General features: G+C 41.6%; 5 protein-coding genes and 1 long non-coding RNA gene across 15 annotated transcripts in view; 3 read left to right on the plus strand and 3 right to left on the minus strand.

Moving 5' to 3' along the window:
- Positions 1-9,146: 9,146 nt before the first annotated feature.
- mapk6 (mitogen-activated protein kinase 6) lies at positions 9,147-24,574 on the plus strand. Of its 3 annotated transcripts, XM_026163819.1 has the most exons (9): positions 9,147-9,364; positions 10,651-10,848; positions 13,083-14,029; positions 14,153-14,470; positions 20,439-20,583; positions 20,957-21,121; positions 21,258-21,453; positions 21,631-21,748; positions 22,118-24,574. In XM_026163819.1, the coding sequence occupies exons 3-9, from the start codon at positions 13,793-13,795 to the stop codon at positions 23,213-23,215; spliced, it is 2,277 nt and encodes a 758-aa protein (XP_026019604.1). In that variant the 5' UTR covers positions 9,147-9,364; positions 10,651-10,848; positions 13,083-13,792; the 3' UTR covers positions 23,216-24,574. The 3 variants fall into 3 exon arrangements, with proteins under 3 accessions (XP_026019604.1, XP_026019594.1, XP_026019585.1); XM_026163809.1 differs by lacking the exon at positions 10,651-10,848; XM_026163800.1 differs by lacking the exons at positions 9,147-9,364; positions 10,651-10,848 and adding an exon at positions 11,880-12,313.
- A 2,465-nt stretch (positions 24,575-27,039) lies between these two features.
- Positions 27,040-35,502, minus strand: LOC113020121 (uncharacterized). 3 transcript variants are annotated; one of them, XR_003272157.1, is made up of 7 exons: positions 35,306-35,502; positions 32,311-32,367; positions 32,083-32,171; positions 31,422-31,502; positions 30,653-30,702; positions 29,750-29,998; positions 27,040-28,388 (listed from the first exon to the last, which is right to left on the minus strand). It is a non-coding gene; the product is annotated as an uncharacterized LOC113020121 (long non-coding RNA). The 3 variants fall into 3 exon arrangements; XR_003272158.1 differs by lacking the exon at positions 35,306-35,502 and having other exon boundaries at positions 32,311-33,108; XR_003272159.1 differs by lacking the exons at positions 32,083-32,171; positions 32,311-32,367.
- Positions 35,503-35,787: 285 nt separating this feature from the next.
- Positions 35,788-43,109, plus strand: LOC113020097 (ubiquitin carboxyl-terminal hydrolase 44). 2 transcript variants are annotated; one of them, XM_026163781.1, is made up of 7 exons: positions 35,788-37,473; positions 37,904-38,119; positions 39,946-40,141; positions 40,254-40,469; positions 40,574-40,716; positions 41,581-41,716; positions 42,777-43,109. In XM_026163781.1, exons 1-7 carry the CDS (start codon positions 36,260-36,262, stop codon positions 42,963-42,965), a joined length of 2,310 nt encoding a protein of 769 aa, XP_026019566.1. In that variant the 5' UTR covers positions 35,788-36,259; the 3' UTR covers positions 42,966-43,109. The 2 variants fall into 2 exon arrangements, with proteins under 2 accessions (XP_026019566.1, XP_026019574.1); XM_026163789.1 differs by having other exon boundaries at positions 37,904-38,005.
- Positions 43,110-43,157: 48 nt separating this feature from the next.
- usp8 (ubiquitin specific peptidase 8) lies at positions 43,158-55,066 on the minus strand. Of its 2 annotated transcripts, none has more exons than XM_026163771.1 (19): positions 54,949-55,066; positions 54,097-54,273; positions 53,798-53,942; positions 53,605-53,690; positions 53,349-53,490; positions 52,450-52,492; positions 52,188-52,359; positions 51,848-52,010; positions 51,604-51,745; positions 51,136-51,422; positions 50,568-51,041; positions 49,835-49,909; positions 49,397-49,695; positions 48,761-48,982; positions 48,462-48,672; positions 46,761-46,997; positions 46,412-46,554; positions 46,156-46,288; positions 43,158-44,821 (listed from the first exon to the last, which is right to left on the minus strand). In XM_026163771.1, the coding sequence occupies exons 2-19, from the start codon at positions 54,198-54,200 to the stop codon at positions 44,663-44,665; spliced, it is 3,237 nt and encodes a 1,078-aa protein (XP_026019556.1). In that variant the 5' UTR covers positions 54,201-54,273; positions 54,949-55,066; the 3' UTR covers positions 43,158-44,662. The 2 variants fall into 2 exon arrangements, with proteins under 2 accessions (XP_026019556.1, XP_026019550.1); XM_026163765.1 differs by having other exon boundaries at positions 54,927-55,066.
- Positions 55,067-61,582: 6,516 nt separating this feature from the next.
- Positions 61,583-65,340, plus strand: hdc (histidine decarboxylase). 2 transcript variants are annotated; one of them, XM_026163845.1, is made up of 12 exons: positions 61,583-61,682; positions 61,792-61,964; positions 62,075-62,188; positions 62,266-62,388; positions 62,484-62,621; positions 62,694-62,837; positions 63,351-63,417; positions 63,524-63,686; positions 63,816-63,906; positions 63,983-64,081; positions 64,182-64,287; positions 64,559-65,340. In XM_026163845.1, the coding sequence occupies exons 1-12, from the start codon at positions 61,655-61,657 to the stop codon at positions 65,335-65,337; spliced, it is 2,025 nt and encodes a 674-aa protein (XP_026019630.1). In that variant the 5' UTR covers positions 61,583-61,654; the 3' UTR covers positions 65,338-65,340. The 2 variants fall into 2 exon arrangements, with proteins under 2 accessions (XP_026019630.1, XP_026019640.1); XM_026163855.1 differs by having other exon boundaries at positions 64,182-64,282; positions 64,554-65,340.
- A 50-nt stretch (positions 65,341-65,390) lies between these two features.
- Positions 65,391-69,365, minus strand: part of LOC113020143 (very long-chain acyl-CoA synthetase-like) — a 6,801-nt gene continuing 2,826 nt past the window's right edge. For all 3 annotated transcript variants that reach the window (XM_026163865.1, XM_026163872.1, XM_026163879.1), the window contains 8 exons: positions 69,327-69,365; positions 68,989-69,113; positions 68,639-68,833; positions 67,465-67,555; positions 67,191-67,389; positions 66,263-66,360; positions 65,900-66,030; positions 65,391-65,810 (listed from right to left, as the gene is read on the minus strand). The exon at positions 69,327-69,365 is cut by the window's right edge and continues 120 nt beyond it. In XM_026163865.1, coding sequence (XP_026019650.1) covers positions 65,637-65,810; positions 65,900-66,030; positions 66,263-66,360; positions 67,191-67,389; positions 67,465-67,555; positions 68,639-68,833; positions 68,989-69,113; positions 69,327-69,365 — 1,052 coding nt within the window. In that variant the 3' untranslated portion in view covers positions 65,391-65,636. The remainder of the gene's footprint in view (positions 65,811-65,899; positions 66,031-66,262; positions 66,361-67,190; positions 67,390-67,464; positions 67,556-68,638; positions 68,834-68,988; positions 69,114-69,326) is intronic.

Raw genomic sequence — 69,365 nt, forward strand, 5'->3', positions numbered from 1 at the left:
AAGATCCTAATCAGTGTCGATGCCAGTTTGTTCCGTAACAGCAGGAGGCTGACCTGCAAATGGCTGCAGGGAGCGCAGCCTGTGGTAAAGCTTTAATCAGTTAAGAGGATTGATCTGTGAGGTTACATACCTTTGTGAAGGGATTTTCTCTTTCACCATCATATTAGTGCTCTCGGGTCATTACAACAGGACTCACACATACATACAAGTTCATGAAATCTACATTTTAGCATCATGTTAAAAAGATAGATTTTTGTAGAAGAAACATCTCAAATAGTTTCATGAAATCTGGACATGTGGATTTTTGCTGGTTTGCACAACAGCAACAAAACGGCACAATATCTTCATTAACATGTTAATAGAATTTTAAAAAGAAGCACTGATTATAGTGTATGCCATTTATGGGACATGAAAGGGGACTGGCTGAGTGACTAACAAATGCAAGCAAGCTCTGGTCTCTGTCTTACTTGAGGAATCCTCGAGGCAAGCCTGAAGCGGAAGAGCAGCACGTTTTGCAGAGGGCTCAGTTTCCACTATTACTTTTTGCTTAACTTGATGTTCACATTTATGTAACAAGCACTTGAAAGCAACACAGAAGCCTTGTTTTCTATTTATAACTGTTAGTGTCATTGTCAGTGTGAACCAGGACCAGGATGTGCTGGTCGTTGAACTGTGCAGAAAGCGTAACCTTTCACGTTCTTAAAAAAACCTTTTTCTTTGCCTTTTTCGTTCATGATTATTTAAACAACCACAAATGCTGCAGGTCGCCACCCGTGTGACCTCTTATGGACTCTTACAATGTGTTGCAAATGGGAAATTGTTAAAAATAGCTATACTGTATACTGTTTGTGGTTGCAATTCTTAGAAAAGATATGGCAGCCACACCTTTTATTTCATTGTCTACAATAGACAAACAATTTATTTAATTTTTTTCCTTCAGTCCTAAAATGATTTTTTTTCTTTGTCGTGTTTGCTCACTAAAAGTGCCAGTACTACCCAGCAACTCCTGTGTCAGCACTTCTTTCTCTTGGCTGGTTACCAGATTAATCAGACAGACCACATTCTTGCCAGCAATGACATGTCTCCTTGGCTAAAAACCCTGTTCCCCCCCGTGTGTTCCTGTTTTATTGTGAAGGTCTGCGTCTTATGTGAGTGTTTTCAGTTTGCCTCCCTGGTCTCGTCATGTTAATCACTCCCAGCTGTGTCTCCCACCTGTGTGTAATCTCCCTGTGTTCTCTGAGTGTATTTAAGTTGTATTTTCTGTCTTGGTAATCGCTGGTTCGTCTGTGTTGTTTCCCCTCGGTCTCCCTGCGTCTCCCCGTATGTATTTCTCCGGACCTCCCTGCATCCTCATTCTGGTTTGTCTTATTAGTTTACCCAGTTTAGGTTTCCGGTTTCATGTTTTGTCGCCACCGCTGTTTGTACTCACACCCCTGTAAATAAACACTCATCTGCACCAGAGCTGCCGCATTTTGGGTCCTATTTCATATTCCACACGGCTTGCCCCGGCAAACCGTGACAAAAAAATGATTCAAGCAGGGTGCCAATGCAAATATATGACTTACCACGTAAGAACAGCAATGACTGTAAAGTGGAATTCATGGTAGTGAATTTGTGTGCATTTCTGTGGGTATTTGGCTACACAAAATGAAGGATTATGGGGAAATGCATAGCCTGATGAATGTGAATTCTGAAAGTTGAATGCTGATTGGTTAAAAAATGAACTGGAACACTGACTAACACAAAAAAAGCATCAAAGACAAAAAAGCAGGAAATGAAATGCTGTCCTGCCTGTTCTGAAAGTGCTTTTTTAACTTCTTTAACAGGATATGAGTTTAATATAAGTTTGTGTGGGGATGTATAGTGTATAGTGCTTTCTCTGTAAAGGTCAGTGTGTAGGTATAATACACTTTGCATTAGACATGATGGTGAGGACTTAGATGTTGTTGGTAAAGTAGACTGCTTACAGCTTTTAGCTCTGTTTCCAGCTAAATCGACAAACTGGACATTCTGTAAGAACGAGGATGCTTGTCTACAAGCAAAGAGCAGCGCACAGACATGGTGTGCTCACATCAGTCTCTGTTGTCTCTCATCATTCGCTCCCTCAGGCCCTCATTAGTACTCCTGAGGATATGTTTGCTTAACACTCTGGTAAATGGTCTCGTTACACTGCGTAATCTGCTGGTGTTATTGTTAAATAACAGATGCAGCCAAAATCCCACTTGTACCTCATGTATGTTCAAGTATTGTGGACGTGTTGGGCTAAAGAAATGTGTTGTAATGGTCTTCCTATTCATTTAAAATATTTTCTTTGCTTTTGCTTTATGCAAACAGTTTCCTGCAAAATATGTTAATTAACATGACGTTTTGTTAGAGCAGACATGAAAAAGATGCTCAAAGATGGTGAAAAAAGGGCCAGTTCCTCATTTCTTTTCTGTGCATAGTAATGAAGTCTGTCTCTAGGTCACAGACTCTCACACTCTCCTCCCACACAAGCATTATAGCAAGGTAATAGTTGTTTGCAAGAGCAGAGAAGCAGAGCTGTGCTAAAGAAGTCTCAGGCCTTCACATAAACCTAAAGACAGGCTGTCATTGGCCTTTTGATGAAAGACTGAATCTCAACGCATCACCCGAAGCAATTTGCATGTGTACCTCAAAGTGTAGAAAGTGATGATCGTTCCCTTCTTGGATTTCTCGTCTGTGTCTGTTTCAGCTTTCTACACAAAACGCTGCTGCCACCTTACATCACATACTTTTGTTGCCTTCCTCTCCTCTGCACAGCCTACAGAATTCAGCTGCTCATGCATGATTAAGGCCAGTTATGCAATGAAACAAAGATGGATGGATTTCGTGCACTTGGTTGGGGTTTTTACCTTTCTGTGTGGAGTTTGCATGTTGTCCTTGTGCCTGAGTGGGTTTTCTTTAGATTTCAGCTTCCCACACATTAAACGCATCCATGTTAGCTAACTTGCAATTATCAATTACAATCTAAAATTGATCTAAAATTGCTTAGCAGTGGCCATGTGCTTCTCTGTGCTATAAAGAAATGTGCAGGACATGCCCCACTATGCCCAATGTCAGAAGGGATATCCTCTGACCCCCAACTGGATTAAAAAAAACAACAAAAAAACCCCAAAATCATTGTACTGATGGCAAAAAAAAATAAAATATTGGATTTGGATTACTTAATAAAATCCTATCCTAGAACAAATGTGATGTTACCTCTGTCTGATAACTAAAGTTTACATAACAGTACTTCCCACCAGAAAATACAATGATGTTGCCCGGGTTGCCTTTTTCATTGCTATCATTACTATCATTTTTATACAACAATTGTTATTATTGTTATTTTACACAGATTATACCAACAAGATTTAAATGTTAACAAGGAGCATTTTGAGAGCACAAACCTGCTCACTGTCTGGGCAGTGTTTACTTTTAAGCCAATAGTATTGTAATTTTTATGTATTCATTTTGCTTTCTTTATTGTTTTTAAAGCAGTTTGCCATGTAGGAGTAAGTGATGAATAATTACTGATTTGTAGGTAACTGGATATAACTATCTTGGTCTTATTCTATAGTATTATCCTACAGCAGGTTTCTAACTAACCAGGTAGCTTGTATTATCCTGACAATACTTTCTTTAAAAATATAACACATAAACTCCTTGCTGGAGGTAATTAGTAGCTTTAATAGCTTTCTATTCGTTTACTAATTTATTTAACCCTTGGGGAGAACCAGACTAGCTGTGTTCCTCTGCATCTCTGCTTAGCTAAGCTATCAAACTGCTGGCATGAGCCTCACACTATAACCACAATGATTTGAGTGATACTGATCTTCTTATCTAACGCTAGAAAAAATATTTTTTTAAAAAGACTTGATGCCCTTGGAAAGGCAGGATTTCCTTATTTATTAATTTTTTTCTATAAAACCACCTGAGCTTCTTTGCAGGTACGCAAAACCTCACAATTTAAATGTGGACAAATAGAGAGAAAGTATTTATAATGTGTCTGCATTGCCTGAGGGTCTGTGGATGGATTTACCACGGATGATGGAATCAGTCCTCACTTGCCACTTCAGCATTTGATTTGTCTGTGGCACTTGATTTATCCACACAGTCACCCATTCATTAGCAGCTATATATAGAACACATCCAGGCATGCATGACTGCATACCGCACATTCACATAGCAAAAGCCTCTCTATTGATCTGTCCGTCATTACCGGGGCATTTACGTCAGTGGAGGTTCGCTCATTTCAACAGAAAGAGAAATGGTTCTGGTGAATAGAGGGGAGCACTGCAGGGTAGGCAGGGCACTCGCTGTCGTCTGGCATTATGTAACTACTGGACTATCCTATAGCCCATCTAACCCAAATCTACTGCAAACTCATATGAGCTTTTAAATGGATTTTTGGGTGAAGTCTGCACTGCCTGATGGCCTCATGTAATCCTCCCTGATAAGAATAAGGCAGACAAGGGTCCAACAGAAGAACCCTAATCCTTTTTCACTTGTATTTCTTTAATTATGCAATATATTCCTCAGCAGTGCAGAGGAACAGAGATGAACTGAACTGCAATGACCTATCCACTGAAAAACCTTGCACCAAGCTTTCAGCCCACACTAGGGTGTACTGTGGAGCATGTAGTGCAGCTAAGAAAATATATACGCATGTAAAGCACACTCTCAAGGCTCTAAATTACCCAATGAGCACACACCTCAGTTGGTCCAAGAGCTGTGGCATTCCATGGTACAGGATTACATGTTATTGCAAAACAAACCCGAGTTCAGTGTCCTCTGATAGAGAGGGATGAAGTGCAATCGACCTGAAACAACAGCAAGGTGTTTTTCCACCTTCCGGTCACATCGTGCCATAGTAGAGCAAGTTAATAATTGATGATTTACACAGGCCAATCAATCAGATGTCACAGACGTGCCTGTTGTGGCTAACCCTTACCCTTTCAAGCCTGTGTTTACGGTCACTGGAGAACAAGCTCATATTGACTTTCAAACCCCAGCATATCCTTGGAGGATTTGTCTCAGACAAGGACCCCTAAGCATTTTCTTGCAGCACTGGGCCTGTGATGTCATCCCAGCGATGCGATTGGCCAATCCCAGCAGAGGAATGTGAAACCCTTTTATCCAATAATTTGTATTCGAAGGTGGGATGATGCCAGTGACAGCCTAGCTAGGTGAGGCCAAGATTGGCCAGACGGGCTTCCCATTAACCCTGCCCCCCCCCCAATGCTACATCGATCCGCAGATCCGCAGTGACAGACACACAGAGCCAAAGCAGGGGGGCTCAGAAAGCGGGGCGGTAAGAGCAGCTGCAGCGTTATTCACTGACAGCGAGGTGTGATTATATGCTAGTAATCTCAACGCTTTGGTTGGCTTCATAGCCCAGTATTGCTTCTCAACAACACACCAGCCACTCTGCCATGCCCCTGAATTTTGAGATATTATAAGAGAGGGTTTAGTTGATGGGAAAGCTGAAGTGAGATTCAGGCTCATCTGGGATCAGTCTTTAAAGAATGCTGGTGTGACAGAGGAAGCCAATTAATCCCATGCCCATCGCTGCTGTGACCCCGATGTGTGATAAGAAGCTTGATGCTGCGGCTGCCGAGGATTTGAGAGAGCTGCTAAAGTCAGACAATGGAAATGTGTGTGTGATGGAAAGTCAGAGAGGAAAGATGAGGATGATCTTATGTAATTATTCAAAATTAAGTCTTCTAACTGCACCATAACCCCTTTGGGCATAAATAAGCATAAACACATTTTAGATAAGATAAGACAAGACAAGACAAGACAAGATAAGATAAGATAAGATAGACGAGTTTAGAAAATCATCTGATTCAGCTTGTAAACGTGAAAAAAATCACACTGAAGGAGATGAATGCAGAAGTTCAAGACAGGAGAGAGTTACTGATGGCACAGGATGTCCTTGGTCTTATTTTAAACCCAAATATTATGAGTAATAAGACCTTGTAGACAGTAAAAAGACAGTGACGGGACAAAGGTGTGTGGTTGTATCATTATCACACATCGAGATGTCTGATATTAAACGCAGCTTTTTCATTTGCAGGTGTGTCATACTTCATATGGTTATCATAGTCCAGCTCTCCCTCAGTCTTCTGTGGACAGCATGCTCTTATCTCGGCTTTATGATCTCCTTCAGGATTTGTTCTGGCACTGCTGTGGCGTAAAACATGGTCAGCATCTGACTTTGACCTTGTTTGCTAATCTTTACGCTTTTATTGCCATGAAAAGAAAAAAAAAACAAACTTTCCACTCAAGTGTCATCAAACATTTAGCAACTTACCTTGAAATGAACCTCGTCTCAGGTTTATGGTGTACTCAGAATCCCGGCTCATTTAGAGGAATTATTTTAATCTATTAATAATCAACATGCTCTTGCTCAATACAGCGGTTACTCTTTTATTTGCTTTTGATTACTATTATGCAATAATATCCTGCCATACGGCTTCAGATGTTTGGACAGTGACTTTTAATAATCTGTCTCACCTGAACCTGTTGAATACATTCAAACACATAAGCAGTGAATGCTTTCTGCATTAGTGCTGTTAAGAAACTTCCAGATTCCAGGGCCTCTGATCCTCTTACATCACCGCCAAACACCCAGTTTTATCTCTGACCCCATAACAAACAAATCCAATCACATCAAGCACACAGAACACACAATACGCACAGTGTACCTGCCAGATCACTTAATCATTTCACTTCAGAGTATCCCAAGAATGTACTATTTGTCATTTCTCTGGCGGGCGAGGAGCAGACAAAACAGGTTATATCACATCAGAGAACGGACGGCTCATACCCCCAGCAATCCTGCGTGTGAGGATTCTCCACTCACAGATGGTGAGAGAAAAAGAAAAGGAAAGGCAGATGGTCTTTTCCTCTCCTCGCATTTCATCGCACTTTTTGCTTCCAAAAATACAGCACTGAAAAGATGCTGATAAAAAAAACAAAACGATTACACATTTATGATCTGCAGTTCTAGTTTCTGACTTATTTAAAATCTATCTTTTGTGGAAAGCAGAGATTTCATTCTGACACACTTTTTGGTCATGCGGTTGATACGATGAATGAAATTTGTGTTAATTTAAAAATCACTAGAGATATCATTCTGCAATCTTTTAATTTCAAAGCTGATTTGATACTGAAGACACGCTTCACATGGTGTGGTCTCATCTTAGAATTGAACCACGAAATAAAAAGAACAGCCTGATTTTCATGCTAGTGGTGGTGGCACTATTGTGTCTTGCGTAATCGTACTGTCACATCCCACTAACAATCTCCGGCTGGAGTAAATCGTTTGAACAGCTGGATGAGAACTCATCTGTCCTTGACATGAACTTAAGTGTCGTTAAATATGCTCCTTTAATCCAGACTGAAGACAGACCGACAGTTCACAAACACTTGGATTTTCTAGCGTCAGTGGATTATTATTTTTATTGTTCAGTTTTATATAAACATACTTTTTTTATTGTGCCCTCATGTGGTTTTAAGTTGAAGTTTTTTCCTTTTAAATTCAAAAAAGTGCATTTGTTGACTTGTTCTGTGTTGTTTTGTTTTTTTTACAGCACCCCAAAACTACCTGTATGCATGAAATGTGCTTTTTCAATACAGCTGGCTGCTTTACCTTTGAGCAGCAGTGCAGCAGTGAAGTTCAGTTCAATTTAAACACAACAAGCTTTGGAAATAAAGTGATCATACACGAAAGGAAAAAAAAAGGTTTTAAAACACAGAACTACCTGTTCTGTCAAGATATGCAAGTCATGCCATTGCATAAACACATTTGCCCCTTGCACTGGAGACACAATGACAAACACTTCACAGCCTCTTTCACAACACTGTGAAATACCAGACTATAGCTGCTGTACACGTCCTGTGGTCATATGGTCATTTACAAGGGTGCGGGAGTTGAAACTCCTTTGTGAGCCGTTCTGCACCTTAGTTTGAGCTCCGGTGAGGCAGACTGTTATATAACAGAGGACACTGTAGTGAAAAGCATCAGAGATTAGTGCTGGTCAGTCTACCGAGAGCAGGACTTATTGCTTCTGTAAGCTGCGATATGTAACGGTTTTTCACTGCACTCAGGCAGGGTAATCAGTGATTAATTAATCAATGCTGTTTATCAAGTGAGCGCAGCATTGCTCGTGCAGGCAATGCTCATGGCAGCGCACAAGTTTGCAGCATAAGCACTACACTCCATTGATTAATTCCTCGCAAACAAGTGACGATTTAGAAAGCAAAATATAGGCAAACAACCCCTAACCCACAGCTTGACCTCATGCTCTCACATGCATATTTTTGATAACATACAGCTGGTCCAGACTCTGCAACGGTCTGGTTTGGATATCAAACAAATGTGCATGCACGTATTTCCTTACAGTCCAAACATACCAGCCTGTCAAGACACCAGGACGTGCTGCACGACAAGTAGACAGGACAGAGGAAGGAGCACCGCCAAAAAGTAGCAGACCTGGGGAGATGCTGTGATTAGGCAGAGAACAGACACAGGTTTCAGGGAAGGCAAAACCAGATTTGTGGGGCAAGAGAAAAACTGGAAATGATTTTTCCTGTAGAATCAGCAGAGACTGATGTCTGGCATTTGTAAATTCACAAGTTCACGAACACCCTTACTGAAACAGACAATGAAAGAGAGCAATAAACCCAGAGGACATCCAAGGATGCACCACATGCCCACACATAAAAGGGTCTCTTTGTGCAGATGTATCTAGTCTGGTTGTCTGCAAACAATGACTTGATAGTCAAGGTTTGAAATGTGTGACCAAAAACTGTTTTCTCCCATTTAAGCAAATTGATTTTTTTTTTTAAGAAAAAAAAAGACAAATAACTCCTGAGTGTCTTGCCTAGAAGCAACAGTTTATTTCAGGACAGGCTACAGATAATTAACTCTTTTTCTTTTTACAAAATACAAGTGAGCAGGTCTGAAAATAACAGGGATTTTTTTTAAGAATGAGAAAAGAGTAAGAAAAGTGGCAGAGAGAGAGAGACAGAGAAAGGTGGATTCGGTGTGTCTGACACACTGCTCTGTCTAAGGCCAAGCCATACACAGTGCAGTCTCCTCCCCTCTCCGGCTTGGCCTATATTAACTTTCCATGGAGCTCCACCTCACAACCAGAGGCACATGGAGTAGGATAACACACCGCCAAGGCTCTGAGAATACATTCACACACATATAAACAGACGGTGGAGTGCACTGGGTCTTTCAAGCTTTCTGCCTTTCGGACTAGGAGTGACGGACATAAAACATACTCTTCTGAATGGACTATTGACTCAGGCACCATGTTGCTCCATTCGTCACTGGAGAATTTCAGCCATGGTAAGAGATCAGAAGATTTTTTCTTTCATAAAGGAATGAGCAAGCTTGAGAGTGACAAGAGCTGAGGACATTTTAGTTTTTGTGCAGACTTTGTATAAATGAAGAACAGGTTCAACATAATAAAACAGGGGATGCATGCAGGAGGATAGCAATGTCCAGAAATGGAGCTGAGATAAACTCAGATACTCTTTAAAGGTGAAAGTGTGTGTTTTAGTAAGAGACTCTTACCACTGTTGCAAGCAGGTTGACAGCATGTGCACACACTCATTTTCCATACATGAGACACTCTGTGCGCAGCAAACAACACTGATGGACTGCAATAGTGCTGTGTTTGTGTTGGGCCAATGATTAAAAGACTGGCAGAAACAGAAGTAAATTAAAAACATCTCAGTCGGACGTTTCGGTGTAAGACTTGGAGAAACAGTTCTCTTATATCTCATGATAAAAGAGAGGAAGCCCGGAGCACAGAGTGTAATGACCCTGCGGAGATATATCATTAATAACTGAAATGTAAGTAACAGAAGTCCGGATCTTCTGTCTCCAACGTGATCAAAACGTGAGGGCAGGGTCTCATGAAAGACACAATATGTGACTTTATCTTCTGACCTCCATTCTTGGCTCTATACAACAGAGAAAAGAGCACTCGTGGGGGTGAGGGACAACATATCGCACACAATCAGTGAGTTAAGTGCAAAAGGACTAGATGTCAGTAAAGAGAAGTTCTCTCTTTCTGATTTCTACCTGATCAGCTCAAAGGAAGTGACTTGGAGCAAAGACAGTAAAGCTGCTACCTGAACATTTGCATCACTTTTTACAAGCACACTCAATGCAATTTCTAAAGGCAGTTTCATTCATCTTTTCTAGAAAAGCCGCTTATAAATAATAGATTTACCAAACCAACAAATAATAAATAAATAAATACACCTCAGCTAGGTCTTTATGCTTTTAAAATATAGCTGATAAAAGTACGTAATTACATAGCTCTACGTCTTTGGGAGCATTAATGGACGGGGTAACATATAGCCCAATCGTAATCTGATGTTCAGAGCAGCGGTGAACTATATCATGTCTTTTCCCAACATTTCTCTCTCTCAGTCGCATCACGTTCCGGCAGCATGTAGTTTCTCTCTCCATCGCAGAGCCCACCCCGGCCCGTAAGAGCCAGCCGCATTGTCGGACACATGGGCACTCACATGGTCTGCATGCGGATGCTGATGTAGACTTCTGCGGCTATGATGCTCCTTCCTGCACACCCACCCGTTCCCTCTCCATCCCTCCATTCACAGCATCCACAGAGAGGGAGGACCGGGCGCTCCGCGGGACCATCCGTAGAATGAGGGAATCAAATCAGTGCCGTATTTGATTTCTTCACTTCTTTTCCTCGGGATGTGTAATCCTCGCGGAGATCTGATGTGACGTGATGTCGGGCCGCTAAAAGAGAAACACCCTGTCGGTGCCAAAGGGAGTAAATCCGCATGGCGCATGTGAGTGACCTGTCCGGGTTTTGTTTTTTTTAAGTCACTGACAAGACCACTACTGCGCGTCACTAAAAATAAATAAATAAAATGAAACAAAAAGCTAGAAAACAGCTTCGTTTTGCAAAGAAAAGACAAATAATACCATTCGTACTATTGATGCTGCCTTGAGTAAAATTTAACAATGGTTGGAAAATAGAGGGATGACGCTTTCTCAACAGAAATTCTGAGAGGCAATAAATAGGCAATGATTTTCTATTTGGAGGACAACTCAAATTTTAAATGTAAAATACTAAAGAGCAAAGTGTAAGCAAATGATGCACTGAGGTGTTTCAACTAAAATGAACAGCTGTATCTGCTCTGCAGGTTATAATGCAGTATTTCCACCCCCCAGATTTCCAGATAGGAGATCAAATAGGCTGGGTAAAGAATGTTCTTCCTGGTCCATTATCTTGTGGCATCCTCATTTTACGTTGCATAATAGAGCAAGTGACAAAAAACAAAACAAAACAAAAAACTCTTTCTAGAGGTTTGTTACTTCTGGGGGTTGGTCTATTATAAAATGGCCTGCAGTTACGGCTGGTTGAACTTTGCATGCATCAAGAGGTGATAATGAGGTAAGTGATGGTGAGGTTGCCTGTGGTACAGTGCTGCTATCACTTGGACTATAAACACAAACACTGAGTTGGAATGAACTCCAACTTCAAATGTTTTGAATGATTCCTGCTGTATTCAAGTACTGCTCGAAGCATACAGCTCCACCTATAAATATAGATACAGATATATCTGACTGTCAAAGTTCTGGGCTGGAAACAATAGATTATTTTTTGTGTTTTTATTTTTATTTCTTTTTAACCAATTCAATCACCAGTTGCTGACATTTCAGCTGCTTACCAACTTAATTGTTCATTACACTGCTAAAATATCAATACATGTATTATGAGTAATATGACACAGTTGTGTTTCTGTGATAATAAAAATGATCAGAAACATGAGGTGATTAATTCATGATTTTTAGAAATAATGCAAATGATCTAAGTTAAACTTCATTATTTATGAAGCAGTGCCAACTCACTGCATGCTGTTGTCTGAATAATGAACCCAGTGAACCCAGAGTGGGGTTAGGGTATTAGAACTAGAGATAATTACAGTACTCTATCAATGTAATAGTGGGTTGATAATAATTTTAAAAATAAATCAGGAATATTTATTTGTAAATAACTGCTAGTATGCAACTAAAAGCTGGGGAAAACAACAAATAAGTAAAAATAAATTGTTTGTTGAAGACTCGTAGTCGTAGTAGACATCTTTCCGACAGTCAGTGAAGGTGGCCTTGTGACGTCGCTGCTGCCTTTCTCTACCTAGCCTAAATGGCGATTGCAACAGATCCGCATAGCACCGGGAGCGGGTCGCAGTCAAACCTCGTCTGGGTTTGATTAAAACTATAGCCCGCCTAATGCAACAAACAAGGACCGTGAGTAACATGTTATATATAGATTCTGATTATTATGTACATGTTATGTTGGATTCGCTGTTATTCGAGCCGTTTAATCGACGTCGGCTTTGTGCTGCTTAGCGCTAGGAAAGCTGTACCACGTAGTCAGAAGCCTCCGCCAACAACGACCCCTTTGTTCGCGCTGTCGGCACATTTCTCGCTGGCTTGATGTTTTTTTTAAGTATATAAAATGAGTGATGTAGTGAGATATGTTTTCCACATATAATTTAGCTCATGTTAACGTCAAAGGGTGGTCGTGGTTATGTTCTAAATTAGATCAACGGCGGTCTCTCGCTTGCTTGCCGTTACTCTGCCATTCTTCGCTTTTTTTTTTCTCCCCCGCGAGCTAGTCAACAGAGACCGGGCGAGGGCCAAAAGTAGGCGCTGTGAACACGGTTATTCGTCTTTAATGTGTAGTATTCGTGTACTCTCGTGGATACTGATCTTCGTGAAGCTTCTAAATGTTATCTCTTTAATTTTAACGATACCTAGAAAACCGGACTAGCAGGCGCGTCACTGGAGCGGGGGAGGGGTTAGCTTCTCGTAATGTCACCGCGTTCAAAAGCCGGCCGAGCGAGGCAGCTTGTTGCTTAATGGAAATCCCTAACACATGTCAGCCTTACAGAGTGAGACATCTTCATAGAAGACGGAAACAATGTGTCAAATGATGGGCTCAAACCCAGTTTGCTCTGGCACAATACATGTGTTCTCACACTTATTTTTTGTTTTGTTTTTCTTTGTCTTTCAGGTTATATCCAAGTAAAATGGAGGATAGTTTTGATTGCGACTGTGGCGAGCTAGAGCCACCTGATCATTGAGGCTGAGGAATTACTTTAGAGACTTAAAGGCCAGACTCATTTCAATTTTTATAGACGACGTGAATTGACAGGAAAACTACACAGACAGATCTATACATATATTTACAAAGGAAAAAAAGAAAGAAAGAAAGAAAGAAAGAAAGAAAGAAAGAAAGAAAGAAAGAAAAGAATTAGCAGTGCGTTTACTCACATGAAGCTGCTCAGGACCAGTCATACACTGAATGTATTTGCACTGTGAGGATGCAATTACGTGCTTTTATAGTTTAAGATCGTGCCAGTGCGCTTTAATTTGCCTCAAAGACCATTCCATTTGCCGTCTGCAAACACTAGTTTACTTAGAGCTGTTCATTTAAATATATCCACACATTCAGGATTGGAGGATGAATTCAACTTTAAAATTTTCTCTCCTTACTCAAAATGGAAGGAAACTTTGACTACACATTAAAACCTTGCATCTGACAGTGACAGCTAGAGGGGGTGACTTGGTAGTCGTCTGTACAGGGGTCAGCGGAACCTCTGAAGCAAGGGGGGGGGGCGGGGATTCCTCTGTTAAGTGCGAAAATTGGGCTTGAAACGGGCCAGAGGATTAACATTAGAGATAGCAGAAGCTTGGTGTAGAAGCCCACAAAAACAAAAAGTCATGGCAGAGAAGTTTGAGTCATTGATGAACATCCACGGCTTTGACCTGGGTTCTCGCTACATGGACTTGAAGCCTCTGGGCTATGGAGGGAATGGCCTCGTGTTCTCAGCAGTTGACACTGACTGTGACAAGCGTGTAGCCGTGAAGAAAATTATCTTGACTGACCCCCAGAGCGTCAAGCACGCCCTCCGGGAAATCAAGATTATCAGACGCCTCGACCATGACAACATTGTCAAGGTATGTTGGGAGGTTCAAAGTTTAAAAAAAAAAAGAAAACGTTGCTATCTTTTTTTTATCTGGCTGTGACAGAAAATGAAAAGACTTCATGATCAACACATACCCTCCTTTTTATGGAACTAGGTGTTTGAGACGTTGGGCCCCAGCGGTCGCAGGCTAACAGAGGATGTGGTGTCTCTTACGGAGGTCAACTCGGTCTACATTGTGCAAGAGTACATGGAGACTGATTTGTGTCAGCTACTGGAGAGGGGCCTTCTCTCAGAGGATCACGCCCGGCTCTTCATGTACCAGCTCCTCAGGGGCCTTAAATACATCCACTCTGCCAATGTGCTGCACCGTGACCTCAAGCCTGCCAACCTGTTTGTCAACACGGAGGACCTGGTACTTAAAATCGGGGACTTTGGACTGGCACGCATTATGGACCCTCACTACTCTCACAAGGTAAGACCAATTGCAGAGTTTTGCTGGTCTGCTGTGGTTTATGATGGGTGGTTATAATGCAGCACAGGCTACAGCGCAAAGCAGAACAAATATAGCAGCGCTGGTGAACTCTTTGCCCATATACGAGTGCTCTGCTGCTCTGACACGAGATGTTTATTGCCCAGTAATGTGGTACTCCCCAGGGTGACGCAGTTTTTTGAGCAGGAAGTGAGCTAGAAAGGATGTGGTTCCTTGAGGTAAGGCCTCGCCTTCCCTTCTCATAAGTGAGGGTTGAAAACAAAGCCGTGGGAAACATTTTTTTCCATTATGTAAAAGTATAGACGATAAGAATTGGAGATTAGTTTGTGATAATGTGGCTTAATTAAGACGTGCTACAATAGGATCTCCAGCGGAGGGTGTGTGTGTGTGTGTGTGTGTGTGTGTGTGTGTGTGTGTGTGTGGGGGGGGGGGGGGGGGGGGGGGGGGGTGTAATGTTTTCACAATGACACAAAACCGGAAGAGTTCAACGTTGCGCCTCCATCAGCTTTTAGAGAAAACTGACGAAGGCTTGAGGCTGCAAAAATTTGTTGTGGACATCCTGCTCTTAAAAAATAAAAATTGAGGATTTGTTACATCTGAAAGGAGGATGCTTTGCATGAGTTCTCTTTGCATGAGGTCATTGCTCCAATAAGCAAATTCTCATGCATGAGACTTTTAGAAGTGAAGACATTTGTGTCCCTTGCTGTTTTCTTTGTTCATGGCTTTTCACTGGTTTCTGAAAGATGCTTACTGTAAACACGTGCTTAGAAAGCCAAATGCTGGCACGCCATCTGTTGAATGCACACATTTTAATGCTTTCTATAAAACCACCTTTGTTCTGTGAAGCAATGTAATTGTAGCATTAAAGAAGCTGTTTCTGTCTTCAGTGTGAGAAGAGTATAGATCAGCCTGTGTAATTGCAGCCACGTGGGAGGCCTGTGTAGCTCTTGTGTGTTGCTGTCACCTTTATAAAGGGATGAGGAAATTCCAGTTGATGGCCATATGGTGGTGTAATGTGAGGAAATCTAGGTTGGGAAGCCTGTCCCTCCCTCTGTGTCTCTGCCCGGATCTTCTTGAGGCGCTAAGGTGGTCAGATGTTTGCATGTGTCTCGGATTAGTCACAGAAGGGAAATGGGGCTCAAGTGATGGGTGATCTCACTGGATGGTACTGTCTCATTCATATCCATTACTCATCCAGGCTCCTGCCACACAATGCATCCCTCGAAATAGACTTACGCACCCTTGTTTACCATAACTGGCTTAATTGCCAGTTAAATACGAAAACTGCGTTTTGGTCATGTAGTCACATTTTCAGCTCTGACTGTTTTCATATGAGTCATGTCTTTTGAGACAGTATGTCACTGCGCACTAGGAAGAGTAAGGTAATAGTTGCTGGGAAGGAATGAGAGCTTCACAGTTTAGTGTCTGTAGCAGGCCAGATGCTTTAGAGAAGTTTTTATTTTTTCCCTCCTTAAGCTGCTTGCCTGGGGTCAGAGCTCAAAGATGTACTGCAGCAAATTACTGCTGTTTTGCTCAAAGATGGAAACGCTATAGTCAGATTGACTAACTGGTTTTCCATGAAGCTCTCCTTACTGTGTTTTTGTTTGTTTTGTTTTTGTTTTGGGTTTTTTCATTGTTTTTGTGATAATAGCTGTACCAAGGGGCAAAGTTAAGCTAGTATCTTTACCAACCACCTTTTTATGGCTCCTAGACTCATTTAAAGTGAGTGTCTAAGAACAAATGAGGCGTGTTTAAAAATGAACTTGGCACCCCCAGATAACACACCAGTGGCACAGCGTGAAGGTGTTAAAAAAACAGTTGGTTTTACTGTTGACCACATGCCACATTCACTGGGGGGCAAATGCTCTTTCACGACCACCCTCTACTTAGAGCATAGGGTCCGAGACGCAGTGCTGGAGTGCAATGTATTTGAATAACATCATTTCTAAAAAAAAAAAAAACAGCTCTATTTTTCAAGTGAACTTCAGTTTCTAGTTTAGCTTCGGTAATGTGATCTTGGATTCATGCATCAGTGGTGCATTCACCAGGCGTTTGTTTAATCCTTTCCTCCCACGCTTTTTCTTTCTTATAATGCCTTGGCTAAAAGACATCAACAGCTCATGGTTCCCTTTAGGCTTTTAATAATCCTGCATAGCTTTGTTTTAAGCACAACTACCTGTTTCTGTGGGGAAACAGTTTCTGTCTCTGTGAGCTTTGAGGTCTCGCCTAATAGTAGCTCATACTCAAGAATGACAAAAATTCACGTGTACTCATCCAACTTTTCCAACCCCAGTTCCCCTCCTTTTCCCAGCCAGCCCTTTGTCTCATTGTGGGAGCCTTGCTCAGAGCCTTATTTGAAGCTGATCTAAAGCCTGCGTTCGCTTTCAGTCTTGTCCCAAACTTTAGCTAGAGACTAAGCTGAACCAAAAGTCAGTCAAAGAAGCTTTTAACAGTTTTAAACAAGAATTGCTGAGGCTTTAACAATTTTTACTGTGTGTCTAAGTTAAGCAGTTTGAGTGTGTCAAAAATACATTCTCTAGAAGTGACATCCAGTCTAGTCTTCGCTATTCTTGTGATTTATCACTGAGAGATCGTTTGGCTTGGCAAACCATTTAAAGGTTTGTCTTTTTATGACGCCTAGAAAAAAGTGGCAAACTTGTCAGACATTCGCATAATTTTGTGCTGTGGAAACAGTTGTTTGCATGTTGCCTGTCAGACTATTGAATATTGAAAAAGTGTGATCTTGTGCTTGCCTGTGGTTTGGTATAATTTTCAGTAATTTGAGATGCTATAGAGGTGATAGCCGTGACGTTGTTAGGAATGTTATAAAAGACCTTCACAAGGTTTGTTTCTGCCACACATTCATCAAAGTGAACAATTCTAAGCCACAGCTGCAATAAAAAGCATACTTGACCCAGTTATTTAGCTACCACTGGGCCTGTCTGGTGCCAGACTTTACAAGATTCAGAATAAATGCAGCAAAGTTGACTTCAGGCTCAATGAGTTTTAGAGAGCTGGTTTTGATTATTCCACCCTGTACTTTCTTGATTTTAAACAGTAGTTTAATCTTGTTCTGCAGCAAGCAGATGTATCACAAATTATTCAGAGAAGCCAAAGATCCAGATGGAAATGTTTTTTTTTTTCTTATTTATTAGGCGCACATCCTCCTCATTTAGTACTTGACAGTTGAACTCGGAAGTGAATCTGTATTGGCAACAAAATTGATTACTTATTTTTCGGTCAACAGCTTTATCCTGGATTGGGAGGTGGGGGAGGATCTTTCTGATTCTCCAGAAGCCACCTTTACTGACATCTGGTTAAACCTGCTTGAGGTTGCTCTGACTAACCACAGCCTGTCACATGGAGAGGCCTAGTTGTGAATCATTAAATGTCAGCCTGAGCTGTTGTAGATCCAGTAGTGAAGTTATTCACCAGCTGCTGCTGGAGGTACTGACATTGTTAATGCTTTAAAGCTTTATGGTGAATGGTCCGCTTGAAAATCTGTAAAAGAATTGAGCTGGAAGGTTCACCTAATGCACTTTATGCACTTAGCTGGTAGGCAAACTTTAATCTGTTCCTTTTAGTTCAGAGTCCATTACGCATTGTCCTTACTCTCTGCAATGACTCTTTCAAGCTAACCTAATTTACATTCTCTGTTAAGCTGGTTGTGTGTGTTTCTCCCCCGTAAACACAATCTCACAGGTCGGCTTTACCAGCTGCTTCTCAGAATGGGTTCTGGTCCCAGTCACTAGGTATGACCTGTCTATGTGCCAGACTATCTCTTAATTCCCCCCACCTCTTTACAATCTTTATAGGTCCCATCAAAACAAGGGCTTGCAGGCACTTAAGGATAGGATGACATCAAGTATTTGTGGCTAAATTTGGGCAGAAATGGGAGCCTCCCACAGTGGTGAGCAGTCCATTTTGGTCCCACAAACTACCACTCCATGTGGGGGGGAAAAAAGAGCGCAGCAAGGGTGTTGTTTTACCACTCCCCCTCCCCCCATTGAGTGTGTAGACACACATACAGAGGTCAGCTTCCTTTATGCTTGGTGCCCTCCTGGCCTTGTGACTAGTCAGGCACTGTTTGAGTGCAGGTTAGTGGCAGTGGGGTATTATCCTGCTCAGACTGCTGACATGGCCTGCTCTCCCCTCTTTTCATTGGTCTCTTCTTTTTTGGGCGGGGGGTCTTTGTATGCTGTGTGGTGTACGTGACCAGCACAGAGTACGGCTGTTAAGGAGATGGCACAGGGCTCTGAATGTTTAGCACAGACTTGCAGGATAGTGTCACATCTCCTGTTACCTGTATTGTGTGGCAAACGTGGAGGTACATGAAACAAGGGTAATCATAGCTTTAGAGCTGGGCGATATGAGATTTTTTCATATCACGATATGTTTTTTTTTTTTTTCATTTCAGGCGATAACGATATCTATCACGATATAAGCCAAATAACTATATTTGTAAGATTTAAATGTGCCGTTGCTCACAAGTAAAATGTGAAATAATCAGCAGCTTGTTTTTATTTAAATATTTATTTCCCATAATAAGTTCAACAGGGTAGATGTACTTAAGGAACATGAGACTTTTTCAGATAAATAAAGGCAAATATTGCAAACTACACAAAAGGCAGCCGCTAAAGCGTTTAAGTTTCAAAATAGAACAAACAAAACAGACTAAATTGTCAATTCCACTTAGAAACAAAATATAAATTCTAAAAATAAATCTTAGTTTGTTTTACAGAAGAACAGACAAAACTGACTAACTTTGTCAATATCAAATAAACTGAGAACTAAAAGGAAATTCTCAATCTCTCCTTGTTGTATAGCTGAGCTTTTCAAACAGTTTTAACAGTTACTTTAGTCTGACAAAAGCCGAATGACGAATTAGCGCTTCCAGTCAGAGACTGAGGCTACGTCCACACGTACACGGGTATTTTTGAAAACTGAGATTTTCCGTTTTCGTTTTAAAAAATAATCCCGTCCACACATAAAGGCAGAAATGAAGGAAAACGCTGCTATGAACATGCCAAAGCAGCAGGTGGCGCTAGATTCCTAACCGTGCCGAAATGTTGGCCAATCAGAAGTCTAGAAGCCTCGGTGGGAAAAAGTAAACAAAGCTGGGGCATAGAAGCAGAACCGAGTCGTATGTGTGGACGGACAGTAACTGTGTGTATATGTAAGCATTTAAACACTGCAGAGAGTAGAATTAACAGTAACAGTATTGTAGAAATTCATTTCACCGAAACAATAACGTGGCGCACAGTGTGACGCATGCACCAGTTTATTGTATTTCCAGACTTGCTTTCGGCACAATTTACAGTGCACGCTACTCTGTTTTTTGTCAGACTTGAAATAGCCGAAATACCGTCACACTACGGAACTTCTATGGCTCTTCCGTTCGACAATCTCTCCGGCATTGGAACCATCATCTGTTTTCTCTTCGGTCACGCTCGGTTGATTTTTCTAGTCAGCACACTCATTTCCTCCATTACGCGCTGGCTCCATTACCCGCTGGCTGCTTCCCAAACAAACACACGTGCGGCTTGGCACTTGTGCTGTACGTAACAAGTCACGCGACGTGACGCTGCGGCTGTGATTGGTTCAGCTCTGCGCTACTTAATTTGGATTGGCTGACCTTTTATTTATTTTATTTTTTTTGAGGACAAGAGCGGCGAGGTCTATCGCAATAGCTTAATTTCTCTATCGAGTAAAAGTTATATCGCGATACATGTCGTTATCGTTCTATCGCCCAGCTCTACATAGCTTTTATTGTGAATCACTGCAGACTTATGAGCATCTTACCTCTGAATGAAAACAAACTGAAAGTAACTTGTCACTCATAAAAAAATAATAATAACAATAATAATAATGATAATGCTGCACTATTTCCAGTACTGTAATGTATTTTTTTAGAGGGTTACAATTAATGTCTGGTTTCCCACCACGACAGGGCCATCTCTCTGAAGGTCTTGTCACAAAGTGGTACAGATCTCCTCGCCTGCTGCTCTCTCCTAACAACTACACCAAAGCCATCGACATGTGGGCTGCTGGCTGCATCTTTGCTGAGATGCTCACAGGGAAAACCCTGTTTGCAGGTAAATGTTGACTCAGTTTGTTATGTCAGACTCACTCCTCACACCTTGTGTAAAATCAGTCTTTAAGGTGGCTCAAGTGACAGAGTTAAATGTCAAGTATAGGTGTGATGACACATATGCTAATTTTGTTTGTTAAACACATGGTAAACCAGACAGTCTGGTTTGACTTTGCGTATTCGGCCGGTGCAGGGAGAGACTGTTCTTGTTAAAACAGCCTTGAGCTGACCACAAGGCAAATGAAATCTCAATTCCCATGATCTGAAGCAGATCATGGGAATCGAGGCTGCCTCACTCAAACTCCCTCAGTCATGCAGAAGTTGAGTCATGGGTTCTCTTCTAAAAAACTCCATAATATTTCTGTTTGCTGTTTCAGGAGCTCACGAACTGGAACAGATGCAGCTGATCCTGGAGTCAATCCCTGTACTACGAGACGAAGACCGCCAGGAGCTCCATAGCGTAATTCCCGTCTTTATCCGCAATGACATGACCAAGCCTCACACACCATTGGCCAAACTGCTGCCTGATGTCAGTCCGCAGGGTAAGTACCACTTTAATTAATCAGAAGTACTTGGAGCCTTATGAAGTGCTTGTGAACCCAGGGTCATGGTCGTGTACTTCATAGATCACATCTCGTATTTCCAGCTTGATAATCTCATTGTCCTTCTCCTTTACAGCCCTTGATTTCCTGGAGAAGATCCTGACCTTTAACCCCATGGATCGTCTGACTGCGGAAGAGGCCCTGGCACACCCCTATATGGCTGACTACTCCTTCCCCCTGGATGAGCCTGTGTCTCTGCACCCCTTTCACATTGAGGATGAGGTAGATGATATCCTGCTCATGGACCAGAGCCACAGCCACACTTGTGACAGGTGTGCCTTCTCACTTATTTCCCTCTCACATATTCTCTTGGGATTAACTTCAGCGGAATTTGTTTTGCTGTGCTTGCTGCAAGTGAGCAGCTCTCACTGTTTGACTAGAGTTTATTTGCAAACTTAGTCTGTATATGACTGTTGCTAATGAAGTCTTTCTATTTCTTTATCCATTAGGTATCATGAGAGCCAGTTCTCAGAAGCTGACTGGCACTTGCACAGCACCCATGACCCAGACGAAGTTCAGGTTGACCCAAGGGCACTCTCCGATGTAACGGACGAAGAGGTCGTCCAGGTGAGTTATTTTTGACAAACGCTTCAAACCTACTATCAAAACTATTTTCACTGCTTTTTCAGAACCTTAAGGGTGATTAATTCTGGGCAAGGAAGCAAGTATTGGATTGATCTTAAAGCGGTATACATCAATAAAAGCCTTAAGGCCGGGTTCCCATTCATAGATTGAGCTTTATTGCTAACATAAATAAACATTATTTCAGAGGCGGCCTTCCTTGAATTTTACATGTATTTTTGTTTGGATAGGCTTAATCCATGTCTGAAAAAAGCTAGGTGCAAGAGAGCTCATTCCTTACTAATATAAATTGGATTTAAATCAGTACTGACTTAAATGATCAGATTCTGAAAGGTAGCTGTTGTCTTTTTCTAGGTGGATCCTCGTAAATATGCTGATGGAGATCGAGAGAAGTTCCTGGACGAGCCGTCCTTCGACTACTCAACCCCATTCCCACTAGAGAGATCTTGGCAGGATGACCACCACGAGAACAAATACTGTGACTTGCAGTGTAGCCACACCTGTAACTACAAGGCTGTGTCGCCCTCCTACCTGGACAACCTCATCTGGAGAGACAGTGAAGTCAACCACTACTACGAACCCAAGCTTATCATCGACCTCTCCAACTGGAAGGAGCAGCAGAGCAAGGAGAAGGCAGACCGCAAGTCCAAGAGCAAATGCGAGAAGAACGGGCTGGTAAAGGCTCAGATCGCATTAAAGGAGGCAGAGAAGAGCCCTGTAGAGAAGGACAAAGTGCAAGAGAAACACCAGACGGAAAAGCCTCAGAGCCAGCAGAACCAAGGCTTTGACTTTGACTCCTTCATTGCCAGCACCATCAAGCTGAGCCTGCAGCCGGAGCCCTGTCAGGAGGTGACCCTGCTCAACGATGTGGGGCTCCTGAATGAGGTGGGCCTCCTGAACGAGCTCAACTTTTCTGTCTCCCAGCTCGAGGCTCCTCGCTCAACCTCTATGTCCAAGTCCATAAGTCAGGAGAAGGAGGAGAAGTGCCTGGTAAATCTCGCCCAGCTAGGTGGCGGAGGGCTGGGAGTGGTCGGCGGGGACTGCGTCTGGCCTGCTCGCCCCTGGGAGAGCTCTGGGGACACGGTCGGAGAGAATGGCATTTTGATAGACGAAGCGTGCTGGGACATTGGCAAAGAGGACCACCTCCAGAAGGAAAGCCCTTACACCAGCTACCTGGACCACCTGTTCAGCAGGAGGGAAGAAGCCGTCTCCGAGACTGCCAGCCCGCAGATTGGGTCCCCGGTGGTGAGAGAGCTAGACGAGAGCTTCCTTGACAGAAGCACGGAGATTGTGCTCAATATGCAGCTGGACTCTCTGGCCCTTCCTGGCTTTGACAGCACTGATGAACTGCCTCTAAAATCCATCCAGGCGTCCCTCACCCCCTGCGCTGTCAAATGCTCCCCACAAATTGCCCACAAAACGTACAGCAGCATCTTCAAACATCTTAATTAAGGAAATGTATATCTTCCTCACAGTGCAAAATCTAGGCAGTTTTGTTTTTATGTTGCTTTTTTTTTTTTAAAATAATATGGTATACTGTACTTGAATCATTTCATACCTTTTTTTTGTTATTATTATGTTTGTTTGTTTGTTTGTTTGTTTTTTTTAAAGAGTCGAAAAGGGTGATTTTATTTAAAGAGTTTTGATCATCACTCTGAGCCTTGATCACCAGGCCTTCATGGGTTAATGTCTACACCCTCATTGCTATACTGGCATGTCAGTCGCACATTTAAGTACTGTAGATGAAAGAGGAGCGGGAAAGAAGTATCTAGAGGAGGGAGGATGAGGTAGAGAGGATTTAAGAGATGAAGTTTGGCCGTTCTGGGTGTGACATAAAGAAGGAAGGTAGACGCTAACATTGCTGTGGGGTTTTAAAGTGCTCTCAAACAGCCTTTCCTGGGGTGGGGTGTCTTGTTCGTCATGTTTTTTTTGTTTTTCCTTCTTTTTAAAATATTCTTTGACCTTCTGACATTTTTTTTTTCCCCTGAAGAAAGCTTCCTTGAAAACCCTTTCATACTGTAAATCTGACACATGATGCCAGCAGCAACCATTATCGTAGGCGTTAATGTAAATGTGTTATCTACCTCAAGGTAACAGCCGCGAGAGACACTCGAAGCCGCACTAGTGCTTTACACACATGACCATCCTCATACCATGAAATGAAGTGGTCGCGTAGATGAAATCTGTCTCACTTTAGCAATTAACATAGTGAGGTGTTTCAGTAATCATTTATTTATTTCTAGCAAAATGTGCGCTATTTATTTTATCAAAATGTGTTATTTCAATGTGATTATTGAAGATTTGAGGAGTTGGGCAGACTTCCATTTTCATTTTTGGCACTATACGGGCGTGCAAGTGTTCTTTTGTTTTAAGGTAGGATGCATATTCATGTGTTATGTTGAAGTCGAGGCTTTCCATTTTCCATCAATACTGTTCTAATGGATATCTTTTTTTTTTCTTTTTTTTAAAAAATGGGTGCGTTTTGTCTTTAGTGGAGAAAAAAATTATTTTATGGTTTAAAGAAGCGCCTAAAAGTCTTAATTTTTTTTTTATCCAAATGTAAAAAAATAAAATAAAATTAAAGTTGCGTGCATGGAGGCAGGAGAAAGGTACAGTTAATGGTGAGTATAATGTACGTCAGTTTTAATTGTACTTTTTTGTTTTTTGTTTGTTAAATTTCTATGTACTTTTTCCAGGCAAGCATGATGAAATTAGGTTAAGGTGTAGCATGTAGAACACTTACGGACTTTTTTTGTAATCATTGGTTCCCCTGTTCTACAAAATATCTCAATAAAAATTATTGGCAGAGAGTTTAGCCTCCTCTTCCTTGTTCTTGATCGGGGATTGGCCCCGTCATAAACCTGGTCCTTGGAGAAGACGTGCCGCCAAATCTACGTGCCACTTTTAAAGTCCAAGTAAGCAGACTGGATTTCACTGGAAGTGCTGGGGACACGGGATTTGAATCACCAGCTAAATGTAGCTCTGGTTGAGACCACCATATTTCAAAGCTGCCAACTTGGTTTCCACCTGCTTCTCATATAAAATGCTACAGAGAAGCGAGCAGGATTACACGACAAGTACTTTTCCATTCTACAGTCCTGTTCTCTAACACCGACGCAGCATAACTACATTTCCAAACTTCCTGTTAGGGAACAACTTCACGAGATGAAATCGGACTGTGGAGAAATAATAGGTTTTTGTAGGGTGTGGTGACATTGTCAAAGTCACTCTGACAGTTCATTTTCACATCAATCGTGCAGGATCGTAGGGTTGTTTGGATTTTTGGGGGGTGGGTGTACTAAAATGTGCAAAGACAAGCTTGTCTGGCTCACATTAAAGGCAGTGATTCTAAGTGAGGTAGAGCCAGTTTTAATCAACCAGTGGGCTGATTGGGATGCTTTGGTTCATATTCTTGGATGGCATGATTTTGTCTTAAAGCCAAATCTTTCTAAACAAGTTAGTACTTGTGCACGAGAATGGGCATTTCTCTTTTAGCATTGGAAAATGTTTTAGTCGCTAAACACGGTTGTCTACAGTTTGTAGTCATCCATTTTCTTAACTGCTTATGATGTCCAGGATCACAGTGGAGCTGAGGCCTATCCCAGCTACATGGCGCAAAAGGCAGGGTACTTCCAGTTTATCGAAGAGCTGAAAACGGAGACGATTCACATCTTAATTAAACTACCTGGAGAGATTCTGTGTAGGCACGGGGACTGGGAGAAACTCCGGACCCCGCCTGGAGATCCTCTTGCTGTGACAGCGCCTCCCAGTTTTTATTCATTTATTCTCTGGCAGTAGAAACGCTTTGTTCTCCAAAACATGGCAGCATTAATCCACTGTGTATGTCATCACATGCAGAACAGTTTATCTAGTTGTCAAAATCTGCCAATGCCACTCCGTGCCAAGTCATGAACGTGAACATTGTAAAAAACATTTATAGAACTTGAGCGCAACAGTTGGATGAACATATCACAGGGAAACAGCCTGTCTGTGATAGGGGAAGAGGAGTGTGGTGGTGTAGCGAAGGACAGATAACCGACGCGAGGGATGCTGCGTAAACGGCGGTTCTTCCTCCGTTACACTGCAGAGGGACAGCACTGGGTGTGAGGCTGATTGAGTGACAGGCTGTCCCGTGATACCCGGCACTGTTACGTTACTGTAATACACTATTGCACACACATAATCCCTGTGGTTTGTTCTCAAAGTGTGTGTTTTTGATGTTCGTGGTCTATATAAGTTATGTGCAGTGCTTGTGTTGCTAGTTTACAGTACTGAGTCACCCTTAGAGGGTAAAAGAGCCCCTCCCAGGTCACAGTACACACCAATGCTCTTTCTCTTTATAAAACTTGAAATCCCCATTTGAACATTTTTAAATGTGATCCACAAAGTGAAGTGAAGCATATAAAGTCTGGTCACGCAGAAGCTGTTTTACCCAGTTAAGCACGTCTCTAACCCAGAGCTCACGAGCCTCTGGCTGACTCTTGGCTAGAATGCGTTTGTTTTGAGTGGCAAGGCTTCTCTTAATATGTTACTGTTTGCCCATTGAGGGCAAACTGCTTTAATACTGCCTTACAGTGTGCACAGTCCTCTGAGCAGGCAAGAGTCTTTATTTTAAAGTAATTTAAAGTAATATTAGAGAGTGAGGGGGGGGGGGGATCGTGGTACAAAGGTTGGAACCCGTTGTCCCTCAGTAATCAGCTACAGCTGGGCTTGGATTTTTCACCGCAGCTACTTCGTGCTGCGAAAAAATTAGGCCAGCTCTGTCTTGTTTTTCTGCCTTCCTAGTAACGACACAAGACGCGGCCACTGTGATTAAACCCTGCTTGAATACTGAGATGAAAGCCAACACCTGATTTGCATCAAGTGCAAGAGTAAGAGGCGTGCCCAACAACCAAATGTAGGCCAAACACTCTGAAGAAAGCACTCTTTCCACCACAACAGCACGTATTCCACATCTTCCCTCTGCAGTATTTTTTTTCTTTTTACTGCAGCTTCATATTTGCCTAGATTTATGTGTCGATCCTCTGTTGTCATTCCCCACCCGAGGTCTTCCTCATGCCCTGGGCCTGTCAGGTGCCACCAGGTTAAAAATAAAATCCAGCAGCACCAGGATAAGCGGCTCAACTCACCATCAATCAGCTGACAGTAGCTTACCACATCGCCTCCTAATTCAAGGTTATGAATGCTATTCTCTTTCCTGGGAAGCCAATTAAAACTCCTAGATGAGGAACTGCTTAAGCTTCCACAGAATTTCCTTCAACGGCGAGCCCTAAAATACCTCGTGTAAAAGCGGTGACCTGCTTGGCACTGGCTGCAGGTTTTGCACTCGGGCTGAACAAACGTGGGGACAAAGCTTCCGGCAGTTATCTGCCACAAATCGAGACTGCTCATTATGGCTGCACGGTGTCAGGATGTGTGTCCATATTCAGACCAGAGCTGTGCTGAGCACCGGTCACTAAAGTTAGAACACAAAGTGCCTTTATAAATATAGACGTCGCCACTTTGAAAGCTTCGACTCTGGCCAAAATTACAGCCTGTCCCGACCACTGATATCAATGTGTCGTTTCTAAGCTTTGACATCACAGTTACAGATTCTCCTCAAACTGGGAGACACTGTATAGTGGAGGGGAACGAATATTTGCAGTACTTCTGACTTGAATCATGCACTTTATATTAATACATTCCAGCTTGGCTGCTTCTCCAGTAATGGAAATTAAAGCAGTCATTGTGTGGCTGGGAGGGCAGGGGGGGGAGACACGAACCCTTTTCTGGCCTCCTAAAGGAGAAACGTGCTGGAGAGACTGCTGGATGCACAGCAGCCAGTCTTTCAGTGTTGTTTAAAACTTGAAATCCAAACTGTAGAAAAAGTCACAGTACGCAAAATAAAAGTCGTTTTCATACTCGTCGTTTTAAGAAGAGAACGAAAACGCGCCGGCACTCACTTTAGGACTCGAAGCACTTTTGGGGCCGCTGTGATAAACAACAGCAGCTAACATCATAATAATGTGCCCTTAATCAGAGAAAAACAATCTAAAAACCTGTTGATATTCACAGAGTCCTCGTCACAAAATATTCCCTGTGCCTGCAGAGTAGCAACAGCTGTTCCCAGTGAAGCCCATTTATTACACAGAGACGACCAATTTAGCTGAAGAGGGTCCATTATGAAACAATTTTCTTTTGTGTGCATGTGTGTGTGCATAAGCAACGGAAAGGACAAAAATATGACATTTTGTGGTGTTATACAATCAACATGTTCCATTTTACTAAATTAGATTGTAGTAATAAAGTGATTTATTAGGACCAAAGTGCTTCTTGAAACTAGTCTGCCACTACTGAAATGCTTCCCAACACTTACTTGGGCAATTATGCTGAAGCTTGATCTAAATGAACTTTAATTTCAAGCATGTATTCTGAGTAGAAACAGGTTTGCAGACTTTGGCCCACAAATAAGGTTTTAAATATATCCGTGTTCTTTTTGGAGACCATCTTTGCTGTTGCACAGTTCTCCCATAAATCCCAGTGTTGGATTCTTTAGGTGCCATCATGCTCTCTCCCCCCCTCTCTTTGTTATAATATCTCTGACATGCATTCTGGGGAGAGTTTCCTCACTTCCCTCTCAGCGTGTCTGCAAGGAAAACAAAAAGAGTCCCTGAGAAGGAATCACCTGCTGTGTGCAGGACTAAAGGTTCAGGTCTCAGAAAGTCTACAGATTCTCACTGTGTCGACTGTTCGTTCATAATCAATTATTACGGCGATGCTTTAGATGAGGTACGCTGAGTCATAGATGCAACGTTTGTGTTATATGCACACCCTCTTCTGGCTGGTGCTACTTTAAGGTACCTATGAAATTTAGACCACTGTTATGGAGCAGTGTTAGCACAGCGCTCTTGGTATGTTTTTTCTTTCTTAGAATTGTGTAAAGAATAAACAATTCTGATTAATTACACAATCACTAATTATAAACTGTTTATGATATTTAATGGAATATTGCACTCCTGTGTTTCAATGGCACATTGTGTTATGCAAGTACATAATGTTAGATGGCTAGTTGATCATTAAACCATTGGGCTGAATGGTTTATGATTACAGTCTCCGAATAGCCGCAAAACTACCTCCTTCTGTTCACACTGCAGGTCTTAATGCTCAATTCCGATTTTTTGATCAAATCCGATTTTTTTGTTTGCTTGTTCACACTACAAATAAAATGTGACAGCAAACGCGCTCTAGTGTGAAAACTCAAAGCGGCCTGCATGCGCAAAAGAAGACGTCACACACAACGCGCTCTGTTTAGACCCAGACCAAACACTATTGTTTGACTGATGGCCTTAATATGAAACACTTGTTTCAGACTTTACGTTTTCCAATTTTGCTTTAAGTTATAAAGTTATGTTGTTATTTACATTTGGCCTAATAATGATCCTTATTGCTGTTTTAGAGGAGCGGTGCTTCAAAGGATAGTTGCAGATTTCTGTCAGAATCTGCAGATTATACAGTACAAATAAAATGTTCACGTTTCCACAACGCTGTCTTTCCAACAGTTTCACTAACATCTAGACTGGATGGCCAGGAAGCGTTCACGATGTCTTCTCGGGCGCTGATAATAGGCGTCTGTCTTGTGTCAGTGACGTAAAAGACGGATTTAATGCGACATGACCATTCACACAGCAGTCGCTTTCTAAAACATCAGATATGTATCAGATTCAGTACCACATACGAAAGTGACCCAGGTCGGATTTGAAAATATTGGATTTTTTGCTGTTCACACTGTCATACCATGATCGGATATGAGTCGCATAGGGTCAAAAAAGTCAGATTTGATGCGCTTTCGCCTGCAGTGTGAACGTGGCCTTAGAGTGCTAAGAACTTTTCCTTTTATTTGTCAGCCTCAGACATGGCACTGGTTTTTGCAGCTCTGTCTCTGCTGACTCTCTGACTGCCGTTCTGTTGAAAACATAAATATTGTGCAGGCCTCCCTCGTGCTCTCACCCATGTACACATGACCCGTTGGGTTGTTCTGTGGTGTCCAGCTTTGGGGCGTTGTGGTCTGGGGACTCCATGGATTGGGTTTGTTCCAAAGCATCCCACTGATGCTTTGCATTGACATCTGAGATGTTTGGAAGCTGGGTCAACGCTGTCCAGCTGGGCAAGGCTGCTGCCATCAGGGAGCATGATTACCAAAACACTGCACACTCAGTCAAAGAGACAGGGCCCAAAGTTCCCCAGAAGAACATTGCACTGTAAGAGGATAATGACTGTTATTCAAGTCATCTGTCAATGGTTTTAATATTGTGACTCCATTAGGAATTCATTGTTATTTAAACAATTTCTAATCAATATATTGTTCCATTAGACAATAATAAATGTGCTTTTCTATCAAAAAAGGATCTTTTGAAGTGATCCCAAGCCTTTGACCAGTAATGGCAGATCTGTATTTATGTGGCTGAGCATGACTGAGAAAAAAAATGAAAGTGAAAGAGTGAGTCAGAGAAAGAGGGGGAGAGAGAGTCTTATCAGTCCTCATTTTCCACACAGTGGCCAGTTTTCCAAGCAGGGCTAAAGAAAAAAACCCCAAAAACCTGCACACATTCCTGCCATAATAATGAGTCCTTATTTTTTCCAAAACAATGTTGACCTTGTCCAGGAAGTGGACTTTTTTCCACTGCGGTGTCATTACAGACACACAGAGAGCTCAGTTTACAACAGAGGTACACAGCTGATGCGTATCTCGGCAGCAGACTGCCACGCACATTACACTGTATTATCTGACTGAAGCTCAGCATAATGCATTTTCCACCACAGAAGGCACAAAAGAGTACTACTTAAACATGCATACACGCTTACGCGTCCGTGTGTGTGTGTCTGTGTGTGTGTGCATGTTATAAAACCTACCAGGGTACACCTGCACTTTACAGAAAAACGTAGCGATGCAGTGTTCTCTGCTGATTCATCCAGAAAAAAGAAAGACAGAAAAGAAAAAAATGAGGAAGCATCACAAATTATGTTTCACCTCCAGTGTTTACGTAATTTTGCTTCTGGTAAATATTTCCATCCGATCGTGACCTGAGTCGTTCTCACGCCAGTTTTCTTAAATTAGACCGAGGATCATCATCATCAGTTTTACTGCCTTCTTATTGACTGAGGCATAAACACATCTTCTTTCATAACAACGTCAAAGGACTGTGCCTAACTATTTCTGTAATTATTATTATAATTATTAATAAATCTTTAATTTAAACAGGTATTCTCAATGAAATCAAGATGTCTTTTTTTCCAAAGAGAGCTGTTTACAAAAAACTGAAAAAGTGAGACAAACACATGTTAAAATGACACAACAGCAATTAAGAAAAACACGGGCGAGAGTAGCCACAGATAAATACATGTAATCTTTTAGATTATCTTTAGACAGTTTGTTACCAACAGCTTGTTGCCAAAACCCCCTCAAAAAACAGATATTTTGCTCTCATTCTTCTATTTTAGTCCATGAGGAATGTCAAAGATAACACAGTCTGGCAGACATGAAATTTGCCGAAAACTTGGCAAGTGTTAGCATGGCATCCTAAAAAAATCTGAGGAAGTACTGAGAACTATCTGCAGCAGAAGAACTGAAAATCATGTCCTTAATAAATAGAGAAAATGTGGGAAACACCAGATATCTCACCAGGATGTGAGAGATGCATCTGGCTCTTCAGCTGATCCGTCTACTGTTCACTGAAGCCTCGCCAGAAATCATCATGTCATTCTTAAAGAAGGGAAACAGGAAGAAAAGTTGGAGTTATGGCAAATTACACATGAACTGACTGAAAATGTGGTGGCAACAGGTCTTATTGGGGGATGTCTGGAGGTCAGAAGAGAGGTATGACAGAAAACTGATGGAATTATGATCACAGAAAAGTGCTGTCAGATGATCCCAGATCCACCATGCAGTAGAAAAATCACACAGTAAACACTATCAGTTGTGGACTGGCCTCCCCAGAGCCTGGACCTCGACATTACTGAAGCAGTGTGTGATCGTGTTGAGAGAAAGTAGAACAAAAGGCAGTTAAAATCCAAAAAAGATGGAGCCCTACCAATTATTGACTTTCAAGATTGTACAAACTCAAACTCAAAAACAAAGAATACATTTTCTCTTTTTCTAGTCTAATCTAAAATGAGTCAGGTGCAAGCAGGGATTTGATTCCTACAAATATTTAACTCATGTAACTAGAAATTAAAAGATCTCAAAATGAATCTACAGTATAAGTGATGTTGGACATGGGCATGTGTGAAAGAGAACTAGCCTGTCATTTTCAAATGAAGAGACAACTCTGGATCATATTTACTTGGTTTAAAATCTGTGTTCATGTATTTTGCAGACAACAGAAGAGTTTCCAGAAACACGATGTGCAGGGTAGCTGATTTTCTGACCTGTCTTCAATCACAAACAGAACAAAGGAGAAGCAGAATGGGGGCAGGAATAATGTCTTCAGAAGATAATTTAAGGATTTGAGTGGTATTACGATGCAAACTATTGCCTATCTTCAAACTCCTACATGAAATAAAATCATCACCTTTTGGGGGAGTATTTTCTACTCGGTGTGTGGGAGACTTGAAGTGGACACTTCAGACTGAAACACATTTTGTAAACAGTGGTTATTTGATTATGTTTCTTTGGGTCTAAATGAATTAGAAATTAGACAAAGCTCAAAGAGTGTGCTGAAGGAGAGACGATGCCCTTTGATATTAATGGATTAACATATTTTAAGCGTAAAGTGGATGTGATTTATGCAAGAGAGCTTCCCGAGCCCTCGAGGTAATTGTGCGATTCTTCCACCCCCGGTGACAGAAGGCAGGGTATTATCACGACACTCGGCATATACTTTAGATCCGCTGTGGAAAAACACCTTTAAAATTCATCTCATGAGTTAGAATTATGCAGTTTTCCTACAAAAAAAAAAAGAAATGTGCCACTTTCTCAGAAAGAATGACGTCATTATAATTTTACAGAGGCTACAGGTAAAAAAATCAGGCGAGCTTTAATCAGAAAGCAGGATTGCCGTGAAATGAACGCGGGCATTCGTGAGGCTCGTGTTTGCAATTTAGATAGAGATGCGACACCCTCTTCGTTTTCGTCCTCTCTGCCAAATTTATCTGCATTTCACAGCCAGATCGCTTGTGATATTATCTGTGATTAGGGTTTCGAGCAGATTATCTGTTCACATATGGCGAATGTTGGATCAGCTCTAACGAAGGCAAATACGTGTTTTGTCAAAACACAAAATGTTGGCTGAGTAATTTGGCTGGAAGTGAGCAGACTTAATTTCTTGAACTGATCTGGTGCTGTTGCGAGCAGCTCTGTGAAACAACAGCACCAGTGTCACTGAGGATGGTGAACTCAAATCCATGACACTGGAACTCACAGGTTCACACCGGTTCACGTCTGCACCTCTGGATCCAACCTCGCACCACCTACTGATAAGAAAAGCAGCAGTAGAGACAGTTTACACAAATGCACAGATGGGTGACAAATTAAAGGAAAAACCTGAACCATTAAATCACTATGGAAAAGGGATCTGGTGGCAAAAAAAAAAAAAGAGCAAATCATCTTCATCCTGTGATAAAACCCTTCTATCCTAATGGGAGCTGTTTCTTCTAGGATGGAAATGCCCCCATCTGTAGTGCAGAATCGTCAAAATAAATAATAAGGGAACATCATTTGTAAAAAGGTGTTCCATTCATCAAATACATTACTAGAAACTCAGTCACAGCATCGTGCCAAGGTGCAGTAAAGTTGTCCTAGTGGCACATTGGAGCACTTCCCAAGAAACTTCACATTGTTCTTTGTTTTGTTTTTCCTTTAATTCACCACTCATGTGGAACTTGTTATGTTTTAGATAATTCACCAGGGCAATCACTGCCACTTGTGATGCAGTTAATCTTTTTCTAGTTGCTCTTGAGGGACTTATATGTTAAATATTAAATCTTTGTTTGATCGGGGACATATTCAACAGAAATGCGCCTGCCTGCATGTCTGCCATCCTGGAGACAGATACACAAGGTCTCCCGCTTGATGGTTTGCTTTTTGGATAATATGAGCAGTCCATTTAATGTTTTACCAAAACTCAATCCTGAAAAACCTTTAAGCTTTTTCAATGACTTACCCAGAATTGGTAACTGTAGACTTTATGGCTGCTTACTATGTGGAGAACAAAAAACTATTTGGAGTAACATTTTTCTCTCCCACAAGGGAGGGAGTATACGATCAGTTGTGGTTTCTTTATCTGTTTGTTAGGAGTCTAGCAGCCACAGACTTCAAGATGTCATTTTAAAATTTTGTGGAATGGTAGACACCAGTAACACCTCAAGCTGACTTAATTTGGGTGAAAACTGGGTCAAGGTCACACCCTTTTGTGTGTGTGTGTGTGTGTGTGTGCTCCCTCAACAAATGTCACAGTTGAGGGAGCTATATTTGATTTCTTTGCCCGTAAGAAATGCCATCCATCTAATTTAGGGTCACAGAGCATGGAATCGATCCTGTCTGTCTTAGGACAAGAGGTGGATACGCACTGGACAGGTCACCGGTCTCTCACAGGGCTAACACAGAGAGATGACCATTCACACTCACGTTCACACCTATGGGCAATTTAGAATCACCAGTTAACCCACTAACTGCATGTCTTTGGACTGTGTGAGGAAACCGAAGCACCCGGAGAGAACCCAAACAGGCACAGGGAAAACATGAAAACTCCACACAGGAAGGCCCTAACTACATGGTGGATTTGAACCCAAGACCTTCTTGCTCTGAAGCAGCAGTGCTAACCCCCACACTTTTCCTCAATTCCTTCTAATCCAACGTGGTGTCACCTTTACCCAACTTTCCCAATTCCTGCTGTTATTGATGCAAGTTGTGACCCTTGAGCAAGGCACATGAACTTGAGCTGTTCTGCTTGTTGGGAAACAGATCAAGCTATTTGCAGCTTTCAGGTCTGTTTCTCCAGGCTGCTGTGTGGATAAGAAAAAAACTGAAATCATACGACTAGCTTTCACAGCCATTCACTTTAAATATGTATTTTTTTTCCTATTGCTTGGAGCCACAAAATAACTAATAAAAAAGGCAACCAAACAGAGCTCGGCTACCATTTGTTCTTTTAAGAGCCCAGTAATTGAGTTTTAATCACAGGTAAATTAACACATATTTACACTCATAGTTTGTCTCAGGTTTAAAAAAAAGCATTTTGGTTGAACACCCCACCCATATGATCCATCAAAACCACAAAGCTTTACCGGTATCTGCTTCCATCACTGGCCCTTTCACTGTTTTGCAACAGTAATCCAGACCTAAGATCATACCTTTGCAACTCCAACCGCAAAACAAAGCAACAATTACCAGCACACAAAATGAATGGGCCAACTCAATACTTAAAATGGATTCAACTGCACCTTTACTGCAGAGATCTGGGTACAATCCTGGATGCTGATCCCTTTGCCTTTGTGCATACAGGTTGACAGTCTTTACTTTTAATATGCTACATGGCTTTGTTCAAAACAGATCCTCAACATTTTTACCTGAAGGAGGGACTCCTGCTCTTTTCTTGCACCTTCTGGGGTCTCTTCCAGACCCCTGCCCCATTATAGACGTTTTACCGGCAGTATAGGGGTTGTTTCAGGAGGTTATGATATAGGGTGGAGTTAGGGACGTGTTGGATGCCATCACCAGTACGCAATACCAGTGAGGACACTTCAGCGGAAGAGAAACTGCCACACCTGGTCAGGTGTTTTAAAAAAATTAATTATTAAAAACAGATTAGAGCAGGGGTGTCAAACACAATGCCCGTGGTCCAGAATCGGCCCATCAAAGACCCCAATCTGGCCCACAGGGCAGCTTTGGAAAATGTAACAGAGGGCATTGAATTTGGACTTTGAACTGTAGTTTCAAAGGTTTTACAACATTTCCTACTGATAAAGACCTCAATCACTGCCATTCAAACTACACCAAAGTAATTAAGTAATAGATAAACAATAACAATTACAGAAAAGTTCCTGTTTTGTTTTGAAAACACACAGTTTAACGTCCCTGGTAGGTTCCCATTAGCCGCACTGGTTCACCACAGAGCACCATCTAGTGGAGACTCTGAAGAACTGCATGTAGCTCAAACGATACCCGACAGATACACAGTAAACACATTCTCCGTGAGTTAGTTCTTCTTAGTGTTTTGCTAAATGACAAGTTAAATCCTGGAGTCACGCGCACCACAAGCCAGAAGCGCGTCACGAGCGCTGTGTTTACGTTGCCAGGACACAGTTGTCTGGCTACTGCGGATCCCAGGTGATTTACCTAAAAGCGGATTCTCCTGAGCGCTGGATTCACCTGAGGATCAGATGAACATGAACAGCACACACAGTTTTCCGGATAGCACACAGGATATTAAAAATACCGCCGTCTGAGGCTATCTCCTCATTTTGCTCCCAAACAAATACATATTTTGAGATGGCTTTTTCTTAGCGCGCACAGGTTGAACGATGAAGGCCAAAGCTCTGTCAGTGAAGGAGTGCGCCTGGATGTCCGAGGACTGCCACCTGGTGGACATACCGCGTGAAGCTACCCAGAGGGACACCCTTTGCTTACCGAATATCTTCCAAAAGTCCAAAAAGGTGAAGCCTCTGACAAAGACTCGGCCCAGCCCCAATTGCCAGGTTTACTACACAGCCAGGGAGCTTCTGCTGGAGGTGCTGGACAGAGAAGCGATCCGGGAGCTGATCAGGAGAGCTGCCGGTGTGAAGGCAGGGCCAAATCGGCAGTCACACTGCCAGAGCAGGGAGCAGAGCACAGATGTGTCTGAGGAGGGGTATGCTGATGCAGTGACGTGGTTTTCTGTGGTCCTGCAGAGCGGCCTGTCTTTGGGGGAGAACTGCAACTTTGGGCATGATCTAAATGTGAAACTAGACGGATGGCAGGGTGTGCTAAAGAGAAACAGCATCCAGGCCGACCTGCTGTCTCTGACCAGACTGGAGGATGGCGAAAAGCTGGAAGTCCTCTCTGCTTTCTGTGGCCACATAACCCAGCGCTACCAGGCCCTCCATACGCCGGGGCCAAACCTGGCTGTAAAGAAATACAGACTGTCCTCTCAGCAGGAGCACTACTCTGTTTATCTCGCTCTCCTCTGTGACCCAAGCTCGGGGTTCATCTGTAACATGTATCTGTACTGTCCAGAGCAGCTCCAGAGGCAGAGTAAGAAATCTGTTGTCGAGCAGGTGGTCAGACACCTGCTGAGACCTTTCTGCAACCACAGGTGTGTGGTTCAGCTGGATAGCTCTGCCTGGATGGAGGAAAGGCTCACACACATCTTGTCTAGATTAGGGTTCACCATTCATTTTGTTCCCGCTGTTAAGAGGCCACCATCTTCACCACCTGAGGGCTCCATGATGTCTGAACTCATTGCCCACCTGCAGGGTTGGACAGGACCTGCCCTCGTTCCCCTGTCTGATCCAAAAGGAACAGGGGTGGATGTATTCCTCCCAGGCCTTTGGGTGACGCTGCATGCGATCTGCATCAACACATTTGTGCTCCACACTCTGCAGAGCCAGAGCTCAGGAAAGAAGGTCAACCTGACACAGTTCACCAGGACTCTGGCCTCTCAGCTGGCCATGAACAGCAGCACCGCCGTGCCCGTTCTGCCACGACTGAACAGCAGCTCATACCAAGAGAAAAATGTCTCAAATATTTGTAAGCAAAGGTTAGTCCCGCTTTTTGTCACAGATCTTCTGCAACGTCTTATGGCTGCTGCAATGTTTGATGAATGAAATAAGCCAAACAGAAAAAAACGAAATTCTGAAAACTTTATATTTAGCTTAGTATTTAATTTATAAGTGTGTGTTTTAGATCTTTGATCCCCACACTTATCACTGAGCCTTGAGCACCCATAACCCGATTCTGACTTTGTCTTCCTTCCTTGCTCATCACCCCACATAACCTGCCATAGAGCCTTACTGCTACTTGTAGCTGATTTTTAATTTCCTGTGTTATCTATCCCACCACTTGACACACCACATTCTAATGTGATAACCAGGGTTTTTAATATTGTGACCTTTTAATGTGAAGATTTGAACAAATAAATCCTGTCATTGATATATTTGATATTTTTGCTTGACTAAATTTTCCTGCAGGACAAACACCAACATCTGTGGTCAGGTGACGGTGAAAGGAAAACACAGGTGCAGCTCTGCAGTGAGGCTGCAGAACAACTGGAACAGACCAGGAGTGTGTGGGTTAGACAATTCTGGCAACTCTTGCTACTTAAATGCAGTGTTACAGTGCCTGTGCTCCACCGTGCCCCTCGTAGAGCACCTCCTGGATCAGGAAACACGCAGAGAACTGGAAAAGTAAGACTGAGCATGTCTAAGGATCTTGGAAAGAAAAGCGTCTGGACTTCTTTAAGTTGCTCGAAGACGTTTCACCTCTCATCCAAGAAGCTTCTTCAGGTCTAAGAGTCAAATGGTGGAGAGTCTCAGATTTAAACCCAGTGGGAGTTTCCCCCGAAAGAGGGACAAAGGATCCCCTGATGATCCTCTACCTAATCACATGAGCCAAGGTGTGAAAACGGGTGTGGGTCACAATCAGCCAGGGTTTCGGGTGAGCTCATTGTGAAATCTGGCCCCACCCTATCATGCGATTTCCTGAGGTCAGATGGCCCAGGATGTGAGTGGGCGTTAAGGCGTCTGGGAAGGGAACTCAAAACTGGATTATAGATGGCAGACGGTGTCGTAAACCACCGCCTCTGTTCAAAGATGGTCGCTCACAGTGGACATAAATGGCTTCTTTCACTCCTCTTTCAAACCATCTGTCCTCTCTGTCCAAAATGTGAACATTGGCATCCTCAAAAGAGTGACCTTTGTCCTTTAGATGCAGATGGACAGCTGAGTCTTGTCCTGTGGAGGTGGCTCTTCTGTGTTGTGCCATGCGCTTGTGAAGTGGCTGTTTGGTCTCTCCAATGTAGAGGTCTGGGCATTCCTCGCTGCACTGTACAGCATACACCACATTGTTAAGTTTGTGTTTTGGCGTTTTGTCTTTCGGATGAACCAGTTTTTGTCTGAGTGTGTTGCTGGGTCTGAAGTACACTGGGATGTCGTGCTTGGAGAAAACTCCTGAGTTTTTCTGATACACCGGCTACATAAGGGACATACATGTAAAGGAAGCACTCAAAACATGTGGTTATCCTATTTGGGCGTTTATAAAGTCAGCAAAGAGACACAGAAAAGAAGATCAGACACCAGCGAGGGAGGATAAGAAAGACAGACGCAACAACATTGTCATCCCCTATGTAGCCGGTGTATCAGAAAAACTCAGGAGTTTTCTCCAAGCACGACATCCCAGTGTACTTCAGACCCAGCAACACACTCAGACAAAAACTGGTTCACCCGAAAGACAAAACTCCAAAACACAAACTTAACAATGTGGTGTATGCTGTACAGTGCAGCGAGGAATGCTCAGACCTCTACATTGGAGAGACCAAACAGCCACTTCACAAGCGCATGGCACAACACAGAAGAGCCACCTCCACAGGACAAGACTCAGCAGTCCATCTGCATCTTAAGGATAAAGGTCACTCTTTTGAGGATGCCAATGTTCACATTTTGGACAGAGAGGACAGATGGTTTGAAAGAGGAGTGAAAGAAGCCATCTATGTCCACTGTGAGCGACCATCTTTGAACAGAGGCGGGGGTTTACGACACCAACTCTCTGCCATCTACGGTATAATCCAGTTTTGAGATCCCTTCCCAGACATCCTGGGCCATCTGACCTCAGGAAATCGCATGATAGGGTGGGGCCAGATTTCACAATGAGCTCACCCGAAACCCTGGCTGATTGTGACCCACACCCGTTTTCACACCTTGGCTCATGTGATTAGGTAGAGGATCATCAGGGGGTCCTTTTGTCCCTCTTTCGGGGGAAACTCCCACTGGGTTTAAATCTGGGACTCTCCACCATTTGACCTTAGAACTGAAGAAGTTCTTGGATGAGAGGTGAAACGTCTTCAAGCAACTTAAAGAAGTCCAGACGCTTTTCTTTGCAAGCTCCTTTGACTACCATGACCTGGATGACTGAGAACCTTCACAGACTAAGACTGAGCATCTTCGTTTTATTCTCAGACTCACCTGAGGGTTGGCAGTCATGTTTTTTTCCAGTAGTTTAACCTCTTTTCATGCAGGTCCAAGTGCCTTGTCGCTGAGGTGTTTGTCCGCCTGCTAGAGGAGATGTGGCTGGGGACGAACTCCAGCTGTGCCCCCGTAGAGGCCAGGTCGGTGCTGTGCTCCATCTTTCCCCAGTTCAACAACTACTCCCAGCAGGACGCCCAGGAACTGCTCCTCTTTCTCCTTAACACGCTACACGACGACCTGAAAAAGGTGCAGAGACACCTGCGCATCTGCACCATCACATAGCCTGTTCCTCTCTATAATATAAACCTACGGAAACCATAACTGAGTGTGTTTTTGTGCGTATGTGATTGTTTACAAGGTTGCAAAGGACCAGATGCACTGTTCAATACGACAGCAAAGGCAAGAACACAATAGGTACTGCACCACTGAAAGCACCATTGTGTCACAGCTGTTTGAGGGCCAGCTGAGCTACATAACCCTCTGCATGCACTGCGATCAGCAGGCGTACAGCACACAAACGTTTACTGTGCTGTCACTTCCGATTCCTGCCGGCATCCTTAAGTGCTCCATTCAGGCAGGTTTTTTTAAACACCATTCAGACTGTTTGCATTTGATATACTGACGGTCTCATCCCTGCAGTTCTGTGCTTGTCTTTTATTCTCGTTTCATGTTGTGCAGGACTGTCTGTCGCTGTTCTTCGAGCAGACTGTCCTAACTGGGGGAGAGCAGCTGCTGTGTTCAGTGTGCAGGATGAGGAGAGAAACGGCGGTCATCACTAGTTTGGACAAACCTCCAGAGATCCTCATGTTACACCTAAAACGGTGAGAAGGAATGGATCGTCATCTCTTAAGATACTTTATTTACAGAGTATATGTTCAGTCGATAAAATCTTTAAATTTTATGAATGGATGTGTAACATTTAGCAGAGCATAATCTCACTTTAAGGTCCACTCAGGAGTGTAGCTGCTCTGAGATCTTTGATCTTTAGAAGGAGATGAACTTCAGCAGGGTGCTGTTTGAAAGCAATTAAAGGACTTAGTCGATGTTGCCTAGATTCAGTGTTGATCGTGAAAACGGCAGTGCACAAAACTTTCACATTCACGTCACATGATACAATTAATATCATCATGACCAAAATTGAGCAAAACCAAGAAGGCTTTATAGGCTTGAGGGGGAAAAAAACAGATGCTTAAATAAATCGGTTCTTCCCCATGTACAATTTTCTAGATCCGCCACTGCTCTGGAGACATTCATTTTTTTAGTGACCAATTTCAGTCTGTTTTTGGTCTATTTGAATTACAGCAACAAAGGTCATGACAGTAACAGAGAAGCAACAATATGCATTTGAATAATTCAAGGACTGAGTTTGTTAAATTATTAGACAATAAAGACTCAAAAAATTAATTAACTGATTTCCAATAATGGTCTTTTTGCTTGTAAGTACAAAAACACGAATAGCGCCATTTATCAGTATTGAGTAACCGACCTTTGCTACAAATAACATGTATTCATGCATGCATTAATTCAGCAGGCATCATGAATACTTAATACTCGTTATGCATTCTATTATGAAGTGTTTCTGCTTCCAAATACCCCGGAGATACAGGAAGGCTAAGATAAATCAATAACCCCCACTGTTTTTTAAGAGTCAGTGTTTCAAACTAAACTTATTTCCTCCGCCGCAGGTTTGGCTGTAAGGGGAAGAAGCAGGTGAAACTGAGGACTAATGTCGCGTTCCCCATGAAGCTCGACTTGACCCCATTTCTGTCGAGCTCAGTGCATAATGTCTCAGATTCTTCATACCATCTTTATGCTGTTGTGGTGAGTGAACATGAAGAAGATCGTAATATGAATTTGTGAGGTCATGTTTGTGTTTTGCCGAAAGATATTTGAGCGCACTGCAAACATCCACACTCGTAGATTCAAAGACTTGGGGATGCATGACTGCCGAGACCGCGAAGGCTCAGGGCTGTAAATGAAATGCATGACGCCACTTTGGCAGTCAGGGGTATGTCCAGAAGGGGGGCATGGGGTGGCAACAGCCCCTTCTGAAAGATGACTGCCCTCGGCCCTTGAGGACAGTCATCTTTGGCAGGTTGGACTAGAGTACTGTTAATCTTACAGTCCCCAACACTGTTATATAAGAGCATGAATACTACCAGTAGGAATGTAACGGAGTACATTTACTCCAGTGATTTACTGAGACTTATTTGGACGTGTTGTTGCTTTCTTCTGTTACTCCACTATATTTTGGATGCAATTACTGTATTTATACTATTTATTTTGCAGCTTTTTAAATCTTTGGTTATTAATTTCCTGATAAATTACATTATTATATAATTAAAATAATCAACAGCTGCAATATTAAAGAGACCATTTTAAAATTCCTAGGAACACCCCTGGTGCCAGACTTTTTCTTAGGCAGGGGCGCAAAACTCATTTTTCATCCTGGGCCAATTTGATCTTATGTGGGCTGGAGCAGTGAACCAATCCCCCTTCTAACAGTGTAAAGTAGTTTAATAATTTAATGTGAGATAACTCAGTATGAGGAAAATGAAGTGCAGCTTCAATAAACTGTCCCAGTTTTAATACGTGATAAAGAAATGCTGCTGCAGTTAATGAAACAAACCCAACTTTTTTGGGCTTAAATAGTAAAACACAAATCTGTAACATTACAGAAAAACTTTTGGCATTGCCACAATGTGCTTTGCATCATTTTAAGATCACCCAGGCAACACAAAGGGTTTAATGTTTAGGACTTGGCACCTGTTATGTAATTAAAACTGTAATATTTACATGAAATGACAAACTGTGTGGAAAACCATGGAGTTTTCACCACATCTGTTTTTTTTTAATGTATTCATTTCATATTTTTTAACAGAACCACACAGGTCATCTGAACATGGGTCACTATACGGCTCTGTGCCACAACGCCTCAGCCCAGACCTGGCACTTGTTTGACGACTCGCTTGTCAGAGAGGTACAGGACACCCTGGTGCAATCTCCCAACGCCTACATGCTGCTCTACAGCCGCAAGCCTTTCCAGAAGCCAAAGATCCAAGGACTGTGAGCTTTGCAAATAGAAGACCAAAATCAGTTTCCCTCTTGAAAATGTTTCTTATCATCTGCATTTGGTTCAACATCTCTGCTGCTCTTTGTACTGTTAGCATCTCCATAACAATTAGAAATAAATTGTGAGTTCAGTGTTAATGTATAATGTTTAACTATCACGCTATCTCCAAACCACAGGAAGACAGGGACATCAGGTTGATAAGGGCTTTATGACAGTACTTAATACATGCTGAAGATATCTTGGAACATTTGTTCACAAACACACACAGAAACTAATTTGAAGCAGTTTTAATAAATAGACATATGAGTTGTTTGAGATTAATATAATCGTTATATCTGAAACACTTTCAGAACATTGGGGGGGGGGGGGGGGGGGGGGGGGGGGGGGGGGGGGGGGGAGTACAAGTGAAAAGAAAATAGCACATGATCTCATGCGAGGCAATAAAAACAGTCAGGAAGTTCAGAGTCTAATCCTACCCCTTAAGAGCTCTGGTCCATTCCAAAAAAAATAATCAGCTTACTTTGTGCTTGCCCTTGTCAGTCGGCTGGTCAGTCAGGCAGAGTGCGTTGACCCTATCACACTCGTGTAAGTGGCTAAGGTCAATTTCTCACGTCTTCACATTCTCCAGCTCAATACTAAACATTAAAGTAATTCCTGAAAAAAAAAAAAGAAATCTAACCAAGCCTCAAACAAATAAAGACCAAAAATCACTAGTATGAACCAAACAGGATGTCAATCTATCCTGATACATTTGCCTCTAAATAGTGTTTGAGTATAATCATGTAAAGAGTAAGTATGTTTAACTGACAATAACCTTTACAGAAGACTGTAGGGTTTCCTTTCATTAGCTGAACCGAGCAAGACAGAGAAGATATCAGCATCAGTTTAAAGCATTCTGAGTAGAGCGCTGAAATCGGCTGTTAAACAAATATGTTCTACATAAACAACTTAATGTGATTGCATAAGTGGATAAGTGCAAGAATGTGGCTAATATGAACAAGCAAAACTCCGTCCTTTACCTCAGGAAGAATGCTAAAAATCAGTCACAGTCTCTTCAACACCCCTCGTTAATAAACAAGAGAAGGCTCTACAGGTAAACCCCTAAAACATATGGTTTGCCTTTATGAATATGGAGATAATATAATGGCTGCTACTTTCACGAAAAAAATAATAATAATTTGGTCACTTAACAGATAAATATTTTGCCCTAAAGTATTTACATTTGTAATGTGCAACATCAGCGTAGGTAGGTATGTACATGCCACCTAACTGTTAATCCTGTGTATGCACAGTACAAGAAAGCTGAAAATCAGTTCTGCGATAGCGCTGTCCACACCGAGTGTGAAAGAAATGCGAGTGAAGAGCGTCTGGACCAGCGGTCAGCCCTACAGCACAACTATGGTAGAGAAGTCAGATTTAAAGGAGGATCCATTTAGTCTCTAGATGATCAGTAACGTGAACAGATGGCATATTTTAAACAGCTATGGCTCCTCTAGTAGCTGAAGCGTTGCACAGTGTGCCTGCACCGTTCTCCTTTCTGGGACAGACGAGATCTCATGGCCACTCGCTCGAGTAACTCCCCGACAAGTTAACTGCAGCTTTGTGCACCAGGTCCTCAGAGCTGTGATTCTAAAAAGAAAAAAGCATTGCTGCTCTGGTGTATTAGTGTGCCTCCTTTATGTCCCACAGCACCATCACAGGGTGGAGTAAAACAGGATATAGGCTGCAGAGGACTTGACGGAGGAGGTGGAAATGTCAGACACCTCATGGTCGTCGAACTTGTACCAGCGCTGTTTGGCGGCATTCTTACAGTAGGCTGTGTAATGGCCACCATCTAAACCCCCATAGTGGTTCTGGTAGTGGAAAAGCAGACGACAATCAACTGTTACTTAAGCATTACAGGCTGCTGTTTTCAATGTTTTAAACCAGGTTTTTTCTTTCCAATCTTGCCTGTATAAATATTTTACTATCCTGTCTTGCTGTTTAGGGACCAAACACATTTATGTACCAAAGCTACTGAGCCAGTACAGCTCTTGTGTTGCCTATTTGCCAAAAGACTGGCTGTAGTCCCCAAGCAGATCCAACTCATTGTTTTATCATTTAGACAATTGTTGATGTTACTTTGATAAACTGTACATCCACCTTGCTCCCTACATTTGTTATATTTGGGAAACCAAACAACTCATTTAAAAAAAAAAAAAAAAAAAAAAAAAAAAAAAAAAAGTGTTCTTAGAAAGCCCAGGTTTTCACAGATTGATCATACAAAACTAAATGGCCCATGCTAGATCTATCGATTTAACGTTTACTGAAGCCTGAGTGGGACCAAAGATATTGCACCATGTCAAAATAATTGTAAAAATTCACCAGTTTTGTTCAGTAAGCAGACCTTAAACTTTGCATGTAGCAGTTTGTAATCATTGCTCATCTGCTGATCTTACCACAGATGATACCATATACAACTTGAGATTTTGACTATGAAGATATCAGAATTGGTATATATAAATAATTTGGTCATTCAGCCAGACCTTTAACGAATCCTGTGTCTGTCAGTAGAAGCAGCTATACCGAGACCAAACTACATACAAACACTTCTTTCTCACCAAAATAGAGAAATGGTATCATGGTGGTACCTGCTGAATTTACTGCCCAGGTCACAGGACCCGTTGGCATTATGCCTCAACTTAATACAGTTCAGGAAATCATATTTATATAGATCGGCTCAGAGGGTTCCTGAGCAGACTGTTATTTCAGAATAAAATGTTTATGTTAAAATTTTGTTTAGTGCATAAATTTAAAAATATTGGCAAAGGCCAGTGATTTGACCTTGAGGTCAAGGTTACTGAGATTGAAAGTGATCAAAGATTTTTAGTAGACACCACAATGGTATCAGTTTGAAAACCCTAGGTGACTTACTTCTCAAGTTATTGCAGGTGCAAAGATGTTCAGAATATGTGACCTCTGACATTTAGTTTGAGGTCACTGAGATTAGAAGAGATTTTTTTGTACATGTTCCCATGTTATCAATTTGAAGCTACTGCTCACTACTCACAGCTACATTCTCGAGTTATTGCATTCACAAATTTAGGTGTCCATGAAGCCCGCCTGCCTGGCGGGGTGACAACAATACTTCATCAATCTTTTACACCAGAGCAGTAAAAACAGCAGCAGTCATTTCAGTTTCACTTACAGACACTCCGTAAAGGTTGTATCTCTTCAGGCTCTGTTTGGGTCCAATGACGTACTGGGCCAGGTCCAGACTATCTAAAGGGAAGTCTACAGATGTCTGCAGTTTCTGCTTCCATCTACCCTCATAGGAGAACCTGCAGGAAGAACCCCCACAACAGGAAATAATGTTAATGTCAAAAATAGCACTCCTGTAAAGCTTATAAAGTGAGGAGTGAAAATAGACAGATAAAAACTGTTTTACTGCTTTGATTACAGACCGTTTCAAGTGCACCAGGAGGATGGGTGGGACCTTCCAGATCTCCAGTTTCTTGGTGGAGTCTCTGTGGGCTTTGCAGTGTCTGCAGAACACCTTGTTGTTGTCAGTCAGCTTCTCTTCCTTGGAGAATAGCCTCAGACAGTCCTACCCGGAAGTAGAAAAATCACTAATTATTAACCATAGTTATGCATTTAATCAAGAGTAATATGATCTACACAACCACAATACATTTAATTGGCTAGTTTGTCCGAATGAATTCAGAGAAACAAATGCTGTCACGATGTGAATATGTTAGATAACAATATGTGTGCTTGACACGAGAGCAAAAACATGCTTTGATATGCCCTGACCTGTAGGGAGCACTTGCTGGTGGAGGCCAGAGGCAGCGACAGGTACATGAAGGTCTCAAATGTCCGTGACTTGCGATGGCAAGTCAGACATTGCACAGTGGACTTGAACTGCCCCTGGAACAGTGCTACGATGATGGACTCGTTCAGAAGCTTGTGTTTGCTCCAGGCCAGGTCAGCACCCGTTTGATCATCCAGATGGTCATTTTCTTCTTCCTTGTACCGCTTCCTGTTGTCCGCCTGACCAGAAGTGAAAGAAAATAATTTAAAATGACACAAGCCCAAATTAACGGCTAGAGACACCTGCCTTTGTGATTCAATTAAAAATCAATGAATAATGGCAGATGTTCACTATACCACCTATCGATATCATGTTGCAGGGAGAAGTGAAAACTCACTAAAAACTACATGAAGAATTTTCAAGCCATAATCTCTGTATTCATCTCTCGAGTATTGTTCAGCTTATTAGCATGCAGTTCAGCCAGTTCACTCTCAGTATGACAGGCAGGAAGATATGGCAGGTTAACACTTGCTAATTAATACCTTATTAATTAGTATGATTTACAAAAAAAAAAAAAAAAAATCAATTATCCCAGAGAGACAGAGTGGACTGGGACTGGGCCAGCATGATGGCACACAGGTCAGAAGATCACACAAAAGGGACATGATGAGATGGCGTGCGTGATGACAAATGCACATCACCAGCTGCTACAATCGAATTGGCATCCTATGCTCAAAAAGAAAATGGGTTGATGTACTTCTGCAACTTAACCCCAGGTGGAGACAATTGTCACTGTATCACTCAGCTGATACTCTAACAGTATAAATAAAAGACCTTCAATAGGAAAAATAACTCAGAAAAAAAAACCCTACTACCTTTGTGGTTATAGTAAGTTTAAAAATATAAAATACTGGTGACTCCTCAGCCTCCTAGTAGACACACCTAGGGTATCAATTTCAAAAAGTCATTGCAGTCACAAGATTTTCAGAAATACAGTTATCAGAAGTACTCTAACCTTGAGGTCAAGGTCATTGAGATTCAAATGTATCCAAGATTATTAGTACATACACATACAGCATCATTTTTAAGGTCTTACATCACCTCGTTCTCGATCTATTGCTTCACAAATGTAGGTGACCACAATATCAGCCTCTTACAGCTGAGTTGTAAAAAAAACATACAATCACACAATTGCTTTGCCGTCATCCCCCCCCTGATCTAAATGCACATGAAGCCAGTAAAAACAAAATAAACGAAAGGAAAGACATCTGTTGATACAGGCAATGAGCATGTCTTGGGTCAACATGCACAGAGGTTCTGACAGAGCATCAGACCAGACAGATGCAGACACGTCACACGCACACTGCTGCAGGAGGACCAAAGACACACAGCTATTTACTTACTCTCTAATTTGCCATCAAAATGAAACCCAGTGAAAAAAACAGAAAGAAGGAAAATGATAAAAAAGACTAGGACTTCATTGTTAACAGGCAAGTGTGCAACAACATACAGGGATACTAAAAGGAAACCTGAGAAAGCTGTGGTTCAACAGAATAAAGGATGCACTGTTAATTTAGTCAATATTTAAATAAGAGTGAGAATATTTAGATGTTAATGGTTCTCTTTTCATGTAACCATTTTAAGACTTTGTTTATGCCTCACTGGTGGCTGTGGAATACCCCCTTATTAAGTTTTCACACTACCTTGTTGAGGTCCTCATGAAGCCCATCCATGAGGAACAGCAGCAGCTCCTGGGAGTCTTGCTGGTCATAACCAGCAAACTGCTCATTGATCTTGCCTATGGTGATCTTGAAGTCACGTGGACTGATGCACTTGTACAGACCAGCCCACAAGGCCTTCATGATTACACCAAACTCCTCGGCCACCTCCCCTTTGTGGCCAAGAATATTGTGCCTGAAAGAGAACAGAGGCTCCGGTGTTATACATTCCCCCGCATACAGACCTCATTATGACCAGCAATTCCACTTATCTCGGATCTAACCTGTTTATATCCTCTAGGTAGCAATTGTTGTTGAAGTATTCAGCCAAGGCAGGAGTGTTGCAAAGAGACTGTAAGATTGAGTTCATATAACATGTGTTGCCCAGGTTACGAAGGCCAGTCAGTGATGCGCCCAAACCCCCAAATGTGGGATTGAGGTTGCGAATTTTGGCTGCTGAAGGACGCGCAATCTCCACTTTAGAATAGACTTTGGCAGGTGCAGGTCTGAAAGAGAAAAGAGTAAAATAAGAGAGCCAGACTAGTTACTACAGATGAATCATCAAAGGAAGTACCACAGTGTAATATATACAAAGAATACAGGTCATACATACCATTGTTGCTTTAACAGCACAAAAAGCACAATATTTAATTGTAAAACAGGTTCAAACTAAACATGAACAGTCACTGAAATTACTACCTTATCACACATTTTCTGCTCATTTAACTAAACAGCCTGAGGAAATACTATCAAAAGCTACTCTTCTATCCACACAAACACAATCTGAATCACCTTTATGACACTCCAACACATCATCTTCATACTAGAAGAAGTATTTTGCAGGCTTCTATTGTCCTTTATAATATGCAGCTATTATCTGTTCACTTAAAACATATTTATAGGTGCACAGCGTGTCTTACTTGGTTTCTCTGTTGATTGTGGGTATGACAGCAGTAGCGGTCGGGGCAGTGGCCTTTTTCTGTGCCTCCTCTCTCAGGTCCTGACTGATGTCAGGGGAAGAGTAGGAGCGTTTCAGTTTAGACTGCTCCTGCTCTTGTTCACGGTTTGTGTCTGGCTCAGCTGGTCGTGGTGTTTTCTGTTTGACTGTTGGTGGTGTCGATGGTGGGGTCTGGGGAACAGTGACTTCAGGAGGGTACAGGTGGACACGATTGGTTGGCGAATGGTAGTATCGGTAGGTCCCCGTCACTGTGTCAAGGAACTAGCCAAGAAAATTAAGCGGAAGAAAAGAAAAGCATTTGGTAAAATTTAACCATAAACCTTTAAACTTTTTTTCCTTTGAACTTTCACCCTCAGTTATTTCAAATGAATCACTTATTTCAGGTTTGGTTATCTGGTACCTTCATCCAACCATCAGGAAGACCCGGTACACTCCTACCCATCTCTTCACTCCTTGCTCGGGTCAGAGGCTCCCTCTGTGAAGACACACACACACAAACACACTTTATTTAATAAGATCATACAAAAAAATTATTGTAAAGGCTTTCACAGTCACAGCAGGGCTGTGAGAGTCACAGTCTCTCACAGCCCTGCGGAAATCTAACAAACACATTAAGTTTGACAGACAACACTAACCCCAAGTGTCCAGGACTTCAAATTTAATAAAGGACAAACTACAATTGTTTAGCAGTGGCTTCACTTCTCTATCAAACTGTTCCTCCATTTTGACAGTGACAGGTTAAACTGAAGGAAGCGATCAGCCTAAACAGGACTAGTTAGTAAAAATGGGGGGGTTAGAATCTAAAGTTTCAACCTACACATGCCACCTTTATATGAGGAGCATTACACTATTTGAAGTTTTATCTTTACAAATAATTGTTATTTGGGCTCTAATTGTTATACTTTAGCTCTAGGAGCCAAACTAGGTTCTAATCCTTTAACTCATTAAAACAGTTTAGTGGATTGTGTGTTTAAAAAAAAAAAAAAGTACATTGTTTAGGATGTGCAATTATGACGAAGAATTTTTAACATCTTCTTTTAACCAATGATTTAAGACACTAGGACCTTGTGGGATGACCTTAAACTTTCATTTGTTTGTGACAGTAATTATCTCTGACAGAGAAGAGGACTCACCTTAATCTCACTAACAATATGGTTGGGAGCCGGGGAATCCAGAGACATACTCTTAGAGGGTGTGTCAGAGTTCTGCTCTTTTCCTCTCCTGTCTTTTTCATCCCATGCTTTGTTTATTTTATTTTCCTCATCTTCTGCTTTTTGCCTTTCCAGTTTCTTCTTCTCCTGATGTCTTCTCTCCTCCTCTTCCTTCTTTCTCTTCTCACTTTCTTCCTTTTCTAGCCTTTCTTTCGACTCCTGTTTCTCCTCCTCTAAACGACGCTGCTGCATGCGTTTCTCCTGCTCCTGCTTTGCTTTCTCCATCAATGCCACTGCTTCGGAGTGTATCTGACTTTGTTCTTCTTTAGAAAGAGAAGCATTAGGAGCAAAGGGTGGTTTAACTGAACGGTCTGGGACAACTGGGCCATTCTGGGTAGAATCCTTTGCTGACCCGTTTTGGCTGGGCTTAGGTTCAGGTTTCTTGGTACGGTCAAACTGGGACAGGAGAAGAGTCATGTTTAGACACATTTGGAGTCCTTTAATGCTTTGCATTCTCTAAAGGTTTAACAGTTATCAGGGCAAACAATACCTGAGGGAATGCTTTGGGTGTTGCAGGTGACTGGCTGGATGTGCTTGCAGCAGGGGCCTTCTTACCCAAGTCCTGACCTGAATTTGTGGAGCCGGTGACAGAGAAATCAACACTGTCGGGCAACCTATCAGCGACTATGGAAGTTTTAGATGTTGGAGGTTCTGCTGGTGTGATCCCATTCACCAGCACAGGAGCTGATGGTTCCTGAGGCTCAAGTGAAACTTCAGGCTCGGGTGGAGGTGGGGTTGGAGGTTTTGGTTCCTCAAGGGATGGGTAGCTAAAGTTCACTGTTGAAAACATCAAAGAAAATGTCTACATGTAAGACAAGAGTCCAGTCACAATTAGGAAGTAAGTGAGTAATACAAAATTATATAAAGTATATTGTGGTTTTTATTTTCTATCTCATAAAATGAGAAAACATAGCATTAAAGGGCCATTTTTTAAATAAACTGTACTACTCATACTCACACTGAGGAAGGGTGTTGGTAATGGTCTGTCGAGGTGGTCTAATTTTAGCATTGGTCGTATACATGGGGTAAAACAACAGCCAGTTCTCATAGCCACCCTCCAGCACCAGCGGCTCACTACGCAGGATGGTGATGCTGTCCCACTGTGCAGTTATCAAACACAACATTGTAATTTTACATGAAAACACAGGTATTGATATTTACAAGCTACTGCATAAAGTCAACCACCCGCCAGACACAGTTACCTTAAAAAGAGCATCTTTGAGGCTCTGCAAGGTGGTCCCCAGTTTAAGGTCAGTGACAGAACTGAACCAATCCAAGAGGATGACATAATCTACAAATCCCCGCCGTTTCCAGTGCTCTTTGGACTCTTCTGGCAGCTTTGCCTCAATCTGATTCACAGTGATTCTGAAAAGTCAAAACATTTCATTATCCACAGGTTGACCAAACCCCCCCAAAAAAAAACACAGACACAAAAACAAACTGAAGGTAGAAAGATCAGTCCATTCATATTATTATTTGATAATGAATCACACATGGTGTGTTAGAACAAACTTCAATCAAGTTTGAAGCTTCGCTTCTCACCCTGGGCTAATGGCCTCCTCAGGCACGCTGATGCAGGTTTGAGCCGGGACCTGAATGTGAGACTCCTCAAAATCTCGATGGCTGCGTGCATCCATAACAATTATTGCGATAGTCTGGTCCTTCATCATGTTGAAAAGTTTCTCAGCCGTGATCCCACCAGCAGGCAGCGCAGCTGTCAGACAAAATTCATAACTCAGCACTAATAAATCAACTAAATTCAAAGATAAAAACAAAGTGACTGCTTTGAGGTTTTCCACTTTACCTTTTGAGGTTGCATTCTTCAGTTCATTCTGTTCAGCTTTCACCTGCGACACACATCCACAAAGACTCATCTCATTAGCATGTTGACATAAACTGGATTTTTCCCCTTATACTAAAGGTACAAAAAAGAATCATTACGATTTCAATACAGGCATTCAAATATTAATTAAGCTACGGGTGTTTGCATTATTATTATTATTAAAATCCACTGTAATGCCCAGTAGGGCAAAGAAAACATTCGAAGTCTTTATATCTCACTTTATTTTTCAAAGGCACAGAAATGCTGTGTGCAGTAAATATCTCAATACCTGTAACCACCTGCAAAATTCAACTCTTATACTGTGCTTTAGTTTAGATCCTTTTGGGAGGGTTATTGATCGATGCAGTTTTTATGTAAGCGTAAATTTGGTAAACTATCGGAAAGTTACATATAAGACAGTAAAATACTCTTTTTGATTTGCAACATATTTCTAAAAAAAGTTGGGATAGTGGCAGATTCACCACTTTCTTGCATCACATTTCATGTTTAAAAAACTAATAAGAACTGAGGAGATCAGCTACTGTGGGAAAGTGCTTTCCAGTCACTATCTGAGTTCAGCTTCATACAGTTCAGAGTCTTCTTTGGCCTGTTTTGTTGTCCAAGTGTTTTCAATGGGGGACAGGTCTTGAATGCAGGCAGACCAGTTTGACAAACTCTATTATCTGAGTATTCCTTTTGTGATGTGTGCAGAATGTCCAGAAGGTGACACATCTATGTCATCTGGATGGAAGAATAATCCATTGCAAAGCCTATATATCTTACGTAAATGGGGCCCTCAAAAATAATTCCAAAACCAGCAATATACTTTGCAAAGAGTATACACACTGGCAGCAGTGTGTATACTCATTTCAAACCTTCACCTTTTTGCTGTCCTTCCTGTTTGTGAATGACGTTTTTGGAGAGCCCCGATCGCCATCTTTTTCTGTCATTTCCTCCCTCCTCTTCTTCTCCTCTTGTCTCTCCTTTTCCTCTAGTTTTTTTCTCACCTCTACCTCTTCGTACCTGTTCAAAATAGGTAGGAAATAAAGATCAGTTAAGTGAAACAAAATCAATATCCTATTTTACAGTGTCTGAATTAAGAAAGTGAGCATAATCATGACAGCTGAAACCTCTAACCTGAGTTTAAGACTTTCAGACAGCTTTTCAGCTTCTTCAATGGCTTTCTTAAAGCTGTTTGTCCCAAGCATAGTCACGTAATACTCCTGTGCACATCAGAGAACACTTCAAGTAAATAATCTGCCTTCATGTGAAAAAAACATTAGGTTAGCAATACAAAAAGAATGAACAAACTTATAAATATTAGGTATACCGGTTGCTGCTTGAACTCTGGTCTCTTCTTGATGATGTCATATACTGTCAAATACTTCATGTACAGTACATAAGCTTTCTCCTCATCTCTGTCCAGACGGCACTCCTCTGCCGCCTTGAATATTTTGCAGGCACTCTGGACATAACTACAAACACGAAAAAAGTATATGTAAGTTAAAGATTTTCATCTCCACATGACTGCAATGTGCTTCAGTCACAGAAGCCAGAAAATTGAGATCAGTGACAAATGTCTTTTTATTAGGTAATAATTTCTGCCCAAAAAAAATATAGTAACATTACTTTCTAGTGCTTGTCTTGTCTGGCTTAATTTCAGCTTTTTTATTGAGGTCCCCCAGAGAGGTGGACAAATACAGCTCTTTGACCCCGGTGGAAACTGCAGGCATCTTGGCGAATGTGTTGAGTCAGAGGTCACTGGCAGGCAAAAGGGTCAGTGGTGTAGACAAGCTCCGAACATCTCTAGATAAATGTTTGTGAAAGAGAAAAACACAAACACACGCCGTTTATACTAGAACAGCTGTTCTAGTTTCATAGAACAGTTCAATCTGCAAAAGAACATTTAAGCCACGGTTAGCAAAAACGTCTCAAAAAGTTTTCCCGTGCCGTCGGCGGTTGTGTAGTATTTAGAAATGTCTAGAATTAGGACAGGCTAAGCCGAAACGATGACACTTCGCAGATAAATCACTTATTGGCTATGACACGGCGCTTGGCTGTAGTCAACAGACCCAGGGCATGTCAACACTGACGACAACAACATAGTTTTCTCGCTAATGTTAGCCGCTAACCACTACTCGGCTGGATGCTTTTACGAAGCAGCTAAAGGTCAACTAAACTGACAGCATTCGGTTTAAACCTTAAACCTACTACTTGGCTGATAAAAAACCCATTTAGCCCCTTAAATGTGCACCTGGCGTTGTTACCTTCCTCGTTAGCCTGCTAGCTACGTCAGTTAGCAAGCTGCGCTTGGAGCGCACGTAGTTAAGCGTTAAGGTTAGCTTATGAGAACTATTTCCCTACAACAGAGACAGTCGAGTACATAACACCCCCCATATCACTGAGGTCTATATTACTGTCTGACAGTTTGACAATATACATTTAGTTTTAAAAAATACCTCTTTATGATCCGTTGCTTACATTTTAGCCACTTTTTGACAGCTGATTCTGATTTCTTGTTCCGCTTCCTCCTTTTTTCCCCAACCCGTTCTCTTCTTCTTCTTCTTCTTCTTCAGCTAATTCTTAGACGTTGGCATCCTTACTATCACACTACCGCCACCTTCTGGAGTCATTTTTTTCTTTCCTGATACCCGTTTCCCACATCTTTGCTGCCAAACCACATATTTTGTGATGACTCCTGTATTTTATCTGTATTGCTCTGTGACTTTTAAGTGCACGTACTTACATTGTTCACTACTATAGTTTATAGCGCTACTCTTCAACTGCTGTAGATATATTCATAGCACTCTGTAGATCTGTTTACCACAAATTGGTACATATGTACATATGTAGCATATCTGTATATTAGTTCATATTACATCTGTATATCTGCCCGTCTGTATAGCAATATAGAATATCTGTATTCTATACACCTCATCTGTATGTCTGTACATATGTATACATCAGTACATCTATACATTTGTCCGCAGTACATCTGTATATTTGCTCTCTGTATAGTTATATAAACATCTGTATACTTCATTTATTTGTACATAATCTGTACATAACTATTCCCACCTTTCATGCTACCCTTATCTGTATATAATCTGCTCTTAATGCACTTAATGCACCTTGCACTTCTGATTAGATGCAAACTATATTTTGTTACCCTGTATTTATACATGTTTAATGACAATAAAGTTGAATCCTATCCTATCCTATCCTACTGCCATAACTCTGTATAGTTAAAACAGTTTTATTCTGCCCAGTGATTAATATGTTTTTGGTTCTTTTGTTTATATATAGAGCCGTGTGAAAAAGTGCACTTCAGACCCAGCCACGCCGTCAGACAAAAACTGGTTTGTCCCAATGACAAAACTCCCAAACAGAAACGAAACCACGTAGTATTTGTTTGCAGTGCAGCAGGAGTACTCAGACCTCTACATTCTAGAAACTACAGCTACTCCACCTCAGCAGGATGAGACTCAGCTCACTCTTTTGAGGATGCCAGTGTTCACATTTTGGACAGACAGGACAGATGGTTTGAAAGAGGAGTGAAAGAGGCCGTCTATGTCTACTGTGCACCACCATCTTTGACTACAGGGGGTGGTTAATGATACCAACTGTATGTAACCTACTGTGCAGATTTGAGAACCCTTCCCAGGCACCTTAACACCCACTCAAGCCTTGTGTCAGTTAATCTCAATGAGTCACATGATGGTTTCACCCAAAACCTCTGCTGATAATGATCCACACCCCTTTTCACACTTTGGTTTGTTCGATGAGGCACGTGATCACTAGTGGGTCAACAGCCCTCTTAAGGGACAACTCCCACTAAGGTTTAAATACCTGGGACTCCCCACCATTTGGTTTTAGAACTGAAAAAGCTTCTCAGTTGAAAGGCGAAAGGGCTCGAAGAGACTTAATAAAGTCCAGTCTCTTTTCTTTTTAAGATCCATTACCTGGATGACTGAGAAGCTACACCGACATATTCTGAGGAGTACCATCCCAGTAAATTCACTCAAGGTCAGATCATGCAATGCACAGACAAACCAAGGGCTACCTGTCAGGTTCAATTGGCTTGTTAAATGTTGAAAGCTGCTTCTCTCTAAAAAAGGACACAGCAGTAAGGATTAGGTTCACAAAGTTGCATCAGGACAAACCTTTGGACAGACAAAAACAAAGTTGAGATGTTTGCCCATAATGTACAACACCACAAGCACCTCATACCAACTGTCAGTGTAGCGGTAGAAAGGTGATTATTTGGACTTACTTTCAGCCACAGGACATGGGCATGTTGCATTCACTAATCAATCATGAACTCCATATACAAAGTGTTGTGGAGTTAATAATGAGATTATGATGAGTTAACAATCTTTCTAAACAGTTCAAGCTTGGCTGAAACTGGTTCACAGATTAGAAGAATTGTTGGTGTTACAGGGGCTCAGTCAAAGTCCAGACCTCAACTTGATTGAAATACTCTGGAGGAACTTTAAGAGCCCGAAAATAAATATTTGTCCGCAAACATAAATGACCTGAAGCAATGCTGTAAAGAAAAATGGGTCAAAATTCCTGAGAGACCAATAAAGTCATACAGAAAATAGATATTCCTGCTAAAGGGGGCTCTGCAAGCTGCTGAATCATGGGGTCTAATGAGTTTTCACAAGGCTGCATAGAGACTCTACCTGCTCTTCAAATGGACAGCTGAGAGGAAAATGATGAGCTGTTGAAGTCAACACAAAGAAAGCTTGTTTCTAAGTTGGCTCTGACCTTCAGCTTCTTTTCTTTCTTCTACTGTGATAGGCTTCCCATACAAAGGAATATATTCACATCTATATACAGTATGTAATTCCCTTTTACATCAAGGACATTGTATATCATGTATTGTACTGTACTGTAGTAATGGTCAGTTTTGAAACTGAAAATGAATCTTTCTTTTTGAAAGCAGAGCGTACTTGTATTTTCTTAGGACTGCCCTATTAACAGTAGCTTACAGCCATGCCAGACTGGTCTGCAGTTAAACCAGTCTGATCTGTTGTACACACAATGGTTCAAATGGAACGGATAAGTGCTGCTTTTGTCACATTCATACCATGATTTAATAAATCACCTGTTAAGTTGTGAGTTTTACATTAAAGTGATTTTAAAAAAGTGAAACAAAACAATAAAAAAGCAAAGCTGTTATTAGATAAGTGACTTTCTGCATTACATTTTTTATTTGGTTCATTATTTTCTACCTCCAACATTCCTCCTATGCAAGGGGAACATGTTTAAACTGACACTTAGTTGCTTTTCCAATTTTTTTTTTAACCTTCAGTCACAGCCAGTCTCATCATTAGTCGTTAGTTTTTCCTCTCTGCTCTTCATGCTGTTGTTTTGCTTTTTTTGGTTTGCATTATCAAGCTCAAAGTTTTCTTTGTGACGGGCTTATGTTGCACAGCTATTTTCAGCTTATTTGAATAAAAGCAGCAGAATCAGACCAAATAAGAAGCACTCTCACTTTGATGTCACAAGGCAGCGATCAGGCTTCATTGCACAATAATGCTTAAACCCGCTTTCATCAGGCTCAGCCTCTCAAATTTAAAAGCACACAAGGAGCACAATAGTCACAGTGTACTATGCTCCATATCACATAACACTTATTTCTGTGTATAGTAACACACCCACTCCTGCCATTAGTCATTGCATGCTACCAGTTTTCCTACATAAAATCAAAACTCTTTGTTCTTGATCAAATTTAAATAACCAGTTTGGCTAGTTTAGAAGAATCGTTAACCTATGTGACAGTTTGGAGACCAGATGTCAGATGTAAATATATCTACATAAACTCTTTAACCATTTTAACAGTAATAAACGATACTTACAAAATTGTTAATAAATGGTTTATAAACTGTCCATGAACATTTCTTCGCAACTGAGGTTAAGAAACACTGTAATTCATCTAGTAACACCATATGGATCGTTTTTAAAAATGTATGTTTTAATAAACAGTTACTTAAAGATTGGGCAGATAGTGTTGCAGTGACGTAGATCACAAGGCAGCCAGTCCAGAGACCATGTTTCATGTCCTGTGTCACTCTCAGATTGGTTGAGCTCATGAAAAGATTATGATTTTGGTTAAACTAGACCCATTCTCAAAATTAACCCTGCAGACTGGAAAAGGTACGTACCTACAGTGTTGGGGAGTAACGGAATACATGTACCGCCGTTACGTATTTAAAATACAAAATATGAGTAACTGTATTCCGTTAGTTACCGTTTAAAAGGGTGGTATTTAGAATACAGTTACTTTGTTGAAATAAAGGGATTACGCGGCGGTCTTTTCCTGTTTCATATGTAAGGCTATGCCCTCTCTATTTTTTGTAATTCCACACAGGTGGAAACCCAAACAAAACAGCATTAAGAGGCTCAAATGCCCGTGTCTCAATCTCGAGTCTCATAATGACGTGAAGAAATATTTTTTAAAATGATTTAATATGAAGGCAATAGCAGAGTGTTACAGGCATAGCCCTAAAGAATGTAGCCTCATGGGCAGTGTAGTCCGTGCTGCAGGGAGAATGGACTGCCATACCCGTTATGTATCTATGAGCGAGGGAGGGAGAAAAAAGGTGAGTGGAAAAGTATGACTTGTCACTGAGCAGAAACGGGAGCTGGAAGCATGTAAATATAATAATAACCACTGCAGCCAAAAAAGAGTGTCTGACGAGCCCAGGTGTAAGTAAGCTGTTAAGACTCGAGTATACACTGTGTTCCTGTTTTCCTCCGAAACAATAAGTTCCGCTGGAGCAGCCTTTCAACGCCTCTCTCTGTCTCTCGCCAGCAAAGTTGACCAAGACAACAAAGTAAAGCTAGTTTTCGGCTACGAGCCCGACAGGGAAACCGACGTGTTAGCCAGAGGTCCCTTTACTACGGTTTGGAGCTGCGGACCTATTTTATATACGCGCGGAATAGTTTTCTATATGAGATCGCTGCAAAAAGTGCAGCCTCACCTAATGTCCACCCTACTGTTACTCATTTTATATTAAGATTTAAAAATCTAGTTGCTATTGAGTAGCCTTCAGTAATAGTAATGAATCACACAGGAACAGGACATTCATTAGTTGTAAAAAAGCATGATAATATATTAAGTAATCCAAAGTATTCAGAATACGTTACTCTCATTGAGTAACGTAACGGAATACGTTACAAAATACATTTTGGGCCATGTATTCTGTAATCTGTAGTGGAATACATTTCAAAAGTAACCTTCCCAACACTGCGTACCTACTAGTACCTACTTAAATGTGACCCCAAAGGCTCCGTGTTGTGCACAAGGAGCCATGATTTCATGTTGTTTACACCCAGTTCTGACTCCACCATCTGAATGTGGCAGGAGAAATCTACTCATCAGACCCGGCAACACTTTTCACATTTTCTGCTGTCTAGTTTTGGTGATCCAGTACAAACTGTAGCCTCAATGTCCTGTGCTTAGCTGACAGGAGTGGGTATCAGTGTGGTCTTCTGCTGCTGTAGCACATCTGCTTCAAGTTTTTGATGTGAAGAAACTTTTCCCAGAGAAGTGCTCCTCACTGGATATTTTCCTCTTTCAGACCATTTCTCTGTCAACCCTCACACAGTCATTTAAATCACTTTTCTTTCCCATTAGATGCTGTCATGCTAATGTCAAATGGAGTTGTTGCTCTGTGACTGGCTCATTAGATACTTGCATTCACAAGCAGACAGTTGTATGTAAGAATTAGGAAGATCCACCTCACCTTTGCCACTAAAAGTGTGTCACAGTACCTGCAGCAAAGAACAGCCTGTGTGTATCTCTGGAACCACGCTGGGAATGTGGAGAAGTTCAGTGATGAAGCCTTTTCTTGCTCTCAAACCAGGCACATTTGATTAGAAGCTTCCATGCGAAGTTGCTTGTTCGCAGCTTTAATGAAGGAAATGATAGAATAAACACTGATGCAAGTGCATTTATGGATTTCTTTAACTTTGTGTGGTTCTTTTCATCTTATGTGACAAAACTAATGACATTTTAAATGAAAGAATTATACTATTATTAGAGAGCAGTAAATGGTTAATGGTAAAGTTTAATCAAGTACAAGCGTGCACAGTGTGTTACAAAAAATAACTACAAATGAATTAAAATAAATGAAAGAGTAAAAAAATAAATCTTCCGTTGTTGCTTGCCAGTTATTCATTTTTGATTCATGAATTCATTGATTGATTAGATATGTTTACATATGTCTTAGATAAACATGTTATTAATTTCAGTGTGCTTGCTCTCTCTCGGTGACTTACCAATAATGCGTGCTTTGTAGGTTTGAATTGTGGCTCGATTGTCATCCAGCGACTGGTTTCCCCAGAGCACCACATGAGAGCTATCACATGCTGAGCACAATGCATAGTAAACAGTGCAGTGTGCGAACAGTCCAGGTGCTGCTCAGGCTTTTGTCAGGGTTTAAAAGGCTGCAATAAGCTAATGACATAAATGGTTTTCCCTCATCATCCCAGTACCTTTTACTGTGTTTACATTTATTGTTTGTTTATTTTTTTTTTACTTTTATTACTTTGTGAAGAGTCATCATACATTGAAAATATCGCTCATCATGATCCATCATCATTCATAACCTGTTGGAGTAAGAAGAGGGGAGGAAATGAGACTGGAGGTTAATTGTATCGAATTGTGTTTCCCTAAAGATTAAGGGTCAGAGAGATGTCACCAAATATATAATTTACACACACGCACACAAAAAAAAAAAAACAGAAACCTTGTGAGGGGGCCTGAACACCAGTTTGAAAATATAAGGGTCTCTGTATAATCTGATTTGACACATAAATTATTTTTCTGCATTACAGAGGGATTCAGGTGTAATGGTGAAAAAGAATTCTTCATAACTTTTATATAACCTATTACACTATTGATTATATTGTTCTAATCCTGTATCATTTCACGTGGATATGAAAAAAAATTAAATCTCCGGCTGCAAGAGGAAAGTAAATATTTAGTGCAAATGTGAAGCCAGTGATGGAAAAAATACATGAAAGACATTTGGTTCAAATGCGTCACCAATTTGGGGCGTGTTCTTCACAACAGGATCTATATAGTGGTGTAATCTCTGCTCCCAAATACACAAAGCCTCACTGCAGTCACCTGTTACACACGACAAAGTAACTCGAAGAGGTCTCATCTCCGAAAATGCAAGCTGAGGAATACAATCGCAGAGGTAATCATGGACTCATTTTGGATGATGTTGATATTTGACTTCAAATGCCAACAAGCACATAATAAAGAAAATGAATATGAATAACTTGCAGTGATCTCTTATTGATCAGGTAAGGAGATGGTGGACTACATCACAAAGTACCTGGGCTCCATCAGGGAGAGGAGGGTCATTCCTGATGTGAAACCTGGCTACATGAGGCAGCTTCTTCCTGAGGCTGCACCTACGGAGCCGGAGGACTGGGAGAATATCTTCAATGACATTGAGAAGGTCATCATGCCAGGGGTAAGTGTCGCAGCAAAACCCAATTTAAATTCACCTTGCTTGTTCAGTTCACTGAAATGATCATGAAATACATTTATGGCAAGCGAGTGTTTTCCTATCTCTCTGCCCAGGTGGTTCACTGGCAGAGCCCTCACATGCACGCCTACTATCCCAGTCTGACTTCATGGCCCTCTATGCTCGGGGATATGCTGGCAGATGCAATCAACTGTGTTGGGTTCACTTGGGTACGCAATGACCAAAAAGACAATCAATCACATGCTACCATCTGCTTCAGTGATGTCTTATTTGCTTGTTTTTTCAGGCCTCAAGCCCAGCATGCACAGAGCTGGAAATGAATGTGATGGACTGGCTGTGTAAAGCACTAGAGCTCCCCTCTTTCTTTCTTCACTACCATCCTGACAGCAGAGGTGGAGGCATCCTGCAGGTGTGCAACATCCTAATCTGTTTGCTCTAGAGCCACGAAGTTTACAGTCTTTCGGGGCCTCATTGTGTTTCTGACCTACTTGGCTCTCTCGTCAGAGTACAGTCAGTGAGAGCACACTGGTTGCTCTGCTGGCAGCCAGGAAAGATAAAATCCTGCAGCTGCGGGCCGAGCTTGACCAGGACGTGGACGACTCCGTCATAAACTCAAGACTAGTGGCCTACGCTTCGGATCAGGTAAGCTGCACAGGAGCTTCCTATCAGCCTGATAAACTGAACCGTAAAACTGATCAGATGTTGCTTTTATAGGCTCATTCATCAGTTGAAAAGGCAGGACTGATCTCACTGGTGAAGATCAGGTTTCTGCCGACCGATGACGAGTTGTCTCTGAGAGGAGACACTTTGAAACAAGCCATACAAGAAGACAGGGCAAGAGGACTTGTCCCCTTCCTGGTATGTGTGTTTGAAACCTCAATGGGACATTTCTGCAGAGAATTTAAGAATCCCCATATTGTTTTGAATCTAGTAGCTTACCTAATATGTGCCACAATACCCATCACATTTTTAAAAGCATATACTAACGCTGCAGTATATAAAAATCAGAATCGGCAGACTGTAGCATCAGCCAATCAGTGCCTTTGTTTGATTTTTCTGCTGCATGGCAAACACAGATGCATGCAGAAACTGTTTTACAATCTATTTTTTTGATGGTGCATTTAAAGAAAATCAAATGTCTGGAAGTTGAAGTTCAGCTTCATTTCTTTTAAAACTGAAAAGTTGTCCGAATAATTTCTTTTTAAACTTGGAAAAAAATATGAAAATAAGTAGCAAAACGTTGTACATCATTAATCAGGACACTTGTATATCATCTCATATCATGAGGAAACTGTGATTTTTAGCTTCAAAAGTACACAACAAACCCGTGTTGCATGTTGGATCTCATCTGACCCATTCTGTCATTTTCAGCTGTGTTCAACTCTGGGAACTACTGGAGCGTGTGCCTTCGATAAGCTATCGGAACTGGGACCAGTCTGTGTGTCTTTTAATTTTACTTCCAAATCATACTGCAGAGTCAGACTTATTTTTTTTCTTTGCATACATAAGATGAAGTTAGAAGTGAAATTGAAATCTTTTTGCAGGTGAGGAAGAGGGACTCTGGCTCCATGTTGATGCCGCGTATGCTGGCTCTGCCTACTTTTGTCCGGAGCTCCGCTGGTCAATGAAGGGCATTGAATTTGCACACTCTTTTGTTTTCAACCCTTCTAAGTGGATGATGGTCCATTTTGACTGCACAGCATTCTGGTGAGTAGAGACATTTAAGCCATACCTCAACTCTGTCTCTATAATATCTGCAAAATTACATCTGACAAAGTGCAAATTTAAACAGAAGAATGCTTTTAAGCTGGTGATTTAATTAACTGTTGATCTCAGGGTAAAGGATAAATACAAGCTCCAGCAGACCTTCAGTGTTGATCCTGTTTACCTCAGACATGAAAACTCACTGGCAGCCACCGACTTTATGGTTCGTCATCATTACTTATTCACCAGTTCAAAATGTTACAGTCTCATCTGAACACTACTTTTTTTCTTTGGTTCAGCACTGGCAAATACCTCTCAGTCGACGCTTCCGTGCTCTGAAGCTCTGGTTTGTTCTGCGCTCCTTTGGATTGAAAAACCTCCAGGCTCATATCAGACATGTAAGTGGCATTCTTCTAAAATAGATATCAATATTAGACTTCCATTATAGAAAGTGTATTTAATGTGAAGTTTTGTTTGTTTGCTTTGGGGGTTTTTTAGGGGATTGAGATGGCAAAACTCTTGGAGTCTCATATTAGGAGCAACACAGATTTTGAGGTTCCTGCTAAGAGGCACCTCGGCCTGGTGGTCTTCTGCCTGAAAGTATGCAACTTGTCCTTGTACCTGAATTGTGCAGTAAACTATAAATATGTTGACCTTATAGTTTTCACCAGAAAATCATTACTGACATGTGCTAAGAAGTCCCGATTACGCCTTGTTCAATGGTGGTTTGTTATATACCTGAATGTGGTCAGCTAGTTCCCAGATGAAATGGCAACAATAGTAGGAAAAGGGTAAACACAGATGTCTTAGTAAGGGTTTTGTGGCTTTACACAAAGACTTATAAACATTTTATTGTATCTTCTTTTTGTTGGGAGGGAACACTTTGACCCAGGAGCTGCTGAGGAGACTGACCCGGTCAGGCACCATGTACCTCATTCCTGCGGATATTTATACCAAACGCATCATCCGGTTTACGGTGACCTCACAGTACACTACTGCCGATGACATCCTCAGGGACTGGGGCATTATCTGTAAAACAGCTTCCACTCTCCTGGCTGAGACACAGGCTTTGAATTATGCAGACCAGTCACAATCAGGGGAAGATGATGTAATAGGTGATGAAGAATACCAAGACCCGGTCTTAGACACCGGGTCTGATGAGAAAGAGGATGCTGTTGCCAGGCTGGAAAAAGCTCAAGTGGAGTTGTGGATTGACAAAGCTTGGAATCGGTCTAGAAGACCAATGCGATCTCTTAGCTGCAGCAGCGAGCCCCTGCCTTACACTTATATCAGGTCCCTGTGTGGCTATGATTTTGAAACGAGGCCTATAGTCGAAGATGCTGCTGGTGGCCTTCCTGTGCCTTCAACAACAGGATCTGGTGCGACAATAAATATTGAGGAGATGCCTTCAAATGATCTGGGAAAACAGGTCCTGAAAAAGCTGACAAAGTTCTACAGCGTTCCCAGCTTCTGTAACCAGTGGGTGCAGTGTGGTCGGCACCAGCTCTGCTGCCCTCTGAAGGTTTCTCCAGCAGCTCAAAAGCACTTACCCTCCACCTGCAGAAGAGTGAACTGTATGTCTTCCTCTGCCGTAACAAACACAGCCCCCCCTCCTACGCCACTGGAAACTTCCACTGCTCCTAAACTCCTCTGACGAGCCCAAAACCAGCACAAAGTGTACCTCACATCCACACAATAATTCACCTATTGATTGATAAGCAGTTTACTTCAGCACACAGTCAACCAACACAGTCACCAAATAACAGTGTTGGCGATATGGGATTTACTCATATAAAAATCATTTTAAAAACAAGAAAGTATTTCAGACTAAACAGTTGAAATATAAAAAAATGAAATGCATGCCATTATATGTTTGTATATCCACAATGTAAAGATTAATGTAAACACTAATGTTTTTGAGACTGACAATAAAAAAATCAGCGCTGAACTCGTTTAAAGCCTGAGTCTTCCTTCTGCAATGCAGTTGAATAACTCCTGAGTCATGGGTATGTAGCCCTTATTGTCTTCCAGGTAAAACAGAGGATCCTTGATGAGAGCAGGGTTAAAACCTTCCTCTGCCAGCTTCACCTTCATCTGCTTAAAGGTGCTCGTCACTACCAATGCATCCTGCCAGAGAAAAATGAAATGGTTACGGGATTATTGCTAAGATGTATGCAGATATATCTTAATGTGATCATTCATTGAACTTTATTTACCTGTATGCGAACGAAGCGTGGTCTTGCGTAGCTGGGCAAGTAGTTTTTGACATGCTGATATAAAGCTTTGCCATCAAAGTCCATATTTTCTTTCAGTTTCAGCGCTGCCATTCCAATTCTTCCCTCATGTCCTATTCAGTGAAGGTCAAAGTAAAAAGAAGAAAAAATACCCTCAGAATCCAGACATTAATCCAAACATTCAGAGTTTTTCCTCAGTATGTCAGAAATATGCGATTAATCTCAGAATTCCAAGAAAAAACTTCTGAATTCTGAGTTTTTTTCTTAGAATTCTGGAAAAAAAAGATGTTTGTAATATTTATGAGACATACATCACAATAATCTTGCTTTTAGTGTCATTATTACCTGGCACCTTCACACCATAGACATTAGCCTCTTCAACAAAGTCAACTGCGAGCAGGTGGTCAGCCACCTCCGTGGTTGCCACATTTTCTCCTTTCCACCTGTAACAGATATAATACAGAGTATTTGCAGAACTCAGCTGCAGTGTATCTTTTTTCAGCAGGGACACACAAAAGTAACAAACTTCCCTAAAACACTGAGATAATAGTTCATCAAAGATGTTTAGGTTTAACTATAAAGAATAAAATACTGAAAGCAATTAGATTAGACTCACCACAGTGTCCGTAATTCTGAAATTATATATGATATATCCTAAACTTGAGGGTTTTACTGTTTTTTCCATAGCTTAAATTCTATTTCAAGTGAAGAAGTAAACTTTCTGGCCTTATTTTACAACTATAACCCCAGATTGTAAGCAATCTGTTAAACATTCATCCAGCTGTTCCAGACAGAAGGACAACTGCTGCCTAAGCGCAAACCTGTATTGATCCCGTATGTGTCAGTAGTATTGGATCAGTTGAGATGCATTTTTTCTAAACACTGAGTCTCTGTGGCTTTTAAACCCCAAAACACGCTGCACCAAAAATTGGTCCACCCCACGGATCGGTTTCCCCAACACAAACAGAGTAATATAGTGTATGCTGTAAAGTGCCAGGAGGATTGCCAGGATTTATACATTTGCAGGGCAGTGGACACTCTTTCAATGATGACGATGTACACATCCTGGACGGGGAGGAACGCTGGTTTGAGTGCAGTCACTTGGATGAGTGACATAACGTTTCTCCCACTGAAAACGCTACATCCAGATTAACAGAATCAACTTTTTGGGGGTCACACTAAGTTGTGCTTTTAAGACAAAAAACACTCTCTGGTACTCCTTGTCCTGACCTTTCACCCAGATTGTCAAATTCATTTATTATGTTTCACAGACCTGAAAGTGTCTCCAATGCGGTCTTGAAAGAAGAGAAATCCCTCGTCGTCAATCTTTAGAAGGTCGCCACTGTTAAAGTACATGTCGCCCTTCTCGAACACATCTCTTAGCTTCTTCTTGTCTGTCTGCTGCTTGTCCTTGGCATAGCCACTGAAGGGTGTTCTTTTTCCAATCTTTGCCACAAGCAGACCAGTTTCTCCTGCGAGTAAAAGTAACAGTATACGTTTAAATAGCAGCTTAAAAGGCAAGGCGGCACCTTAAGAGACAGGCTCACCTCTTGGGACTTCAACACAAAATCCTCTGGAGTCTCTGACTGGCTCCTCTTTTTCTGTGTCAAACCTTATGAGGGCATATTTGCATGCCATCTGAAACAGTTTACAGATACATTGAAGAGAATAAGCAGTTAGTCATATAAATCATGCCACATCTCCATATACAGAGGTCAAGTTAACCTCTGAAAAAAGGCTCACTGGCCTCACAGAGACTCACAGCCAATTGTCCACCAGTGGCACTAGTTTCAGCCATTATGCAAATGTACTCTTTATAAGGTTGTTGCATTCAGCTGAGACTGAAGTTACTTGAGTGAAAAAAAGGTTTCTCTAAAAAAGCTATGACTTAAGCCATGGTTCTTCTAAGCATGGCTTAGGTTTGCAAAATTCATCTGAACAAACCACAAGACCTTTGGGAAAATGAACTGTACACAGTGGCATATTTTGTGAAAAGCAAGCACAGCATAAAAACTGTGAAGCAGGATGGTGAAGAGGAGATGGTCTGGACTAGTTTTGCAGCCAAAGGACCTGATCATCTTGCAGTCATTAAGTTGACCATGAACTCCTCCGTATACCAAAGTATTCTAGAGTCAAATGTGAGACCATCTGTCTGACAACTGAAGCAACTTGAAGTGACATTATAAAGAAAGGTGGACTAATGTTATCGTTTTATAATTATGTAACTTTAGAATTGAAAAAGGGTGTGCTTTTCTTTTTCACATCTATCCATCTTCACAACCTTGCGCCTCCATATTTATCCGATCTTTCCATACATACTCATCCCCTCGTACACTCCGCTCTTCTTCAGCTTCCCTTCGGTCTCTTCCACCTGCTCGCCTGACTACCATGGGACTCAGAGTCTTTAGTTATTCTGCCCCGAGACTTTGGAATGCACTTCCACCAGATCTCTGGACTACAAACTCTCTCATTAATTAGAAATCACGTCTCAAAACCCATCTATTCAGAATTGCATACCCTTGATTCCGTCTCGGTCTATTTTTACCTTGCTTACTTTTCATACTTTTCATGCTGGCTTTTTTCCCCTCATTTACCTTATGTTTAAAGTTTATTTTGCAATATTTGTTGTATTGTTGCATTGTTGCTACTTTTTTGTGACCTTGAGGGTCTTAAAGGTGCCTATAAATATAATGTATTATTATTATTATTATTACATCTTACTTTGTAGAGAAAATGTTCTCTGCCAACAGCTCCAACTTTCCCACCATAGTTGATAAAGCCAACATTCCCTTCAGTTGCTCCGTAGCATTCACGGATACAAATGTTCCCAAATCGCTCCAGGAACTCAACCCAGGTGTCTTCCCTTATTCCGTTCCCTACGGCCAGTCGGACCTTATGATCCTTGTCATTGTCTCTCTAAAAGAAGGCCAAAGGAGAGGTGAGAACATAAACAATGACCATAAGAAACAATGCTCCTGACTGAAGCAGGTTGGTAGAAATCATTAAAACAGTTTGAGCTTCTAATGCATATCCCAATATTGTCATCACTATGACCTTAAATTTGTGTTTACCTTTGGTGTGTTGCAGAGGTAGCGCATAACCTCGCCTATGTACTGGATGACAGTCACATTGTACTTTCTACAGTCATTCCAAAAGTTGGAGGCAGAGAACTTGCTTCTCAAAACAACAGTGGTGCCTAAAAATGGAAAGATACAGAGTTCAGCAAATATGCCGCTTCATGCTAAGAGTTCAGTGTTGTAAACTCTGCAAGGCGAACTTTAGGACTTCAAAGTACAAACAATGGAAGCGGGTGTAGTTTGAGGTCATGTATATGTTGGTTTAACCTGCAATAAATTCAGTGGAAATCTTGATTTGTGGTTTTATTTTTAGGTAATGTTTCATGTATTACCTCTTTCTATAGTTCCACAAAGTCCTATAAGAAAAGCAG

The sequence above is a fragment of the Astatotilapia calliptera genome, chromosome 1, assembly GCF_900246225.1.
Source record: "Astatotilapia calliptera chromosome 1, fAstCal1.2, whole genome shotgun sequence".
NCBI classification, from domain to species: domain Eukaryota; kingdom Metazoa; phylum Chordata; class Actinopteri; order Cichliformes; family Cichlidae; genus Astatotilapia; species Astatotilapia calliptera.

Coding starts and splice junctions, on each gene's coding strand:
- mapk6 (XM_026163819.1), top strand. CDS start 13,793: ATGGCAGAGAAGTTTGAGTCATTGATGAACATCCACGGCTTTGACCTG. Junction 14,471..20,438: donor ACCCTCACTACTCTCACAAG/GTAAGACCAATT, acceptor CCACCACGACAG/GGCCATCTCTCTGAAGGTCT. Junction 20,584..20,956: donor AGGGAAAACCCTGTTTGCAG/GTAAATGTTGAC, acceptor TTGCTGTTTCAG/GAGCTCACGAACTGGAACAG.
- LOC113020097 (XM_026163781.1), top strand. CDS start 36,260: ATGAAGGCCAAAGCTCTGTCAGTGAAGGAGTGCGCCTGGATGTCCGAG. Junction 38,120..39,945: donor ACACGCAGAGAACTGGAAAA/GTAAGACTGAGC, acceptor CTTTTCATGCAG/GTCCAAGTGCCTTGTCGCTG. Junction 40,717..41,580: donor CTCATGTTACACCTAAAACG/GTGAGAAGGAAT, acceptor CCTCCGCCGCAG/GTTTGGCTGTAAGGGGAAGA.
- usp8 (XM_026163771.1), bottom strand. CDS start 54,200: ATGCCTGCAGTTTCCACCGGGGTCAAAGAGCTGTATTTGTCCACCTCT. Junction 46,998..48,461: donor TTCATGAGGACCTCAACAAG/GTAGTGTGAAAA, acceptor ACTTCTGGTCAG/GCGGACAACAGGAAGCGGTA. Junction 46,289..46,411: donor CTCCTGGTGCACTTGAAACG/GTCTGTAATCAA, acceptor TTCTTCCTGCAG/GTTCTCCTATGAGGGTAGAT.
- hdc (XM_026163845.1), top strand. CDS start 61,655: ATGCAAGCTGAGGAATACAATCGCAGAG. Junction 62,189..62,265: donor ACTGTGTTGGGTTCACTTGG/GTACGCAATGAC, acceptor TTGTTTTTTCAG/GCCTCAAGCCCAGCATGCAC. Junction 63,687..63,815: donor TTTGACTGCACAGCATTCTG/GTGAGTAGAGAC, acceptor TGTTGATCTCAG/GGTAAAGGATAAATACAAGC.